The sequence below is a fragment of the Papilio machaon genome, chromosome 15 (assembly GCF_912999745.1).
Source record: "Papilio machaon chromosome 15, ilPapMach1.1, whole genome shotgun sequence".
NCBI classification, from domain to species: Eukaryota; Metazoa; Arthropoda; class Insecta; order Lepidoptera; family Papilionidae; genus Papilio; species Papilio machaon.
In genome coordinates this window covers 111,860-183,948 of record NC_060000.1, presented here as the reverse complement: position 1 = coordinate 183,948, position 72,089 = coordinate 111,860, and the positions used below count along the sequence as shown (strand labels likewise).

The 72,089-nt window shown below is 36.3% G+C and overlaps 3 protein-coding genes across 3 annotated transcripts; 1 reads left to right on the top strand and 2 right to left on the bottom strand.

The window, feature by feature from the left end:
* The first annotated feature begins 12,833 nt into the window (after window positions 1-12,833).
* Window positions 12,834-31,914, top strand: LOC106714361. The gene is made up of 7 exons (XM_045681348.1): window positions 12,834-12,888; window positions 28,482-28,860; window positions 28,934-29,103; window positions 29,192-29,799; window positions 29,919-31,440; window positions 31,529-31,640; window positions 31,781-31,914. Exons 1-7 carry the CDS (start codon window positions 12,834-12,836, stop codon window positions 31,905-31,907), a joined length of 2,973 nt encoding a protein of 990 aa, XP_045537304.1. The 3' UTR covers window positions 31,908-31,914.
* A 14,041-nt stretch (window positions 31,915-45,955) lies between these two features.
* On the bottom strand, window positions 45,956-57,892 carry LOC106713495. Its single transcript, XM_045681347.1, has 4 exons — window positions 57,832-57,892; window positions 55,783-57,656; window positions 46,411-46,487; window positions 45,956-46,049 (listed from the first exon to the last, which is right to left on the bottom strand). The coding sequence occupies exons 1-4, from the start codon at window positions 57,890-57,892 to the stop codon at window positions 45,956-45,958; spliced, it is 2,106 nt and encodes a 701-aa protein (XP_045537303.1).
* A 986-nt stretch (window positions 57,893-58,878) lies between these two features.
* On the bottom strand, window positions 58,879-62,902 carry LOC123721728. The gene is made up of 4 exons (XM_045681346.1): window positions 62,723-62,902; window positions 62,200-62,365; window positions 60,238-61,137; window positions 58,879-58,949 (listed from the first exon to the last, which is right to left on the bottom strand). Exons 1-4 carry the CDS (start codon window positions 62,888-62,890, stop codon window positions 58,879-58,881), a joined length of 1,305 nt encoding a protein of 434 aa, XP_045537302.1. The 5' UTR covers window positions 62,891-62,902.
* Between the last annotated feature and the right edge of the window lie 9,187 nt (window positions 62,903-72,089).

The following is a 72,089-nucleotide window of genomic DNA, read 5'->3' as shown; positions in this document are numbered from 1 at the left end:
CTGGCTGCGTCCCTCGCGCACTCTGCGACCTCTGCGCCCTCTCGCTTATTGTTGTGATATTTCTACAATACAAGCATTTTTATGACAACAGATTTTGCAATGAGTTGTTAAATATAACCAAACCGTATTTTGTTATCCAATGTTAATGTTTAGTTTATTAGGAAAAAATGTAAAACTAAAACTACTGGTAATAATTTCCTTGGAGTCGAGGCCCAATTTTTTATTTGCGATCGTTGACATATGAGGTATTCCTCGATATAATACCACAGATTCAAAATCTAATCTAATCTAATCGTATAAAACGTTATTTTCGATCACATACATGTATAATAAACCACATATACACGAAAGGAATAAGCTCTGGAATACAACATTGAATGGACACTTTTATATCACAAAAGTATGTAAATAGAGGTCAGGCCTTTATAGAAACTTTCATTGACATGGGATATTGAAAGGTGAAGAATATTATATGAGATCAAAATCTATTGTTAAGGCTCACAACTTTTGAATAAAATGTCTGCTTAAAAAAATATAATTAGGCCATTATATTCCTTGATCCTATATGCGGGAGTTGGTTTAGTCTGACAAGTGAGATGAGTGAAGGCACGGTGCCTTTAGTATTTCCTAAGTCATTGTAGTCGGGTCTGTTTTTAGTGTTACATAAGTATCCTAATGGAATATATTACATAGAATCACAATTTAAAGTGATGGCATTTTTCAATGCCACTGCGGCAACAAACTCTAAATTTTATAAAGTTTTTTTGATCCAAACCATATGCGTACTGGACAATTCCTGATGTCCATGAGCAGAGGTAGCTTTCAGGTGGTCGCTTTCTCGTTTGTCACCTGATAATATATAAAAAAATAAAAAAGTTGAATTCAAAACTCTTTATCGTACATTCAACCGAACGTCAGAAGCATGCGACCATATGGATAACAAATACTTTAATAAATCACAAATGACTTCAATTGTGGGAATCGTTCGCATAACTCGTCCACATTATTCAGGAATGGAATTAAGCGAGCCAATATAAAACCGTCCGACAATGTCCGACAATGCATGAATTATATTAAAATTAAAATATTACATTTGCGGCGACCACGGCAGCGGGCACTACGGCCGGGGAAACGAATAGCTCCAGAGCTTGGAATATAATTTACAGCGCGACGGGACGACTACGTAACGAATTCTACGTGTAGCTGGAATTATGACATTTGTTATTAATATATTGCACTCTATTTATCCTTAGAATCGAAATCAATTACTTTATATTAAACCAAATCCTAAACCTAAATAATTTTTTTAATAATATATGGTTGTGTAAAGTTTTGGTCGTGTCGTTACGTTGAAACAATTTAATTACATTACAGCAGAGTTATGCAGGTCTTTGCGAAAGTGCAATCACGTTAGGTAACATTTTAGCAGCGAGTTAGAACAGATCGTGGCGAGCTTGGCAGATTAACACAATTGGCTTTTGGTCCGGACAGGTGTTTTGTTTTATCGCATTCCTACAAGAGCTCTTTGTAATGCTCCTTTATAAATTAAATACTTTGTTACATTTTAGACATAGAGGAGTTTTTAGAGATGAGAGATTACTTTATTGTGAGAAGATGGTTAAAGTTACTCTTCAAATGGCTATTATGTTTTCAATATAAATAACTAAAAGACCAAGCTGTTAAATAGTTATTTCTAAAGTGTATCCAGTTTAGTTTCATGTACCACTTGTCATAAAATTAATTTATATACCATTTAATGTGTTTGTTATGTTAACATTCGACATTGTGTATTTGTCGTGTGCTCCGCCGTCGCGTAGTTTCCCGTCGCGGCGGCTCAGACGATTTATGCTCAGCATCGCTTCCACTCCGCTGTTTACACTTCATTTTTATATTTCGCACGCTCTTCATAAACTATCTTATTTGCTAGCGTAAAAATTTAAGCATAAAACTACGCTTGTACAAGGAAATATGGCAATATCGTGCTCGGATGAAACCTTTACGACAAACAAAATGTTTTGGCCCATTTGCGTTACTAGTGTGTTTTACGAGTGCAATTGTGCGAGGAAAACAAAGGCTAAAAAATACAGTGTATCAAAGTAACAGAAATAAAGACACAATTTAACAAAAAATGTTTGCAAGATATAATTTATTGTTGAAGTCGTCTGTGTTTCGTAATGAATATGTGGGCAATAATAAATTCATAACGTCACGGACAGGACCATTGTCCGCAAGACGGAGGTCCGACAGAGAAATTACAAAAACGAAAGTCCGCCGCCGGAGCGCGTGGACACGGCCCGTACAGGCAGTGACGTCATGAGTCATGTTTTTGTTGCGACTAGGTCACACATGTATTCACCGTCTAGTATTAAGCTATTGTTCACAAACAGAATTGTATTTTATATGAAAAATATTAATTTTGAGTTTTTTTAAGCAAGTTACTTGAATTGTTACTTAATGAAATGTATTTGCTATGTGAATCTTTATTTAGAAAAGACTACAATTACCCTCAGACATAACTCTAAATGTTGCAAAGTATTGTAGCGAAAATTAATTAAGAAAAAGGAAAAATTAAACTTAATGAAAACAATTGTACCATTATAACTCTGGCAGTTAATTCAATTCTCAATTAAAGCGATATATGTTTATAGCTTGTTATAACAATGCTCTTATTTCATTGTACACTCACCGTCAGTTAAATGAGATTGCTTAAAACAAAAATTAAAAAAAAAAATATAACACTCGCAATCGTCCAATGTCGAGTGTTAATTAACTCAGAGGTGAGTGGCACTTATCTTGCGTGGACATTCAACAACCATTGTGTATGTTTCGAAACGGAGGAAAAGATTTATTTCCTCATACCTTTGGGTTGTGAACAATTTAATAATTCAAAGCTTAAAGTTGTCCGATAATTCTGAATACTTTAAAAAGGTTAAATACTACTTTTTATTAAGCTAACCTATTATTAGATCTTTCATGAAAAGGTAAGTACTTAGTAAGAAAAACATAGGTTCAACTAAACCCAACTATCACGATGGACATTTCTATTGTTGTATACTAATTGAATATTTATACTAGTGCATTAAGCGTTTCCCGCTAACCAGCCAACCAGCCATTAGATGATTGAATTGGTTCTCATTTAAAATAGTACACCGGAGAAGGGGGCGGTCCATGGCGGGGAATTAACTATATCACATAGCATGTCGTTTTATAAAGTAGAACTATCCACATTCAGAAATCACTTTATAAATTTTCATATAATTAAAAAACTAGAAAGAATATTGCCAAATAATTGATATTAAAACGGAGCAATCGACGTCTACGATCTCTTTCCAATGTGAAAAGACTGATGTTTCCACGCCTTTATTTCTGTTCGTTGTCTACCTGTTAAGACATGCTCTAAAGTATTTAATTAATGAGAGTAGAAACCCCAATATTTTACCCCTGAAATATCCCAAAAGTTAGAGTAGACTTTAAAATCTCGTGACTACTTACTATTTAATGTAAGTTGGCGGCAGTAATGGCTTCCTTCAAGTACAATTACTGCCGGCAGGAATGTCGTCAGAATTCACAGAAGTCGACACCTGCTTTTGTCCCTCCTTATAATCGCTTCCCATCTTGTTTGTACTGATTGTTTTAGTTATTAATGAAATATTTTAAGAATTCGTTCTAGAAAACTCTATTACAAACTCACATTGTACTGTAATGTACATTTGTTACATAATAACGTACAAAAATAAGTAATATGACATTAAACTGGTGAATTTTAGTAGTGTTGTTATCACTCTGGAATTTGTAAGTGAATTAGAAAATGTTATTAAAGTCGAGCTGCTATATACTACTGTTATTATTTTGTATTAAGGTTAACATCATCGTATTTTGAATAAAGTAGGTTTTCCTAAACGTTAGAGTTGTGAGAAAGGCAAAGGAGCGCGTCTTTGTGTCGCTGTCAGCATCCGTTCCACGACCAAATGTTATTATAAAGCATTATCTAACATTCCAAAATGAGCAAACAATTTAAGTTTAAAGTCATTTCATGTTAAAATACCTATACATCAAAGCAAATTTAATTGTTTCCTGACCGTTTTGTGGTAGTAAGTCAACTAGTAAGTGACACAAAATCCATGTTTACTAATTAGAACTTTATTGTATGTACTGTCCAAAGGAAAATAACTCAATCAAGTCGATATATTAGCAAAATACAATAAGATTACTTGATCGTAAACTGTCGAAAGAGCGATGACGAGCTTTTAAACAATTCCCTGATGTTAAATAGCGATTAATTGGAGTCGTGAACACACGTGCTGACGTCACGGATGGAGCAGTGCGGCGCCCTCTGCCGGACGCGTCAGTCATTGTTCTTACGTGACAAATTAAACAGCAGAAATGTATACACTGAAGAAACAACAAGGCAACTATTTCTGCATGGAATTAAAATTACTTTGCTGAATTATTCAGATGGTAATCTGGAGAAATGTGGTTATCTTCGAAATATCCATACAAATTTTAACATTTAATATAAAGTTAAACTTCATAGCTAAAAAATACCCATGCAACATAAACAACAAACTCTAGCAGAAGTAAAATCAATGTCATGATGCTAGTTTTATTGTATTTGTATGGTATTGAATACGTTTAAGGTGAATTTACAGTTCCAAAGCATTAAGCGATTGGAGCGCAGTCGATTGTGTATGCAGGGACGCTGCGGTGAGAGGTAGAGCGAGTGGCAGCGCTGCTTCCGGCCCAGACGGACCACTGAGCTTTTGTTTATTGCACCTATCACATTGTTAGATCCTTAACAAAACTAGATTCACTTACAGTTCTATGTTTTTGCTAACTGCATAATAAATTCAAAATTTCGCTAATCATTAAATAATACTGTGTACAAAGATAAAAAGTAGACGTACTATGTGTATTATTGGGGATTATTGAAACCCTAAAACTTGATATGTACATAATGTCACAGTGTAAAACACAAATTGCTCCTATTTAATGAGATTCTAACCATTTGGTATTGGAAAATTGGAATTTACATTTATTATTTAAATAACCTTAAGCCAAGAGTATCAAAATGTTGTAAAATTTAATGCTTCGAACTAAGTAAAATCAGTCTGACTCTAGTGTGTCTCGTATGTAGTTCTTAGGGATGACTCGAGGCAGCTAATTTTAAATCTCCGGCAGTTGTGCGGCACTTTAATGTACTATCTAAATCACACACGCGGAAGCAGTAAAAAGTTTATGTCCTTACATTTCAGGACTCATCTCATATTGCTTTTTGGTCGTATGTATTTTCGAAGGATAAAGTCGTATCTTTTATTGTTTACTTTATAAGTTACTTCTGTAACTGCAACCTAGTTTTTTTTTGTTTTTTTTTGTACAGATCATATGACTTGATTTCGATCCAATATTGGCAAATGTTGCAATCGAAGCAATTTTATTGTGCCGCGTTATTTGTGGCCCGCTTTGACCACACTTGCCAAACTTTTATCAGTTATCAACAATTCTAAAATATTATTCTATTGTTTTTTTTTCATGTTACATGTCTTTTTTATTTATTTATTTAATGATATGTTGCGTTACTCACCATCATCAATCTTTGCTTTGCTACTATTCTTGTAGGAAAGATAAAAGGAAAAATTTAAAAGGAAAAGAAGTTGCCGAAAAGATAAACACAAAATATTATACATAATCTAACTGTTAAACTTAAGATCTCAATTGATACTTGAGGAAAACACAACAAACAAACATGCTACATTACGAGGGTGATCTACCTCCTAAAATGTTGTATGAAGGCAACATAGTGTAGTAAAATTGAGCCGAATATAGGCAGTATAGCAAGTTTATAGGGAGTATTATCGTTCTGTACAGTTTACGGGCGAATTGCAGCGGCCGGCGAACGGTCGAGGCCTAGCGGTCGCACTGGGACCACTCGCGTACTGTTCTACACATAACTAACAAATGATCACAGTTCAACATTACTAATCTGTTTGTTTAACAACATAAAGTTTTAACATTTGAATTAGGTATTTAATAATTTTCTCAATTTCCCTTAACTTATTGCTCATGATTTCGTATGTAAAAGGAGTCATTTCGGCCTGACTTATGTTAGTTTTAAAAGTTATTAATCATGTCGGAGTACTCATTATTGCTATATATTCTTATTTTCTTCTTAAGAAATAATATAGTAAATACTTGTTAAGTTAATAAAACTACGACAGCGATAGATTAAAAAATTCCAGCGCTCAACTTCATCTCAACTTCTACGAAATTTTCATCAGTTAAATGAGATTTTATCTTTAGATCGTGAGCGTCTTACAACATGTCCTGGTACAGTTTGCGAAGTTATTGATTTAATTTAGCAAAGTGAAGTACATAGATTAAATCAATACCTAAGTTTTCTAGACAGGTACATTACATAACTTTTAATAAAATTTCGTATGAATAAGTAAACGTACATTAAAACGGTTTCTTACAGTGTATAGATACATCAAATATAATGATTACAATAAAAAAATTAAATGAAAAACATTACACTATAAAACGCTTTGCTTTCTTTTTGATTTTATGTCCTACTGTAGAACATAAACATAAATATTTCGTCAACGATAAGTCGAATAATTGAGTGCCTTTTGTAAAATAATAGCTATACTATCGATCCCACTCTATGTTTTTTGCCGGTCACAATACGCCTGCTCAGATGCGAGCAGTTTAAAAAGAATATAAGGGGGCATATTCACTGCACCGCTATTATACTGCTGCCTGACTTTTGGGTATGATTGTTGCATTTCAAGTTTGTCCCCTTTTACAATATTTTAACAATGAACAAATTTTAACTGTTTTATGTCTAGGCAGGAATATTTCTTTATTACCTTAATCTAGGTATCGATATTTTCTTCTATTAATACTGTTGAATCTGAATAATAAATATTTAGAGATAACTAATTTGTCGTATGTATGAATCATATTCGTATGATTTTTATACGAATTTTAGGGGAATTTTTAAAATTTTAGGTATATCCCCGGGTCGACGACGTATTTTTTGCTTTTTGTAATGTTTATTTTTTTTTTATAAGAAAAATAAACGTTAATATTTCTCGCTTCGTTTCAACAAGCACAATATATGGGGGGTAATATGCCAGCAGTGACGGCACGTCCCCGGACGATGCAAAACACCATTAATTTCATTAGGCCCGTAGGTTGTTGGGAACTAGTTTAAATGCCACCGCACCCTCTCTGCGTCTGCTCGCCATCATTTATGCCAACTTTAAATTTATTACAAGCTTCTGCATATTTAACTCCTTCCAATAGCATGTCATTGATGAAAATAATGATCTTGATAAATTAAATTTATTTAGTTTTAATTTTTTTCATTTTGTTATTTCATTGGTTTGCTATTTTGGTAATAGTACTAGTATTTAATAAGAAAAACATTAATCTATTATCTAAAACACTGCGGAAAATCTACGTAGTAATATGACGACGTTAAATGTCTTATATTTGTAGTTATCTCGACTCCTATTGAGTACAATACAGGCCTTTATGATGTGACGTCTTGGTGCACTTGATTTTGTAATTTCCATAAAATTTGCAACATATTGAGAAAGCTCACCACCCCACTATAGCCTTGTATGTAGTCTTATGATGGTGACACAACATTTTGCTGTATTGTGTCACTTGTATATATAATTACATGTTATTAAGAGATCAACAGAATACAAAACAAAAAAACTGTAATAACTGCAATTTCTTGGCTTGAATGAGCTTGAATGAAACACAGTTTAAATTTATTTACACTTTTTTATTCAAAATAATTATAGTAAAAATAAAAACTTTTAACTTCAATCTAGTATTTGTCCACATTTCGACAAATAAAAACATCCTCTGATGATTGGACATTCAGTTGAGTAATTGAAAAAACAGTCGAACGGCGCGAGTGAGTCGAATGTTGAGCTCGGAGCGTGTGCGGGCTCCGTTATCACAAAGCGCGTGTTCACTATTCCCCGGCACTTCGCACTCTACATAATCTATAACAAATTCATTTTTCAATGCCATAATAAGTGTTGTTCGGAACATAGTCTGGAAGAACACATAGACAATTAATTTAATTTTTTTAATTCCGCGATGACGGAACCGCAGGCGACACATAGGTACATAAAAAGATTTACTTATACGAGTATATGTTTGCGATATCTTAACATATTTATACAACCTATTTGAAAATCGTCTTTAGCTATCAATATTTATAGGCCGCTGTTTTACCCTCTTCATTTTACAAGCTTAAATATTCATTGATTTTCGTAGCTGCTTTTAGAATACGTATGAGATAAAGTACTGAACGATTGCGTATCTGCGAATATTACAATTTTATATTACTATAATAAAAAAAATACTTTTTGATACTACATTTTACAATTATACATTATTATACATTTTACATTTATTGTTATATTTTATTATTAAACACGTACACTATATTTAAAGTAGAAGTATTGGTAAAGGTTAATAAATTTAGACCAGCAGTCCTGACTGCGTCAAAAGTTCGATGTCCCAATCCGTCAGGTCGGTCGCCGATGCGGCGCTCGTTAATTTATTGTGAGTGCAGTTCGAGTTGCGAGTGCATAGCTAGTGTGATGTCAGTGCGGGCGCACTCAATGCACGTCCACTTATGTCTAGGGCTGACAAGATTCAAAAAACTTTGACCAGAATACTGGCAACGACTACTGGAAAATACTACTACCAGTGACTTGTCAACCCTTGAGTCCCTTCATCATCATCAGCACACTATACGTCTCTACTGAGGAGCTCGAAGCCTATCCTAAGTAAAGGGTGATTAGGCCATAGTCAACCACGCTGGCCCATTGCGAATCGCTCGAATTCTCATGTATCTTAGAATTTTTTCTTAGATATGTGCATCACGATGTTTTCCTTCACTGTGAGAACATTGCTGGCAATAAAAACAAAAAAAAACTCAGTGAATTGTCATACTATCCAGTCGGTCTCTTAGACATGGATGTTAAACAGGAAAATTCGGGTGAAACACAAAGAGGTAACAGCCCTACTTATATTCCCATACCGACGAGATCGTGATCTACATTTGCATAATATATTGCAGGTAACTCTCTCACCATTGTGCGTATGTCATTGTTTATATTATTAACTACATCGGATGTTTAAAATAAAAAAACAAGGTTGATATTTGATTTTAATGTTACTCGAAGTTTAGTCGACCTTACAACAATTTAAGTTATTTAATACTCGTACCTTCATAGAATGGAACAAGTTTAACTTGTAAATTGCAAAGTATGCTAACACCGCCGTAATAAATATCAAGTGTACATGTGATAGACGTGTGGAGGTGAGGGTGGGGTGGGGGGTGCGGGGTGCGTTATATATAATTTCAAACTATGTAAGAACACACGTGGGAAGAAGTTAATGAGGATTACTGTCCCTGTCTTTATAGTACCTAGTGTTTTTACTTATAGCATTTTTTTTGTTCAATAGACATGTGTTAGATAAAAAATCTTTTCTGTATCTTGTATTATAATTGTAATTGAAGTAAAGTTGTATAGATATAGATATAATCTGCAAATCTCTTTGAAAGCTTTTTTAAAGAACCTTCGTTAATCTTAATGAAAACATATTTTACGTTACGGTAATTCAGGTATAAGCCCGGCTGAGCCGTTCACTTTGCCAAATTAAATCGTTCATCCTTCGTTTCGGCGCGGTGCTGACGCGGCACGAGACTTTGGCGTCGGTGCGGCGTCGGCGACTTGCGGGGTCGCGATCTGCTCACTCTTTCATACAAACTCACCCTTTTATTCAACGGATTAAGGTTTCCTTGAAAGAAAATTAATAAATAATATGGTTTTAAGTAATTTGTTTCTATGGGGTATTTTAAAAACACTCCACCATCTCTAGATAAATTAACTCAAGAAGTCAACAGATATCAATAATGCAGTAGTCATTCAATCGTGACGCAACATTGTGGCGTCCTCTGTCGTTACTTTTATGGAATCTTTATTATTAACTTATTTATAATAGTTAGAGAATATTGGTTTCCGAGACATGCTTCATACTTGACTTATTTAGTCTAGACTCAACAGCAGACAATTCGGCGACGGAATAAGAAAGTAAAAGATAAAAGGATATTGAAAACATGACCTTAACTTTGGCTTCATTCCCGAATGTGATTCATCTTTCTTGTTTCGCCGGCGAATAGAAGACACTTTTATCTGTATTTTTATAAAAATACTAGCTTTTACCCGCGACTCCGTCCGCGCGAAATGAAAAATAGAAAACGGGGTAAAAATTATCCTATGTCCTTTTCCTGGTTCTAAGCTACCCGCCCACCAATTTTCAGTCAAATCGATTCAGCCATTCTTGAGTTATAAATAGTGTAACTAACACGACTTTCTTTTATATATATAGATGTTGTCAAACCTCCAAAGAATAATTTTGAATTTAGCATTAAATAGTATCGTATTTTTTTGCAATTTATTAATAATCAAAGTGTTGAAAATAACAGTGTTATATTAATCAAAGCTAAGCTAGAGCAAATACATTTAAAACAAGTACGACCAAAGCAATAAATATCCGCAAACAGAGGTGCGAAGTCAATATTTCTCACCCGTACTTTTGTTCCCAAATATTCTGCTCATCACGGTAAGCTGCCGCTATGAAACTTTTTATTTTATTTGGTAACAGAATGAAATTTTAAAATTAGAATCGATTTAATTTATAACTCACTTATATTAAAAAAAGAAGAAAACCATAAACGAATACTTGTTAGGGATATGATTTTGTGGGTAAATAAAATCGAAACGAACAAATGCATAAACTCCTAAAGCTATAATCAATTCAGAATATGTTCTCCCTATAAAGTTATCAATGTGCAGCAAAATTACACTACAATTAAAGGATATTTATAATAAAGGGAACTCAAGAAAAAATAATAAACAACATTTTTATACAGAAGGCTCTGTTTAGCTATAAGACATGATATATATTTACGAGGCAGTTTGCAATAAGACTAGGATCATGTACACAACAGTTAGGAGTTAGTGCAAGACAACTGCGCTCGTAAATACATTGCCGTCTCTGCGTATACTGGGCACGTACTAAGCATAGTACATCTGCGAGTGCGAGGCGATCCGATTGCCCCGTCACAGGAATTTACCCAGTAGATAGTTCATAGTTTAGTGAACAATAGATAAAAATAACTCAATAAATGTAACGTTTCATATGCTTCTATAGCTGTTTTCCGTGCTTATTTTATATTATAAGGTGACAACGAAGCGTGCGGCCACTTTAATTTGCCGAAATAGAGAAGCGACCGCTGCCCATGGACAACAAGCTTTAATCAATGGAGGAGGAGACGCACAAAAATATGATATTTACACAATGTGTCAATATCCTATTTCTAAAGCTTGTAACATGCTTTTAATAATCTTTAACCTATAATAATTATTGATCTATAATATAGTAAAGTAATTTTTCAAATTCTATAGTTTGTGAGATTAGTGTATTCAAATAAATAAGCGCTTTGTTATTTATGTTGTTTCAATGGCTATCGTATGTTTTTTATTTAACTTTCGTTGATCATTTTTCAATCGTTACTGGTAGCTAAACTATGGTACACTTCGGTAGACTTCATATACGTCAGCGCCGGTCTCCAAATTAATGTAGTTCAGAACAACGAGCGCCTCTGTTACCGCGAGTAACAACAGGTGCACTTACACATACGAATTGTACTTACCTGGCGGATCTTGAGCGACGTCACGGCGACGTCACGACCCCACCCCGGTGCCGGACCCGTGCCAGCAGACTGCATCTTACAGCCGCGACGGCAATACATGTTAACAATCAAAGTTATACTTACCTGTACCAAACATTTTGTTATAAATAAAAAGTTATACTTACCTGTACCAAACATTTTGTTATAAATAAAAAGTTATACTTACCTGTACCTAACAGCCTCAATAAAATTAATGAACTCTACCAAGTTCATTCGTCATCTTATTGGCTTACAACGACAGCGTGTCGTGGAGCAACTTGGTTACGGATACATGGTCGGAAAATAATTTATCATCTAGAATGAAATATCAGCTTAATATTATCAACTAGGTTGAACGTCATCAACACCTCAGATTAGATAGGATCGTGGTCATGGACTAGTTTATTCATAGTAAAATAAAGATAATTAGTAACATTGATTAGTTTGGAGTCTTGATTGTCTTATAAATAGAATAAGAACGAACTTTAGTTCGGTATTTTTCCACCCTAGTATATATTATTGTATGCAGCGGAGCCCGTAAAAGTTTCTACAGATCTCTACATCACACAAATTATTTAATCACTTTATATAGAGTATACAATTTTTATCTAAGTTTATTCTCTGTGTGTTTTCTCGTCCGAGGTCAAAGATTCTTCAAAAATTCATTACCTTTATGTCGGTAGGTATCTGCTGTTTACCTAATTTACAAATTCCGAGTTGGCCGCTCACTTAGCAAAATTAAACCGTTCATCCTTTGCCACTCGCCGATGAAAGCGAAGTTGGATGTTATAGAAAGTTTTGAGATGGGGTCCAGTACCCTTAGTACGGCAGATTGTTCATAACAAAATATTTGGTAAAGATTATTTTATATACACTTTTGTTACAAAAATAAAACACAACTGCATCATTGCGTTGCTTAGAAATTCTATCGCATCATATTAAAGTATTTAACTCTTTCTTATTGTATCCAGTAAATGCGATTTATAGTCATAATAAAACCGACTAAAAATAGCTATTCCAAAAACATAGTTGTAATTTATTTCATATCTTTTAAATATCAGCGATGGCGGACGAGAGTAAAGACGACGTGGAAAAATCAATGGTACAAAACCAGACTCGTTAGCGTCGATCTATTCGCATTCGCTTTCAATACATTTGCGTAGCTCCTCCCGCCGCGACCCGATGCGAACCGGTGTGATCCAGTGCGATCCAATACGATCCAGTGCGAAGTGGCTTGATCAGTTCCCACGGACAGCGGGGCCCTAACGAGACCGCAGTCTCCGCTCGAATTCGGATGAACATAGCTGAATCGACGAATTGAATTTCGATTCCATTTCTCTCAATTTCAAGTTTTATTGTAAATGATCTCAATTAGTGAGAATGCAAAGCTTACTTACTGGAACGCACGTTATAGAATTAAGTTTACGGAAACGATATGTATTGTGTAATTTATTCAAATGTTTCACTATAAAAAGTGTACACATACTTCATTTGTTTTTCACTTTCTTTTGAATCTTCATGAAATTTGAATAGTATCTAATTGCATATTTCTTACGACTATTTCAACTGCCGCTATGTTACTTTGGTACACCTTTACATATAGCAATCGAAAAGAAATAAATTCAGGCAAAACTGCAAAAAAGTATGTGCTAACGATTTCCGAGTTTCATTCAAACTCGGAACTAGTTCAAAAGTCGTACCTTGAGTTATAAATCTGTTTGTGCGTAGGTGCGAGAGCGGGCGGCTCCCGACAGAGTTTTATTCTAAACTTATTCCCTTCGTCAAAGTCACTTGCGGGTGACAAATAAAAAAAGTTTTCCGTTCGGAAACTGGGTGAAGTGAGGAAATCCGAATTGATTTCGTTTGCGTCGCGCTCGTTGTCGCCATGCCCTGATGGATCTATAATAGTTATTTGTGCGACGTGGCGAGGTATCGCATTTTATTTCACATATTGTATAAAGAACACAGAAAAGTCAATCTCTATATTTATGTATGTAATTGTAGTAAACAACAATAAAAGGTGACAACGCGGCGGGCAGAAAATATAGGACGAGCGTTTTTGTGATAGTGATTTTTTTGAGTGATTGTTTCGATAATTTTCCGCTTGTCCGAACGCCGCTCGAAAATGATTTATGGACGAACAATTTCCTTAATGCGATTGCGGCCATTGAGTTATGTCTTTGTGTTTACCGCTTTTTAGCGCAGAAATCTCGCTTATAAACACGTACACTGAGAATGATACCGCGTACTTAGCGTAAAATATCGTCCTTCTCGCGGCTTGCAATTTATATAATGAACGCGTGACGTCACACATGACAAATTACCTTTGTAAATACTGAACAGCTAAAAATAGTTCCGGCTGAATTACACAGCAATTGAAAATTAACTCCCAGATTAAAAATTGTTTTCAAATCTTCACAATAGAATGAATCTCTCTGAGTGTTCCCCGCGCGATCACGCTACGTTTACTTCTGCGATAAACATTTATGATAAAAGTTGCAAATTAATTTTACGCGACTTAATACCCCGTCGGGTTAACCCTTTGACGAAAACTCCCCCCGCCGCCTCCTCCTGCCCCTACGCGCCATGAAGCCTCTCGATCGGAAATACGAGGGATCTTATCTTGCGGCTCAGAATTTTTAATTTTATTATCAAGATACAAGCTCCCGCCATTTATTGCATAACTTGTAGAAAGTTTTGCTAAGTTTAATTTTATCGTGAAATTAACGGGAATCTAAGTCCAGTATTTATTCATTTTATTACTTTTTCATAATCTTTAACAGATAAATTCTTGACATCAATCAATATACATAGTATAAAACAAAGTCGCTTTCGCTGTATGTCCGTATGTATGCTTAGATCTTTAAAACTACGCAACGGATTTTGACGCGGTTTTTTTTAATAGATAGAGTGATTCTTAAGGAAGGTTTGTATGTATAATAAATGCATAATATAGTAGAGAAACACTGATAAATTTAAAGGTTTCTAATGTGATGTCGTAAATAAGCACGTTTTTTTGCGCTTATATTGCAAACGCTGGCTGAACCCTACGAGATAGATCAAAATAATGTACTACAGTATTGTTCACCTTAAAAAGTTCAACAAAAAAGTCCCCGATGGTATATGTCTATCTCTTAGGGATAACCCAGCATAACCATTTTTATTCTTTTACGAAGTGATTTTAAACAATACAGCATTAATCCTTATCCATTTAAGTACCTTAAATAAATTGTGCATTTATTCTGTAGTAGGTATATTTTGCATTGCACCCGTGCGAAGCCGGGGCGGGTCGCTAGTTGTAAATAAAAAGATCTAGTTACGCAATACAATTAACAAAAAATAACCTCTAAAGGTATCTGACAAAGAGGATTAAAACATTTTACTGGGTTATTTTATTGTTCAAATAAACAAGGCGATAATCCGTTTCCATGTATCGCAAATTTAAATCTTAAACCGAGATAGTAATTTATTTCACAATATGCTTGATTATTTCTATAGGTTTTTCCTCGTTAAGAGTTTGAACGATATTGTAAGAAGCTAAGAGTTGGAAAATATCTCCTTTGAATCCCCGCGTCCTAACGATACAGAACAAATTGTTTTAAAGTATTTACATTCTTGTATACATTATTGCGAAAAACAATACGGACACTGAACAATGTTAAAACTAATCTAAATGAACAAGCGCACATTAAACACTGACGGCACAGTGATGAGATGTTTAGCTCACTGTACGTAAATTGCGGGATCTTATCCCAGTCGTCCTATATGGGACAAATTAAACGACACACTTACACTTACAGTGTAGTGTATAAGTAATTAAATTTTTTCCGGTATTAAATTACAATTATTTTAATAAAATTTTTCGCTTATGTATGAAGACGTTACTACTAATATCGATGTTTCCTTTTCATCAAACTTGTAATTGGAAATAAGATAATTTGTTGGCAACACAAATAAAACTCATCGCCGCAGATATCAGGCGGTTTACATTTCGGCAAGACAAACAGAGTCGAGAGAAGTAGGCAGTAAGACACACAGACAGACAGGAAAGTTTCCGCCGGGAGCCGCGCCGAACGCTAGGGCGGCCATGATGTATCTAAACCATGGTACAAAATGCTATTAAAATTAAGTTTTTCATAGCAGTAGACGTTACTAAAAATATTTTAATTAATTAATACGAACCATAGGGAGATCAAGTTATCATATTAACTACTATTTTAATTCTTAATTCAAATCTCCTTAACCAAATATCCAATAATAGACCTTGTAAAGCGAGATAGTACGGAAGGCCGCGCCGTAAAACGCCGTAGGACGCCGCTCCTCCGCTCACAACGTCAATCTATAACGGATAAGGAGACGTCAAAGGTAATTTTATTTAGTTCCTTAATTAGTAGATGACTTTTTAAAAATCTTTTAGTTAATGTTCTAAGGTTGTTCACAATTAAAAGATTTTTATCGGTAATTCTAACTCCTTATTTCGGTAATACAGGAATAAGGTGGATTACCGGTAACTTAACGGTAACGTATCAGTTCATTAATTTATAATAACGTAACAAAGATTACATTATTACTTTACTTCACAAAAATACAAATGCCAGAAACTGATTTCGGTTCCGTTTTTCCGCCAAATTCTATTTCCACCAAATTTATACAATAACAGATAAACTTTTCATCTTTAGACAATACGACCGAACAATGGATCCTTAATGAAACCGTCTGGTGAATAAAAAGAGGAGGCGGAGTGCGAAAAAGGAATCAATCGAAGGGCATTCCCAATTTGCAGCGCGTCGCGGCACTCGCCCGCCGCCCTGTGGGTCATAAATAAAACTTCTGCCGAAGCAATCCCAACGCCAGAGTCACTCTCGAGCCAATCCATAGTTTAAACGGATTTTCTGGTACTGCAATGTTTGATAGAAAAAAAGGAATTTCATTGTCTTCGATTCAGGTGCTTTCATATTTGTTCCTTATTAGAAATTCCACACTGTAATCAAAATATACAAAATAAATAATTAAAAGAATAGCTGACCAAAAAGTAAGAAAAACTAACAAACAAAGTTTTGCACTAAAATTACAATAAAAAATGAATACCTTAATAGCACTAGTCAAAAATTTTATAATTTAACAACAGCGCCATCTACAAAACATTTTGATAAACATATTTCACATTTTGGTTGTTCGTGATTTTTCACAGCAGTTGCACACATCTCTCGGTAGAGGGCAGGAATTTTATTCAATGAGCAAAATGTAATACCGGGCTGGTTTTATTTATGTAGTTACATATTATCTTTTTGCAACTAATGTATATAAAGCAATGTTATTAACTTTTAATATCAGCTTAAATTATGTATATGCATAGTTTATTCTCATATAAATAACGAGATTCAAATATAACTCATATAAATGTAACAGTGCAAAAATATCACTTTTACATTAAGTTAATTAAATGGAAACAGTTTTAACTTGAAGAACAGAAAACGCCAGAGAAAAGTCAATTATATCTCAAGTAACGGATGAACTTTGAAACGTATTTAATTAAAATGATCGCAGCACATCGGGCGAGAGTTGTTGGAAGTTATTTTTGTGCGCCAGTTGTTTAAAAACTTCGTCTTGGATTCGGCACCGATGCGGCCAACTCAGAAATCAGAATTCCTAGAAGCGAAAGCAGTTAATTTATGAAGAAAAAAAAACTCTTTTTTATCGCTAAAACAATGCACAAAATCGGTTGAAATCTAAAGTTTTGGTCAATTATTATACAAATCAACATTTATTTACGTTGAAATTTACATTAAAAAAGACTGAACCCACCATTTTAATGTTTGACTAAACCAAATTTACACAAATTAAAAAATTGTCAAGCTAAACAAATCGACACGACACCTATTTTTTATCAACCTTATTTAATGACATAAAATAACAAGTTACCTCGGTGATATAAACATTTTTAGCGCCATCTGGCATCAAATGGTAGGACTATTTCAGGATTCTCAGTTTCACAAACTGCCAGAAGACAGCGCTTCTAAAACATCAGCGCCATCTATGGATACAAGCATATACTAAAACAAAACAAAATCCATTCACGCCCGTGCCGGTAGATGTCTATTATGTTTCTTATATACAATAGATGGCAGCACAAAGAACACTTTTTTAAAGACGTGCTTCCAATCGTATTGTTCGCTTCCAGTCTGTTCGTTTTTTTATACAGACACAGCATAGGAGCTGTAAAATTAAAATTAAATAAAAAGTGTCTAAAAAGACACCTTAATAATTGTGGAATGTTGATACAATATTATTGATGTACAAGGTCTATATTCATGCTCGAGTAATTGATGTAAAACTACAACAGATTAAGCCCTGCAGCTAAACATGCAAACTTCATTGCAGTTCAGTTCTCCCCCGCGCCTTGTCTGTGAGCCGTTGTATGCATCGTGCATGCATAATGTCTTGTTACGTAGCAACTTTACATAAACGATAAACTTATGAAATGAAGTAAACATTTTCGATAATTTTCTACATAATTTTTTACTAATATTATCCTCATTTTAAATTATCCTTTCGAATCAATTTCAAATCAAATTCTTTTTGTACTACTTTTTCATACCTACTTTTAGTTATTTCACCTTTTACTAAATTTTGTGAAAGGTTTTCCTCGGTTATAAATAAATGTCGAGGGTGAAATGGCTTGGGGTTTAAAACGTTGCCAGTTCGACATTTCACCCCTTGCATTCGTCGGATAACGAATGTACCCTCTCAATACAATCCAATATATAGTGTAAAGGAAGAAATCCTTACAAAAATTTATACGTGATGTGATAGAAAGATTTTATAGACATATTTCGTAGGTATAAAAACGTCGAACAAATTAATGTTTTCTTTCAATTGATTATACGGTAATTTTGACGTTTTGAATGCGAACCAATTAAAATTGTGTCGATGTCAGTTTCTCTTTCATCAAAAGAATTGCTTTCGCTTCTTCGCTTTGGTGGGCAGGTGTTCAAAGCGGCCACCCCGAGCCCCGAGCGCTGGCGTCGCCTTTGACGCGAGTTATGGAAGCGTGGGTTAATCCAACAACAAACGATTGTCTTACGAAACAAAACCTTTTATTAAATATCATAATTGAAGGGAGACTTCAATCACTTTCACGGAGATGTGACTGTGACTGGCTCTGGGTAGACTATTATTAGGCTTGTGCATATCGATGCCAATAATTGAGATAAAAAATAAATGGATTGATTATTATTATTTATCTTTCTTAGTAAAAATATTTATGTAAGATTTCAAAATTCTCTACGATGTCGAATAATTCTCTATTTTTTCACCTTTTAACCTGTTACCTATAATGGATAGGTCAAATTATATGAAAATGATATTTATTATAAAAGTATTCCCATACCTATTGATTGAAGAATACGGAGAGCTTCAGCTCTCCGTATTCTTACAAATATAGAGATTATAAAAAAAAACGACAAAAATACGTTATATTTCTAACACAAAGGATTTGTCTAACGATTCCCTCGTTACATGAAATCAGTATCCGTTGCGGCGCGTCTGTTATTATATTCGTATACTTGAAAAATATACAAAGACAAAGCGAGACCTTTTTCCTGTCACAAACACAAAGGAATAAAATATAAAATGGGGAGAAGGGTAAATTTTATAAGCACATTAAGATTGGTGACGGAGTGCTTAGCCTTTGAAGGAGATAACGTGGCCGCGGCACAGACTAAGATCCTACAGGCCACAGACATAGATTTAACATGATGCATTATCCTTATGTCTAGATTTATCACATTTAACTTTTGTCACAATTTTTTTCATCTATATTTTTCTTCGAATGTAAGAAAAGTTTTCCGTTATTTCCATTTCTTAACATTCTTGTTGAAGTTTTAATATTAATTCTAATAGAAAGTCAATTGAAATAAATAAATAATAATTTTTGACAAAAAAATGCATTACTTATGGAATTAAGAGTTTTTGATTACCAACATTTTAACTTTGACTTTGAAACTAAAAATAAATTTTAAACAAAAAACTACCACATCCATTATGTGTATCAAAATGGAACGTCTATGACAAATGGAATGATCGTCGCAATCCCCCTTCATCTCCATAATCGGTCTGAGATAATGTGCGCGATATTATTTGGTTATGACAAACTGAACGTTTGCTCTAATCCTATTACACTCCGCTCCGAAGCCATTAGCCGCAGAGATTCGCCGACATGACCTATTAACTTAATCTCCAAACATTAATCGCTTGATTTACGAGGCTTCGTGGGATATATCATAGGAGATCTCTACCCGACGACAACACAAACAAGGCGGCTTACATTAATATCACTGCAAATTGAACATTATGTGATAATAGAAATAATCAATATACGTGAAAGTCAAGGAATTATGGACCCTCCATGTTACTAATATTATAAATTTGAATGTTAAGATGGGTTTGTTACAAGGTAATTCCAGAACGACTGCAGAGATCTCGATGAAATTTGGTATAGATGTAGAACACAGTCAGGAAGAACACAAAGGATGCTAATAAGTTTAGTTAAGTTTTTTTTTTTATCCCGCACGGACGGAGTTGCAGGCCACAGCTAGTTAGTATGTTAGTTATTTAAAAAAAGGATACCGATTAAGACTAAAATTGCAAATCTGATAAGTGAAAATTTTTATGAAGAACATTGAAGCGTCTTCAGTACAACAAAGCTGACTGATGACTGAATTATCAATCAACAAGTTTGCTCTACACTGTAGTACTGTAGTAGAACGTATATTACATTAGTACTTCATTATTACGGGACTGAGCAATGAGTGTGGCAATGATTTGTTGTTAATCATGCAGTGTATTAGTGTAGAGACAACTCTACCCTAATACACTGCATCATTGACTTCGGTGACTAAGTAGAGATTATGTTTAACTCGTGGATAAAGCGTTATATTGATGTACACGTAATTGTTCTGGCGTTTATGTAATCAGCTTTTAACTCTCGTGTAACTTTCCACAATAAAAATAAATTTGTTTTCAAAAGTATATGTCTCACAGAAAAAACAACTATAAATATTTTGACCACCTATTAGCATGATGTGGTTTCACACATATTAATTGTATGAAGGCTCAAACAATAAATATGGAATAAAACAATATGGCGTCTCAATCGTGTAACGAAGTACCACGTATAAAGCAAACAAGCGACAATTGCAAGCGGGCGTCATCTGTTGTCCCATTTACATTTACGTCCCGGTTTCGGCCGGGCGGGCTAACACTGACGTGATGGCTGACGCGGCATCGGCGGTGGCGGCGGCAAGTAAATACACAGGTATCGCTTGAGTAAGCACTTAACGTTTACTTCGTGGCTCTGTTGAAGTAAAAGAGAACGAGAACTGGAGTTGTACTTTAGCATTTTTGTTAGATGTTTCAATAATTTTAGTTTCGATATCTCATACAGGTTTACTGATAGAAAATGAAAAAAAATTATGCCATGACTAATACGTAATACAATAGTATTCAAACCCAACTATAAATTCGAGGTCATCCCGCAGGCCCGAGTTTAGTTAACTTGAAAGCTGAAACATTGTTGAAGAACATTTTAATTAAAAAGTGATGTTGATGAAATTCCTTCTCAAATCCATTACTTACAGTGATACCTCGCCGGAACATCGTGCGCATATTCATTTAAGCAAATGACTCACGTAGCGCTACGCTACTTCGCTACGCCGCTACGACTCTACGCGGATCCTCATTTCGCTTACATTAATTAAATGACAACTAAATATGTCATGTAATTTTAAATGAAGTTATATTAGGTCCTTACATATGAAATTGGCGTTTTGTATGGGAGGAACAAAAAGTCGATTATTTTTTAATATAATATATTTAATTAATCAAAGTATGCACCATTATTTTCTATGCACTTTTGCCATCTCATAGGTAGTTCATTGATCCCTTTACTAAAAAAATCAGTCGGACGGGAATCAATAAAATCTTTGAAGGCGATTTGGACTGCCCCATCGGAGTTGAATTTTTTCCCTTGCAAGAAGTTCTCCAAATTTCGAAAAAAATGGTAATCTGTTGGAGCAAGGTCCGGGGAGTACGGAGGATGTCTTAGACTTTCCAATTGAAGCTCTTCTAATTTAGTAGCCCTCTGTTGCGCAGTGTGTGGTCTAGCGTTGTCGTGAAGCAGCAGTGGCGTGGAGCGATTGACCAGCCTAGGTTGTTTAGCCGCTAGCTTTTCCATCATGGTTTGCAATTGCTGACAATAGACATCAGCCGTAATAGTCTGGCCAGATTTGAGAAAACTGTAATGAACAATACCGGCACTAGTCCACCAAACGCTTACAAGTAACTTTTTTGGGGTTAATTTTCGCTTGGGGCAGGATTTGGCTGGCTGGCCAGGATACAACCATTGCGCTGAGCGCTTCCGATTATCGTAAAGAACCCATTTTTCATCACAGGTAATGATTCGGTTTAAAATACCTTCATTATTGTGCCGGTTTAGTAATGTAACGCAACAGTCGACGCGCGTTTGCCGGTTTGCTTCAGTCAATTCGTGAGGTACCCACCTTTCAAGCTTTTTAATCTTCCCAATTTGCTTCATGTGAATTAAAACAGTTTTATCACTAACATCGCAGCCTGCAGCTAACTCGGACGTGGTTTGCGATGGATCCGCTTCCACAATGGCCTTCAACTCTTCATTATCAACTTGAGTCTCAGGCCGTCCACGGGGCTTGTTCTGCAGATCGAAATTTCCAGAACGAAAACGTTGGAACCAAAAACGAACTGTGTTTTCTTTTGCAACACGACCGCCATACACATCATTCACCCTTCGAGTCGTTTCCGCAGCACTAGTGGGCGGCACCACGGCGGAACTCGTACTCGTAAATAATGCGATATTTTAAGTTTTCCATTTTGTAAAATGAGTGACGCAAACAGAAAAAAACAGAAGAAAAAAAACATAGAATGACGGTCATCGAACCACAAATACATGAGTCTATAGCTGTACAAATTTGAATTTGGAATTCCTTACCAAAGAGGAGAAATTCGTGATTAAAGTGGCCAGTACGAAAAACGCCAATTTCATATGTAAGGACCTAATATTTTAAAATAATATTTTTTACTTCTGAAAAGTGACTTTCAAAATAATTACCTTGTTCAGTTAAGAGCAGACTGTTTCACTACAAAAACATACATTATGAAAATAATTGAACTTGTTGCATAAAACAATGAACACAACAAAGTTTTGTGACGTCATTGTCATCGGCTGGTCTACGTGTGCATTAACTCACTGATTGTATCGTTTTTTATAAAAAAATCAACATTATGTTATAAGTATAATATTAGGTTACATATTTGTTTGAATACAACAAAGTCTATCGCGACATCAAACCAATATCATTAATAAAGTGAACGGCTCAGCTCCAAACAAACCCTTCGACGACGAAGTATCGAATTATTCGCATCTATTTCGCGCCTGTCAAAAGAATGAATAACGAAAAAGATATCAGAAGATCTCTGGGGAGGAGCATTAATATCCCTCAAAAGCATTGTTTGTAAAGGACGGCGCAGATTTATCTTGTGCGGTCTACGCCCGCGGCGCCGAAAAAACCTCAGCATCGAAGCTTCTTTATCCTAAGCAAATAACGACCAAATTATTTTTGCAGTTTATTCTTGCGTATGATCGTTCGCGACTCGATGAATTATACTATGTTTCTAGACTCTGAATTACGTTTATGTTTACTTTGCAATGTTTTGATATTCATCGAAGTTTAAGAAAGAAATACTTGTGCTAAAATGTCGCTTTACGAGCAAGTAACAAGTTTAAAAGAAGCAAAATGAAGGTAAAACATTTTAGAACCATTCATTCAAACTTTGTTCTGTTCTTTGCTCTCTTTTGTCGACGTCGAGTAAATTAGAGAAGAAAGAATTCCGATAGCTCTCGTGGGTGTACTGATTATTCTAATGTAATTGTATTTAAATACATTGGCATCGACTAGACGGTGGAAAAAGACTAAAAAATATATCTTCCTCGCAATTTGTCGCTCGCCACACTCATTATGTGACCTTAGGGATTAATGTTAATCCTGAATCAGTCGCAGTATTACGAATAAAAGACAAAATCGGTTTTATTGCATTCGAAAAAATAAGCTAAGTTCTAATGAACCTGTAAAGATCCATACAACTAAAACGGCATTGGGCCTTATGACTCGAAAACCATTCTCTAAAAACTGATTTTCTTTTACACCAAAATGATTTCTAGATATTTTCCCACAATTTAATGGAAAATAGAAAAGAATTTATGGTTGGAAAATCATTGCAAATTATACTTCGATAAAAAACTGACCTTCGGATAAAAAAAAATTAAGAGGAAATCCGTAAAGGGCGAGAGAAGGCGCGTAATGAACGTATTCGTTCCTGCCCATATTATTTTATCTACATTCACCCTTATCTTTTTTTGCTAAGGCTTTACTAAGTATGACCCAGATATATGAAGAGTAGCGAATTTTTTTATATTCCATTGTATTTTCCTTCACTATTCTCATTATTTTCTTAAAAACGTTTTAGAAATACTTTACAAACCTAAGCTACATTGGTACTCCCTTTATTTACACAAGTAACAAACAAGTAGTACATAAGAACGTTTGAATGATGAATGAAACATTTACAACATTATAGTTCTAATTACATAAAGAATTCTGAAATCTACTGTACAATAAAACCTTCACCGCGAAAATGTAGGTTCGATATCGATATGTGATTAAGTTGAATTACAGAGAAATTAATTAGATTACTGGTATATCGGAAATTATATGTAAAGTAAATTGAAAACATTTCGATGAAAATAAATTGAAATTATTTTATTGCGCATTTGCAAAACAATGCAGGAACGTAATCAAATTTCAGTTACAGAGTAATTACATTGAGATTGAAGGACCCAGTTTACAAGCATGCGTTGTATGTATAATTATAATATATATTACATACACTTAATTATTGATTTAATGTTCTCAGTATTCATAATTTCTATTCTATTCGATCAATAACAAAATCAAAGATATTAAGTTAAAATGTTTTTTTTTATTCGCTTAATGTGCAAAAATATGTACTTAATACAGCTAGTCACTTATAACTTGTACCATTTTAAGTGGGGCTTCGGTCCGGTCTCGGTACGATATTACCGTGCGCGTAGATTACGCTGTAGAATCCGGCTCTGGCGCACTTTCTGGACCTCATTATATATAATAGATGGGCTTCTAATCTGATTCACGTGATAGGTTATGGATAATAATAATTTGTAGAATATATTTCATCAAAGTTATTAAGCTACGTCCAGGATTTGCTTCGTAAGAAATTATTATTAACTTTATTACATGTCAGTGATCATTTCTGGCCGCTAAGCTGTATTCTATTGTTATCTTTGTTATATTAAAATAGATTACATTCGTTTGTTACGTTTGACAAAGATTAGAAGCCAAATTTTTGCACAATTATTTCATGACTCGAAACCTCCTTGTTGTCTTTTCTGATACACATAAATGAAAAATTTAATGTAGTAATAGTAAAATAATATAAAAATAAATGAAATCATATGCAATGCAACTGTCATTTTGCAAAGTTACTGTTTACTTAAATACACAATATCATCGCGGGTTCTCTAGTTTCTGATTTATTACATTTGACACCCTTAGGTTTGCTTTACTGATTTTTATTGTTTCATTCTCTCAACTTGTTGCCATTGTAAACATAATATGTTGTTTTCTAAATACATCACGTTAATATGTATCTTCCGTTGGTTTTTTAAAAATGAAAAGCAGTAATTTTATACACCCTACTTTGAATCGCGCAGTTCGCGCCGAGCACACTAGAGAGCGACAGAATCGTGTGGGTCAAGTGTGCAGCAAAATGACATCCATTTTACATTAAGTTGTGCAAATCAAAAAGTTTCATCAACTTGCAGCCGAATTACAGCAAAATAGGGCGTAGCGCAACTGATAGTATCTTTAAACCCAACATTTCACTACATTCTTTGAAGTTTGACGGAGTACGATGTTTTATAATAGCTGAGACTTTTAGAAAAACATTTTAAAAAAATCTTGATTTTTCCGAAATTACGTTACATTTGTACCAATATTAATAAATTCCATCATAATACCAAAACGCGATAAATGACGGAGTGTGACAAATCATGTTCTTTAGAAGTCACAAAACATCTCTCTTTACAAAAGGCTTACATTTGTGAATTAATGTACAAAGCAAATAAGCAAATATTCTCAGCTCAGGCGCGCCGCCGCCGCAAGCTTTGCAAATTGCTTATTATTATTTTATTAAATACGTAATAAGTCGTTAATCTGTATTGCAGTAAGATATTGCTTCCGCTAAAGAGAACCGCAAATTAGTGCGCATGGGGTAGGACTATGGAACGAATATTAATTAATTTCGCAGCTGAGGACGAGAAGGCCCGTAATTACTACACTCTTATTAAACTTCCGCTCCCCGGGGACATGAGTGGATTATCCTAATTGCATACATAATTTACAAGTATCTATTTATGGTTTGCTTTTCATATTTTAAAAAGTATCACTCGGGACAGTGACAAATTAACGAACATTTTCAGTGAAAAGTTGGAAGAGATAATCAACTATTTCGGACTGGTATCGTTGCAGTCAAGCCATCAAACTTTTTCTTTTCACTGGCAAGTTTAAAAACTTTAGTTATAATGGATCGTTGCTGTTTAAAATGCGTTTTAAAAGAAAATAAAAGAAACAATTTGTGCTTCTATTTCACAAATGGATAGTAAAAACACTTAAGCTTTGAAATTCCGGAACACTTTATACTGAAATAAGGCGGATGTAAAAACTAAAGGCGAGCTTACGAGGGCCGGCGAGCTTTAAGCACCGAGTTTATTGAACCGTTGCTAGATATTAAGCTTTCTTTGAGGAAATTTCCTTTGGTAGCGTTCATGAGAGCGATCGCAGCTCTCTTTGCTTTAACTTTCCGTTTAAGAGAAACTTTATAGATATTAATTACTGGATGAATTGAAGCCTCTCTTTAAAATTTATCAGGGTTGCTTCAATTTTTTTATCTTTAGTTTTGTAGGGAATAGACTAGAAAAAGATAATTAGTATTATGGTTACGATCGTGATCCCCGATAGCTGAGTACTGAGTAATATCATTTCGATAATAACGCCTCTGACTTTAGTACAAGGCGAATGTTAATGTAAATCACAAGTTAGTGTAAAGCCTTCGGGGCATAAATACAATCAATATAAACTACACTAAAACGGTTTTCGAAACGAATCAAAATGAAAAATGTGCAACATTAGTACGCGTATTCGTTCCCTGTCGGGCTGCAGTTGGATCTCGCGTGATTTACGACCAGCACGAAAAGTCGAGCGTCACGAGTGACGGGGCACGAGCACTGGGAGCGCCGGGACGTGACTCCGGGCGGAGTCAAGCGGAGCTGCAGAGCTGCAGAGTTGCAGTAAGCGGTATCTCGGATGACGTCGCATTGGCGTTGAGTCGAGCGCTCGGGAACGGCTGTGCACGCTACGCTGCGATACTGATTGATCTTCAACATTCGCTAGGCATTTGGTATGCGGCGAGCATTGTGAGATCGCTTTTCCAATATAACGCTGCTCTCTAACCTTTTTAACTTTAAGTAAATTATTTAAATATTTACTCATCTCATAACACATTAAATTTTAAGTAGAAGATGTATAAATATAAATTCTTTTAGTATAACAACTTTACTTAAAGCAGATAAATTGCTAACGTAAATTAAATGGTAAATCTTCAAAGCTAAGCTCTACACATACGTAGGAAATCTTTACGTACACACTAATCTCATTTGGGAGCATTTAAACTTACTCAAATATCCATTAACCATTGAACAGCCGATCGTGTGGAGTGGCGGCGCGAGATTTTCACAAGAGCGGGCTGCACACTAAGGCTTAACTCGCTCCGAACCGCCACAGCTAAAAAGTCCGACCTCGTTCGACCACAGAATACTGCAGAGAACAGAATTCTAATGAAAATTTGCTAACTTATATCTATTGAAAATTGCATTGAAGTGTTTGCATATTGTTCTACTAGGAGAATGATGGCTTCATATTTTTTGTTAACAGTTTACATGTAATTATTTATTGTTCCGTAAATAAGGAATGATACATGATGCATAGTTGTAAATGGCGTAAAAATATTTTAGAAGATTCTGTTCACTAAAAAAATTGGTGTGGAGCTTTTTATGCAATATTGTTTCTACTCTGTGGCATCAGTCTAATTGAACTAGTCCTAGTCGGTAATTGGGACCGCGCAGGGCGTGGGCGGGGGCAGCTATCGGCGGGGGGAGGAGTAGGTCCTTGGCTCCTTCGCCATCCGAACGATCTTAATTATCGGAATGTGCTATTTCCTCGAGCTACAGTATTGAGGAGTTAACGAGGCCGGCGACTTGCGGTAACAAAGGTCGCCCGATTTCTTTCTCACGAAAAAGAAAAGTCAGTTCTTTTATTGCGTCCCTTTGCAGTTTCACGGCGCGCCGATGAAACGGCCTTAATTAGAAAATTTATTTACAAAGAGTCAATGTTAAATTGACAGACGTAATAAGCTTTTATTTACGCGAACATCAAATATAGAAAACAAGCGATTGGAAATATTAAATCGTATTAATATTATTTAATAAATAAAATCAATATTACATAAAACATATTTTCATTTTCAGATTGTCTTCACCTGCAACTATACAGAGATCCCAAAGACCGCTACAAGAAGGGCCAGACCAAGGCGTCTCTCTCGCTGCAGCACTTTCTCGGCTTCGAGTCCGGCTTTACGCTGGACAAGGAGTCCAACACCATCGCTATCATTTGCCAGGACGTCATAGTGGTACTCGCGTTCGAGACCCGCGAAAGGCTCATATCGTGGCAAGTTAAGGTGGGCGGCCAGCTCGGCTCCTCCAGGGAATACCTGGTGATGGTGGGCGGCGGAGCGACACGCAAACTGCCCGCGGGGCCCGCCAGGCTACACCTTCAAGGCAGAAGGTTCGCGCTCACCAGCGGGGTACCGCCGCGCCTGCTGGGCCTCTGGGAAATTGGACAGTTAAGGTAAGATTAAAAACATAAGTAGTTATTGCATCTTATCAATAGTATTATCTACCCTCGGCATATATTTTGGCAGACGATATGGAGTGGCAGAGGGCCGATTTTGCTTTGAAGGCGGCTCCCACTGCGGCAAGGGAGAGGGACTGCATCTCCTCATCACAGACCAAGCGCAGGACATAACAGACGCATTCGACCAGGCTGCGCAAGGCAACCTGTCACTACAACGCCCTGCTGCGTCCAGAACCGGTTTAGTATATTTGATCTGTTAAAAATTAATTAACGTTTTCATCAAATCAATACACAAAGCATCTCTTTTCATTTTCTCTACTTTTAGGTGCTGAACGTAGCTGTAAATCTCGATCGAACACTTGTCTATCTGATCATAATGCTGGCGACCAGTCCATGCCGGATTCGGCCAGTGGTATTTACGAGGAAAATTTTTTTGGTGAAGATTGCGGAGACCCACCTCAGTCCTGGCCGTCCGATGAGAGACGCGGTTTGACCGAGCAGGAATTAAAAACCGAAATACAAATAAGTGCCGAGCCACCGTGGACGGGCGCAGATCACGTTACCTTAGAACGCTGCAACACTTGTATATCAAAGCTCGGCGTGATGACGCGATCGTCGACGGTAGCGCTCACACCAAATACAAACTTCAATCCCGCTTGGACGATGGAGTCTGTCCCCGAGAGCAATTCCGACAACTCTTCGCACAGCACCGAATATTTGACACCGAAAACTATAAGAAAAAATATAGAAACATGTCATTGCCTGGACCAACCACCAAAGCGACCACCGAAACCAGCACAATTCGATCAAAAGAGACCGCCGGCGCCTTTACCGATACAGAGCTGTGGCTGTAACGCCAATGATAGTGTCTCCACAAATAATAAAGTGGGCCCCTATGAAAACTATGATGTTCCTAAAACTACTCATGCCGAGGTAAGTCATCTAAATATCACTTAGCATGTTTTTTTCTATATTTAGGTATAGATCCGGACTTAAATTAATTGTTATTATTACTTTGCAAGTATGAACTCAAAGATGTAAATCGTTTTCAGATCGACAATTCTGAATATTACGATACGCCTAAACGATTAAAACAAGCCTTAGCAGAAGATTTATTCCAAGTCACAAATAAGTCTTCACCTGGTAACCTTGTTTTAAAGAAAAGGTGCGGTTGTATTTTAAAATTTGGTTCAAAGAAGAAACCACTTATCGTTGAATGCGAAGAAAACTTACAACCTGTAGAATGTCCCTGTCAGAAAGTCACTAGCTGGGCGAATAATTTAATTAGTCTTCCATATTGTAACAAAAGTTCTAATACTGAAAGGGTGAGCACAGACGTTGCAGAAAACAATAGGATGGAAGACACTGCTATATACGCAACTGTAGATGTATCGCGTAAAACTAACCGACAAAGTTCGGCAACTGATAAAGAATGTTCACATGACTGTTGCAATGAACTAGGATCAGTGAATTATCAAAATATAGAACCTAAAGACGACAAACAGTTTGAGGGTCCGTACGCAAATTACGAGAACCTCGAATTTGCTCTTTCTTTAGAATTTTATGAGAACGCGAAAGATTTATTGAAAAAAGCAGGAGTTACACAGAGCGAACTAGATGCATTAAGTGCTAACATTGATCTCGCGGTGACAACACAGCCAAAGAAATCTCGTGTGTGTAATAAATGTGTGCATAATCCACAAGTTTTATCCAATGAACAAATGAAAAGAAATAAAAGTGATGAATATTTATTAATGGAACCGCCAAGAGAAGTAAAATGTGAGATAGTCAGGGGGACCAATTCTGGATACACTCCAATGTCTCCTAATCCCAATTGGTCACAGAGCTTGAAACATCCTATACAAAGATTACATAGAGCAGAGATAGAGAAATCTATAAGTATCCCTACTCTGAGCGGTGCCACTGGACATAATACACGAGGGCAGATTACTAACAACAACAAAGAAGCCATGCAAAAACGATCTAGTTCTGTGGATTCAGCTAGATTACTAGAAGATTTAAAAGAATTTGACAGCAGTATCGGAAGCCACGCGACTTCTTCCTCGTTGGAAACATTAAGAAACATGGCTATCGATAATCGAATATCTTCGCCCTGCGACAATGAAAGGGAATGTTACGACTGTTGTAAATCCTCTAGCTCGGAAAACAAAACGTCGGAGGAAAACTCCTCAAAAGAAATCCCGCATCTACGTAACAAGCACATGGACAACGCTCAAATCAAAAGGTCTTCAAGTGTGCCATGCAAGGGTGGTAACAGGGACTCGTCTAGTTCGAACGACTCCGGCGTGTCCAGTTGTTCACTGAAACACGGTGGAGGAGAATTCCAAGAGTTTGAAATGCCCATGACGTCTGTTCACTCGCGGTATCATTACATGGTTCATAAGAAAATGAGAGGCAACCTGACCGGATGTTTGCATTCGTCATTGCCGCGTAAATCAAAGTCGTCAGACCCTCTCAGGGATCTCTCGATACAAGTGCACAAAGCCTCTGTTCCTGCTAAATCTTCTTCTGCCGAGGCCGAAGTACCTGTTTTACCACCAAAGCAGTTCAAAGGTAGCAAAATCTAAATTTCAATTAAATCCAGGAATAGAGTCAATTATTTTACAGTATGATTTAACTTTTTAATTGGGTATTATTTTAGGTGTAATGGACACGCACAGCACGTCAAGTGGCACGTCCGACATGTCGGACTATATCGAAACGCTCTCGCTGACGTCATCCCATTCATCTTCCGATACCCCGAGCGCTCTGAGGTATGTGTCTTTATTTTTTCTATTATCTTTTTGGCACTATTCATTGTTATATGCTTTCATATCATTGCCTTAACATCTTCAATTTTTTTTTTGGAATATCTCGCTTATCAAATATTTGATTGTAAATATAATTTTTTTAGATTAAGCCGTCAGCCGACGAGTACGCTGCGGCCACGCTCCGGCAAGGAGTATCACAACCGCGACCCCTTCCTCTCCTCCATGTACAGGACTGGCAAGGACCTCACCAACTACACAAACCTTCAGTGAACGAGCTAATGAGACATGTGCTTGAATAGAAACAAATTCAAACATAATATGATAAAAAAAAATGTGTTGTATTTATAACCCATTGTACATAAACAACTCATACAATTGTAAGATTTCGAAAATAATATTTTTAAAATAGAGTTTTATTCCCTCCTTATTCATGTTTAACGAAGTTTTGTTTATGGTTTATTTGAGTACATCATCCTAACATAAATAACATCAAGGACACGTTCATTGTGAAGAACACGAAATAGAATTTAAGTTAATTTTGAATGTAGAACATTTTTAAGTCGTGATTTTTTTTTATTTATACTTATTTAATACCGACATAAAGTAATTTGCCTTTTATTTCCGAGTGGCTTTTAAAAGTTATCTTTCTATAATCTTAATAGTTTAGACGCCAGCAATATTTGTTACACGAATGGGCCGGCACGCCTGATGCAAACTACGACATGAAGGCGTTTGTTACAAAAATTTATTCTATGACCACAAATTAATGTTTCATATTAGATTTTCAAAGTTTTGTGTATTAAATTTTATTTTTCATCGCCTTTTAAATCATTTTATTAGTTTTTAAATATTAAAGGAAATAGTAAAATTCACAAAATCACATTTCATGTTGTCTCATAAAATTATACAGTGTACTTAATTGTAGAGAAGTTTTTTATTCAATTAAAAATGTTTTCCATATTATTTGAGTGATGTAAGCTCATTAAATTGATTTACTTTATGTTAATGAATTGCAAATAAGACTGAATTTAATAATAATTTTCATCTTAATAAAATTATGTTTTGTGACATTTGCTTGAACACATTTCTAGTCACGAGTATTCATTGTATTATAGTACATTTATAATTAAATTAATATAGAGTTATATCAAAAAACATTATGTAAAATTGTATAAAAGTTTTGGTATTTACTGTAAGTATACAACGATTGTGGATTTTGTTGCGTGTAGTTTGTAAAAAGCATTTTGTACGATCTTTTATTGGACAATGATAACCATTTTTATTAAAAATCATTATCTTATGCGTCTGATGAAATGTAAAAAGATATACTTTACTTTAAATCAAACTGTTTTTACGTTAACTGGTTTTAATTTTTTCGTTTTTAGTTTTTTTCCATACTTTTAACGAGTAATTTCTTGACTATTTTAATTGAAAAAAAATTCTTGAATTAATAACTGAGAATCTTTTTATTTTACGAAATATACAGTTGATGGTGCGTTGTGGCGGGTAAAATGAAAGTGCAATATTATTTATTCCACAATTGGTTCACTATGTGTGTATTTATTTCAATGTAATATTGTTTTATTAGAATAAGAAACAGTTAGATATTAAAAGCATTTCCTAAAGAGTACATGTAAGGCAAATTATTCAATCACATATATTCTCTTTTTCCATGTAAGTCATACAACTTGTCAACATAGCACACACCAAAGGTTAAAGAACTATCCAAAGCATGATATTGAAAAGAACAATGGCAGCCGCCTATACATCAAAATAGTTGAGGCTAAATGATAGCGTCTAAGCATGAAAAATATCTTAAAATGATAAGAATTAGTTGCAGAGCAAATATCTGAAAGAATTTCGGCCCGAGGAAGCCGCAAAAAATAGATTTTTTTAATTTAATTTTTCGTTTTTTAAGGTTACGTCATAATGACAGCTTGAGAAAATTCGCAATGAAGGTTGTTTTTTAAGTAAATATCTAGTACATGATTTTATTTTGTATATTAAATCAGAACTGTATCGTTATAAATCAGGCAGATGGTGGTTACGAATAGTTATGTGGCTGATTTCGAAAAATATAAGAGTACCACTAGCTGTCACGCGGCATGTTGATACTCTTTGCTACGAGCGCCACACGAACTCAACCGACACAAGGCGGAGTATTTGTGACGTGCGTGACATTTTAAATGTTGCCATAACTATAAAAGCGAATAGTTACAACATAGTGCGGTTTGCATTCATTTAAAAATGCCTGAAGCCCAAAGAACTATCTTTTTTCACTAATTATACACCTAATATAAATAATAAGTATCTATTTGAAAGTAAGTATTGGAATATCATACGTAATAATAATTTCTAATTCGTACACTTTGCTAAATATAATTCCGAAAATACGGCATCCTTTAAATGGTGGGAACACTTTAATGGGTGATAATCCGATTAGTCAATTTACATTCTTTAAATTATTGTAATGTTTCTGTGGCTTCAACAAAAATAGAATTATTTACGTAAATTATTAAAAAAATATGTAAATTAATTGTATCTATATGACATTTCTAGACGCTAATTTTTTTTTCAACTATTTTTCTGCCATTGTTCTTTGTATGACTTACATTTTATATGTACGTATATATATGAGTAGTTACTTTGCTAGTTTATATATGTACCTATCCGATACCAGGTATTTAATAGTCGAGTTAACAATGTATGTAACCTTGCAAATAATATTGAATTAATATAGTTATTTGTAAAGATTATCCATCTTTTCATTTCCCTCTTTTTTCTCTTCTTAACACAAGTAGGAAATAAGTGAAAATCAAACCAAAACTCAAGTTATCTAATTGCGGCCGAGTCCCAGCTCTAAAGTTAACGGTACATTAATTATTCATAGCTTTGCAAAAAAACTTGGTGGCCTTTTTTCAAAGGCTGACCCTTTTCCTCGTTAATCCCCGGCCAATACGAATACGTCCCCGAGGTCCGTCATAATTTATTTCTTGCCAATCAGCATTTCAATTTTCGACTGGGCATTTCCGTTTTCTTGTATTTTTTTTCCAAAAATGATATAAAATATAAAATATAGTGTCTGATTAAATATTTAATGGCATAAATGTAGTTTAAGAGCTACCAAACAATATTTTCTATCGTTTTGTTTAAAAATAGAAAACTCAATTTTCTTAGACAATTCCAAACTATATCATGTAGACGTGAGCAGCACACGGTTCGTTAGGACATGTCAGGTTGCCGCCGATATCCGCTATCAAGCTTTCTTGTTACCTTATTAGATTGTAATGAAGGAAAATGTATCAAGAGCTATTGTTTCTAATGTAAAAGATAGTTGATCTGATTCATGTTAGAGCTGGATGTTTGAAACTTGTCAGTTATTCTGGTAATAACTAGTACAAGTGATGTAAAATTAACTCTGTGACATGACAAATTTTCGAAACTTATAGACAAATAATATATCTTTGTAAGATCGACTACAAAAAATCAAGATCTACAAATAAACTTTTTATTTGTATTAATCTAATGAACACGTAAAATAAGTCTAACTGTGTGCTTTAAACATAAATAAACATTTAAAGAATTCTCCAGTGAAAATCACGTGTTAGAGCATTTGTCGAATCTTTTAGAAACAATTTTCATTAACCCCTTTGAATGCTGCATGCACTCTTACTTGGTAACATGATTTTAGCTTAAGTGAGAACGAAGACATAAAATGTAACACGAGTATGAACTTAAGTTTATTAAAATTCTCGCTAACAGGTCGCTGCAGCTCGGTGCTTACAGTCGCAACGCAAGTACACTCCGGCGCTACTGTGTGTGCATAGCCCTCGACTGGTTGTCTCTATGCGGAGAGGGCCATTAGTGCCTTGAATGCTTAAATAGTGCTAAATACATCCTCCACCCTTTGTTACGTCACGAATAATAACAATTGTGTGCACACACTTACATCATATCTTGACTCTACTCGATTTTTTTACATCATTACGAGTATAAAACAACAACGACATTATTACAGATAGCCAAAAACATGAAAACAAAAGACTGGAGTATTCTTTAATTCAACCATTGACTACATTCATAATTGCTTGATTTTTTTTTTTTAGAATTCCCTTACTCTTGATTCTAATAATTAAAGTTCGAGTTTTTAGAGCTTGATGAGTGATGATCTGTTAAGTATAATCTATCCACATACCTCTCGTAAAGGTCATCTAATTAGAGTCAGAGTTTGAGTGCTGATAGTAGTTAGCTCGAACCTCGGCGAGTGAGACTGATACTCGTTAGTATGCAATTGCAACTGTATACGGGGCAACGAACTTGTTTTAGGTAAAGCTAAGCTTCGAATTGATTTTGTAGAAGTCAATAGTTAATATTATAATAAAACTGATTATGTAATGTAACTCTTAAAAGATACATTGATAAACGAATACAACGAGATTAATAGATATTTTGTTTTTCTTCCCTCAACCTTTATTTTGCAAGTAAAAATATAACGAACTAACTGTCGCCCGCAACTCCGTCCGCGCTGATTTAAAAAAAAAACGTAATAAGTATCCTATGTATTCTTCCAGACTATGTTCTACATCTGTACTAAATTTCATCAAGATTCATTGATCCGTTCCGGAGATATCTTAAAACAAACATCCATCCATCCATCCATCTAAACATTCGCATTTATAATATTAGTAAGATGGTAATAAATCAGCGGAAAAGTTTGACATTTTAATTGTGACACTTCAGTGTCGTTAGTTGAGTTTTGTATTCGCTCAGTTATTTCATATAACTATAATACGAGTATATTACAAGATATAATACATTTCTGTAAACGTTCAATACATTCCAAGTTTGGCAACCGGCCGTCGTATGTTTGAGTTAGTAAAGCTTAATTGATTCATTCAGGGAATTTACTCAACAAAGCCGAGCTGAGATATCTAACGTGGGATATATGTACAAGTCCAAGTAAATCATCTGAGCAATGTGACCTGTATAAAGGTTTATTTAAATAAAGCTATATCTTATACTTGTCATAAAATTGATTTCCAAAATATATTTGCTTTATTATTATGCATTATGTTCTCTCATTTTTAAGTAGATTAAGGGGATAATGGAAACTGGGTTGCCGGTTAATATCCCTGGGGTCGGAGGGATGGAAGGACGGGAAGACGAGTGTCATTTGCAAATTGATTTTATGTAGAATGTTCGCCAACTCGGCGGCCACTTACAAGATATGGAATAACATTTGTGACGTGTATGAGAAGCGAGAACCAAAACATATTATCAACGTTACACTCCTTGCTTTGCATTATTAAGTTATTGTCTACACTAAGAGCAGCGAGTGTGAACAATCGTGACTCATGTACATAATTTACTTTCAAGTTATACAAGTTAGAATATTAATTTCATTTAAATTTTATTCAGCAACATTTTAAAAAGAATTTGATGGAAAAGATATTTTACTAAACAATTTTATTCAAATGTTGAAACTGTTATGAATTTACTACATCGCCGAGGTGTTTTCATAAAATTTCGAACTAAAAATCACTGGTTGTCTCAATGCATTCGAGTTAAATCAAGAAATTGATATACTCGTAGTATGTCAATACTATATAAACTATTCGTAGTTTGCAATCAATAGTGGTGTCTCTATCGAGCTCGTGTATGAATTGTAACTGTAATTGCATGTACAAGCAGCGCTCAGCTCCGCTGCCTCAGAACAAAGGCCTGTCGATGAAGACAGCTCGGGGGTGTGGGCGGGGCATGCCTACCTCGCCTTACTCGTGTTACAATTACTGCTAATGTAAGTAACTTATGATCAAAAAGTCAATGCAGTTATCTATTTTAATTATCAGAAGTTATGACATAAATACCTACAATTTTAATTAAATTATAATGATTATTTACATAAACGTATTAATAAGATAATTTCCTAGAAACAGTAACGCGGTAAACGCTTTCTCCACTTTAATTAACCGTAATCATAATTAAGTACTATCATCTTCACAACTGCGATGAGAGCAGATTAATTATAAGTTGAGCAGTCAGTAGTCACAGTGAGCCTGAGCAATGGGTGAGCGGTGAGTGAACAGTTGTGGACTTGTGGAGTAGTAGCGGAGCAGTGAAACTTCAATTAAGTAATTTCCCGAGGCAGTCGCGCAGATACTGACTCTGATTTAATTAACTTTGCGGTCCATTAGTCACGCTCATTAATAGTTTGCTCTCACAATCATATCGATTTCCTGCAGACTTTGCCTAAAGAGGACGACAGAAACTGTTCGGGACATTAGTTAGAATTCTACTTATCTATAATTTATAATTTAGTAAGAAATTCCTTAGAGAGAAATATTATACGCAAATTTTATTACTCAATTTATTGAGAAAAATTGTTTCACCAAAACAGCCGCGTCATCAATGGCTTCCCTTTCTGACACGGGGAAGAAAACAATCTTTGTACAATACAATAGACTAATGTGTTGTGTTAAAAAAGGTTTTCGATCAGTTATGTTACTTATCAATGGTATTTCTAATTATTCATGGTTCTGATAAAGTTTTTTATACACATCTATATAGTACAGGTAGTTTGTTGTATTAGCAAGGTATTTCAAAAATATATTCAATGTTGGTTTTGAACTTCCTCGAGCTAAGATAGAATGCATAGATTACTTTTTCATTACACAGCAATTCTTTTCCATATAAAACATACTACGGAAAATCGGCAAACTGTTTCTATTTTTCGTAAAATAGTAAGGTTTAACAGTTCGCGAGTGTTCACGTATTGCGGTCGGCGCGTATTTTTTGGTAAAGGTCTGCAGCAGCTGGTCTCCGCGCACGCCGGTGCCACGACATAAAAACTCCTATTTTTCACTATGAATTTAACAAACGCAAAACATTTTTTTTTATTTCATGTACTTTTTTATTTAATTGGAAAGTTGGTATGGTCAGAATCTGAGGGCTTAGCACGAAAGTTTGCGATAAAGTATTCGTTACGTCATTGACAAAACTTTGTTAAATTTCCACAGCGTCCCTATCGCGCCTAAAGTACAATGATAAATCTCATACAAATTTTGACGATGACATTACGAAAACACTTATCGCATATATTGGTGATAGACCCTCTCATCAGTTCGAAGTTTATCGTGAGCACAAATTGAATTGTGAACTGCCAAGTAATTACGGAATAAGTTATTGTTGCATAAATAAATGTAATAGTTGTAGCAAGCTGCAGAATCGTTCTAGGAGAGGAGACAAAGATTTCATAAATTCCGCGCTGGCCGTGTAATAAATTCGGCCGAGATTTATGACTATTTTCGTCGGAGCATCGCTTGTCGTGCGCCCGCCGCCCGCTTACAAATATATATATGTATTCCTTTGCGATTTATTGCACCCTCCTTGCGCACATTATTACGCAACTTATCTCCCTAAACATTACGATTTACAAGTCTCCTTGACAATCTCCGAGGTCGAATGGGTTGGTTTTGAACCCCTTGACATTCTATTTCTCGACTTTCCAAGTATAAGCCGCCGTAACAGTTCTCACACCTCTAGTGCCTCTAAGATATAATTAAATTTATATGTTCGACAAGGATTAATTAAACAATTTCCTAGGCTCTCCCCTACATCCTTCTCATTTCAAGCGCTGTCTTATGTTTAATCAAGTGTACGGGTTACCGGCCGCACCGATTATCGGTTTGTTTCGGAATTCAACTGAACTTGCCTTAAAGGAAACATCTCGGCGTTGACGGTACTATTTATATATCTAGAAGAAGTATCACCAATAACGGAAAGGGGAAAGAAAATTGGAAAAGTTCTTTGTGCGAATTAAAGGCGAGCTTTCTTGTCCACTTTGATGTTTGTTTCGTGTGGCATTTAAGAATATGAGCGTTGATTTTTTGTTGAAATAATGAAGGATATGTTCTGTCTCAATTTGTAGTAAAGTGGACACTGTTCGCCTTTGGAGGATGTTTACATTGAGTTTAAAACGATCTAACTTGGAATCCTTTACTGAACTTAACTACTTAATCATGCATTCCAAAACACTCTAAAGACTGCAACACGAACTCTAAGGTATTATGTAAATTGGATATGTTTAGAAGGGAATACTTAATGCAACGTGTTACACGTGGCTCCAGTGAAATCGTTATTTAAGTTGACTGCTGGGCCCGCACCGCGGGACTTTGGTTACTCACCGTGTTTTGCAGCGTTTACGGTGCGGTGTGAGACACGGGCGTGGGCAGGGCGGGGCGAGAAGTAGGGGACGGGGGAGGGAAGCGCGGTTTGTGGACTCGTTTCATGTTAATAAAGGCATTAGCTGTTTGTCTTTATCAAACACAAATAAACAAAACGCACACGTAACGCGTCGGTCTCTGATTATTTTCATGTTCTGTTCCAAAATATACTGAGTGCGCAAATTAACATGAAGTCATTGTTACATACTATTTTACAAAAAATTTAAAATTGTTTTATAAAATTGTTAAAATACAGAAAGGAAATTTGTATCTACTATGTAAATGTAATTCGTGCAAGAAACAGGAATTATGTAACTTTAAGGAAGATATAAGTGGCTTGAAAAACGTAAGATACATTTGCAAAGACTCGGCTCTCAGCTTTCAAATCTTAAGCAAAGTACATGGTGTCGGCATCACGCCGCCTGTCTGTCTGTCTGTGAGTCCGCGGCCGCCGCGTGTGCCATTAGTGCTGAATGCTTAAACACCATTAAAATTCATCCGCCTCTCCTTAACTATTGAGAATTATACAGTTTAGTTCCGAGCGCGACGGAAAAAAGATTTTTAAAAATTGAAACTTCAAACAAATCACGGTTACTCAGAAATGTTTTGTGTCTGTTGCGAACCTTATCGAAGAGTCGCTTATAACTTTCCGGACTTTCGAACATCTACATTGATTATATAAAATTAGAACTTCGTCCATTTATCAGATTGATAATATTAGTTACTTATATTTTTCTATTTACAAATTTTGGATTTAAAATACAAATGCATTTTCAAGTACATTAAAAAAGTAAGTATATTTTTCCAGACGTCTTTCGCATTTTCCAGAGCACTCGACTCTCGAGACAAGCGTCATGTCCGTCGGAAGAGCCATTAACGTACTCAATGTTTAAACTGCATTTAAATTCATATCCTTGTTTTTAAATGAGGAAAAAAGTATCATGTACGAATATCATTCAAGAAATAAAGCTGTTTTCGCGAAAACAGGGAAGCGACCGCCGCCCATAGACATTCGCCTTTACAGATGCGTTACCAACATTTAACGGCTTAAAAGAGAGGACGCACAGAAAGAGGATATTTCCCCTGCCTATCCGTCCCCAAATCCGCGTCCCTTTCCATCCTTTCCATATAGTAAAAATGTAGTAAGGTGTAGAGGACTAAAATTTGGCCTTGGGCAAGCAGTCTCAATTTTGTTAACTTTATACTTTTGTTACAATGCCATCTATCGGTATAGTGAAGAACTACTACAAAGTATGAATATTGACAAAACTTTGGAAGGACAACAAAATTAATAAAAAGATTGGGACTTTGCTGATTTAATAGTAGACGGAAAAAATATTTTTTATTCTGGCAATCGCAGCAACGCAGAGAAATAAAATTAACTTCTGCGCAATCAAGTTCATTTGTTGAAAAAGTTCATCAGTTATTACACGAACACACAAGTTTCAACTACGCGTTTTCATTTTGCTCATGTCCGCGTAATCTTACTAATATTATAAATGCGAATCTTTGGATGTATGTACGGATGGATGTGTGTTTGGTTAGAAGATATCTCCAGAAAAGCTGCATTGCTCTCGCTGAAATTTGGCTCAGATTTATTCTGGAAGAAGACATAGGCTACTAATTAAGTTTTTTTTTATTCCGCGAAGACGAAGTCGCGGGCGGCAGGTTTTCACTATAAATTATAGCGGTAGCAAAAACAAGATTAATTATAAATGTTGAAATATATGATTACTTCAATACCACGTTCATCTTTACTTGCGCTAAGAGCTTTAAACCAATTTACTAATATTAAATTGAAGGCGAATAATTCACAAAAACACATGATGAATTTGTTCAATTCCTAAATGGTCAAATTAAATGTACAAAGATATTCAAAATTCCTCTTTTCAACAATATCCTTTTAAGTTACGTTGAAATTCTATTGTGTTTAAAATAAAAGCTTGACCAAGGGTTAATCCTCGTGGAAAAAGCCATTAAAGAGCAAATTAATGCCGAATTCTTAATGGAAAGCGTCCATTTTGTTGACTTTCTAATGAATAATGTTTTGTTAAATGAACTTTGATCGATCTTACTTTGTTTTATCATTTTTCTTATTTACTACTGGTGTTAGATACGTACACAGAAAATACATTTAATTTTCAAATCAAATAATTTCAATCAAATAATCAATTAAGACTTATTAAATTACAGTCCAACATTTTCTTTAATAATCATAACTTCTCCTTTGTTTTGCGACTATAATTGTGATTGCAAATTGTCTTTAAAAAAAGAATATTTTTAATCTGTATTTGGAATACTAATAGCTAGTAATTTATGTACTAATTTCCTACAGAAATGTATAAATTATTGTCAAAAGGAGAGACATGATTTCCTAATGGATGTATCAATTATAAATCAGACAAAACGGTTCGCAATCAATTTCTGTCTCAAACGGACCAGTAGCTTTTAAATATTCAAATATTAAATTGAAGAACCGTGTTGTGGCTTGGTAACGCGGGTTTATAGCAAGCAAATAAAAAAAAAACTAGACAGAAAAAGAATTATTAATTTATGAACCCACTACGTTACTAGTTATGAACGACTGACTTACTATTGACTTAATCATTGAAATAATGTAGTAAGTACCTAAAAATACTATCAAACGGTATGTTTAAATGTTGGTTTCGGTATAGTGCGGTGCGGTGCGGGAAGAGGGGCATACTAACAAGATTAGGCTGCTTCGTTAGCGGTGCGGAGACGCCAGCATTTCTCTGCGGCAGTCGTGGCGGCGAGCGGCAACAAGGAATGCACAATAACTACTGTTTACATTTAGATACACGTCCAATTCTCGTTTGAGTTTCAAAACATGTATATCTATCGCTTTTCAGAAAAATATGTTCGCGTCTAAAAAACGCATCTAAAAAATTCCGTATGAACATAAGATTACGCAGAGGAAGTTACGTGAAACGCACAATTTTAATAAAGCGACGTTGTTTCCAGTCATAAAATAAAACAAAAGCTCTCGAATTAGAAAGCGACCTCGCGAGCTAATGTTACGTATCCATTATTCATTGGGCAGCAAATGAATTAACTTTTCCAATGAGCCGTGGACCTCGTGCTCGAGTACGCTCAAAGGCTTTCCCCGCGGTGTTGACTTTGGCCCGACCTTTGAATTCAACGCGATTATAAAGTCAGAAAAAACGTTTCATTTATGTTTAATCGTATTCCCTAAAAACTTTGTCTTAGCTTTTGTGTATGTCATGAAGGTAATTTTTATTTGCATGTAATGTGTAGTCTAACCTGCTGCCCTTATTTTCTGCAATTGAGTTAGGTTTTTACAAGATGCAGATGGAGAGCATCGTATGCGCGCTCGGACACCTTCCTTAATTTACAAACTAGTGAGACTTGTCAGAGTAACAAGCCATCGACGTGAAATACCATAATGTTATTATTTTTTACAAACAGAGAGATGTAATAACGCATTAAGTTGTGCCGCGAACTCATAGCCACATTTTGTATATCACGTACATATTTTATTTTCTTTACTGCGAGAGTTGTACTGAGATGTATCGTTGGCAAGGATTCAATGAGTAATGCCAACGGAAATAAGTGAGTTAACTCACAGTCAGAACCGGAGCCAGCCGACAGCCGACAGCCGGCAGCTGACACCGCAATTGAAATAAAAAAGCGACTTGCGGCTGCCAAACTGATCAACGTTAAGTTTACACGTAGAGAATGTTGATGTGCTCCAAAATACGACACACAACACAACTTAAGACCAATAAAAATGATTACATTTTACATTATCCAGTGTCTTAATGAGTGTTTTGCAAAGTTACTTGCCGTTGCTTTTAAGACCGAAATCTCTGATAAAACATATCGTTATCCCTGTCATTGCCTTTGACAAAATAGAGGTAACAATATGTTTTAAACGGATATATTGATCTCAGAAACCCACAGTTAACCGTATATAGTAGTAACAGTCTAATAGCAGTAATGCTGCATTAAGTGATATTGATCGATTAAGTTGGTGAGTTTCGATAAAAGATTTAAACGCCTAATTGAAAAGGCGTGTCGCGGTCTGCGGCGGTGTAGGAGCGCGGCTGAAGTGAACACCGACATGAAAACTTCTCTGAGCTTCAAAACTTCCAAGAAATATTTGAATCATGAAGATATTATGATATTTAAACGAAACGAAAAATAATATATTAACAACACGCATTGATTTAAAGATAAATGTCATTTTAGTCCATTTTATAATGTTATATCAAAGTAAGACAAAGACTATTTTGAAGTAAGTACCTTTTTTTTTTTTATAAGAAAAGGGGGCAAACGAGCAGCGGGAACACCAAAGTGTTCATCGACGCCCATGGATATCTGCAATACCAGAGGAATCGCAAATGCGTTGCCGGCCTTTGAGATGGTGATACGCTCGCTTCTTGAAGGACCCTAAGTCATACTGATTATTTTTAATTAAACCTAATACGATTTAAATTTAAAATATTTAGAGATTGATTCTTATCACAGATACTCATATATAACTAAATGTTTGTTGTATATTTTGTTTGGTGTTATCACTACTGTACTTCAACAACAAGGCTTAGGGCTTCAAGTATGAATTATACATAAAAAATTAGATAAATTGAACATTGCTTCGCCACTTCCTGTCACTATTGCTACTGTACTATATATAAAACTTTAAACGGAACAACATGTTATTGTGTCGTTTGCCAAGAACTGGTCAGACAAAGCGCTGGTAAATATGGTTATGTCTTGGCGTGAAGACAACTTTTGCATCCAAAGGAAGTGTGGGAACATTAACTCGCGACGGCGCCGGCGGGGCCGCGGGGTGCCGGGGGAGGGGTGCACTCGTTAATGGTTATTACAACTTGGAAACTGTTTGATCGTTTGCAAATGTTCCTTCATGTTGCTGCTTCAATTCTCTGGAGTGGAAAATTTATTATATATACATATTCGTTCATATGGACACATGTTGTTGATAACTTAGCCAAGGCATATTTAAATTATATCCCGAAATGTTGCATGGGTTTCTAAGTTCACTATTGTATGATAAATGTTTGTAAAACTTCAAAGAAATCAGTGCAGACGCAAAAAGTCGTAGAACTTCGCCACAAAGGTAGGTTTTGAATGTTATTGTGTGGGCGCGGCGCGGCGTGAGCGCATTGGAGCGGAACAGACAGCGACTGCCTGCGTCTCCGCCCGCCCCACCCCGCCCCACCCAATGCCGGTGCGGTTGAATACCAATTGATGTCGAAAAACTGTTGTTTTCTATCAAATCTATTGCTACTAAAAAGTTTATAATTGAAAAAGCATGATTTAGTAAGACATTAAGTTATATATTTTGATTTCATCTTAAGTGCAAACAAATAAAATAGCAAGTCAATATATATTTACAATTAACACATCGATTAACGAAAATAAACCATTTTATAAGCTATCGGCCGGCCGAGATAAACGCGCGATGCCGGCTAACGTTGTCGAGGTGTCCATATGACGACGGTCACTTCACTGATCAATTCTCAGGTCAATCTATCAAATCACTTTTTATTATTACGACCTTTTTGACAGATCACCACTCCTCTGTACATTATCCTTATTGCATTATGATTATATATCAACACCGTTCATATTTCCATGATAGTTTTTTTCCGTGAGATAATTTTAATCACATCTTTAAAAGATATTTATTGGATATGATTTCTTTCTTTTCTTATTTATGTTGTTGTAAAGTGAAGATTTATAACAACTTTATCGCTTCGTGAATTGTCTGTAAGCCGACAATTCAGCGGCTTTTAAAAATGGATGTTTTAAAACAAAATACAAGTAAATAATTTATATTTAGTGAAAGGTATACAAAGAGAAAAGGTGCGTGTAATATTCACAAAGGCGATGGCGCGGCGAAGGCAGCGGCCGGAAATGCATTTCACAGCAATATCCGGCCGCGCAAAGGGCACCGGCAAGTCGGCATTGCTTTTAACTAGAGTCTCCATACGAGGACTGTTTCAGACAATTTTTAGAATTCAAACGGTCGGAGTACGACCGGGTGTATTGTTTACGCCGGCAATATTAAGCGGTCGGTACCTTCTGCAGATATCAGTCCGTGTATGGCGGCTCGTAGCACTCACCGCTGTACATCGGTAATTCGCAAATATCACAACGATTCTGCTTGAACGAGGAGCTCTCTCGTCTAACAATGTATTATTGGAAATCATTACTTACTTTTTACTCGGCAATTATAAAATTGAACTGTTATGTATCTATATGCCTGTGAATGTAACAATAAAAACCCTATTCGCCAGCGAGAGTACATTAAATGTGATATAATATTTGGGAATTTTCTTACAAAGTAGTCACGTCACGTTGACATCGCAACCTTTTCACCCAAAGCTCACCTGCTGTTTGTTTGCTGCCGTTGTTATTCACAGTATTTAAATTACAAATAATACTATTTTTTTCATTACAAATAGTAATAATTGAAAGTGCTTTAGAGAATCAAATGACCGAAATAATGAAACAAACTCCGAGTACATTTTATAAAAGAATAGTACTTGTACACGGCGGGGCGAGGCGGGGCGAGGCGGGGCACCGGGGGAGGGGCGCAGCGGAGAAGGCTTTGTTGCTCCCTCTGACATTATAATTGCCTCTTTACATTTTATAACGAACGAAAAATTCAAAGAGCTTTCATTTGTTATATTTCAATTATCTATAATCTATAATTAAGGTAAGAAAATCGATTTAAATTAAACACTGTTATTTATTGTTTGAACTAATTTTCCTAAAAATAAAATAGAAATAACTTAAAAAATAGTGCTACTAACATCAATGGCAATAATTTATTTCTGTTTAAATAATAAAATTAAATAAATAAAAACTTCAAACATGTTTGGTTTAATATTTAAATTGAAATATTTTATTTGACACAAGCTGTAAAAATTCGGAGCGTTATTGAAGGCGAGGGATCTCAAAGAATAATTTCCTTTTCTGATGTTGAATGAAAAGGCAAAAAGATGTAAAAGTTTGTTTAAATTTTCATAGCACATTTTATTAAATGATAAACGACTCTATAGATTTCTTTGTCCATCAATATGTTGATTCTAAATCCACCAATACGTTTGTGATTGTTCAGTTTAATAACATTCTATTTGTTAATTCGATTGCAGGTCCACAATACGCGTCGCCGAAATATTGCCCTGTAATTATCGACCTCGGAACAAACAGGTATTTGTGGCGATTTGGCGCTGCACTTAACACTCCGTCTAAATTAATGTACAATTACTTTTTTTATTAGAGTATTTTTTATGAATAAAGTTGAAATTAAATTAACATTAGAACACAGTTATTTGGTGTTGCAGATGAACATGGGCGTAGGCGACCGCTTTTCATTAAGGTTTTTGCTGCTCGTTTTTCCCCTGTTTTAAAATCATTTCAACTCGTATCAACTTTTCTTAAAAGTGATATTTACTTTATTTTATTATCATAGCGCTGTTTTCCATTATTTACGATGCAATGATAAATGTTATCCATCACAATAGTAACAAAACAATCCTTTCTATACAGGCTTACTTTCCGCACAACAAATCGAATTTCCTTTGGAAAGGATAAAAAGAAAAATATCTAACCGGCGTCCTTTGTGTTTGTGTAACAAAACAATTGCTGTTATTCAATTATTATAACATTTTTATTTTCAGCGCGAACAATTTATTCGTGAATAAAATAAATGGGAGGGGTTTTGAATAACTCAATTATTATAGGCTACTAAAATAAATAACCTAACAAAACTGACAAGGCTGAAGAAAACAAATCAAAAGACAACACTCGTTTTAATCTCTTCAGTAGTTCATCGCTAGAGCCTGGTATTTTTACGTATGTAAATATTTTTTTTAGAAAATAATAAAATTATATTTTTATTGGAACATTATAAATATGTTTAGTAGGATTACAAAATTTTGCATATAAGAGTGTTAGCTAGCGGGCTAGTGCACGAGATTGTCGACACGAGTGGGGGGAGATTCTAATTTTCTTGTGTTTAGGCACCGAGCGGGGAGCAAGCAATATGCAGCATGCACAGAGAGCCCACTTGCGGCAAGGATTTTAATATCACGTTTTAGTTGATATTTATTGCTTGCTGGAAACATTTAAGCATATTATATTGTTATTTTTAAGATGATATTACAATAATTCATTTCTAAGTAACATAAAGCTTGATTTACGTAGTATATGTTTTAATTAAAAGCTAGTTTATAATAATGTGAAGATTTTGAAAAACTTTAACATAATATTAAAACACTGCCTTATAAAAACTTCGTAAAATTACTAATTAACGACGGGAAAAATTAAACTTGAACGCTACTTGAAAAAGCTGTATTTAAAATGATGGGTAAATAAAAAAGGCAATGATGCGACACGAGAGGGGAACAGCGAAGGTTTCACGGGAGAGGTTCAAGTGTACCCCGCGCCCCGCGCCCTCCCTCCGCTTCCTACGCCTTTACGTAAAATTTTAATTACCGATTGCCACACAACTCAGACAACATACAAGTTTCACATTTATAGGTCTTTGGTACATGTCATCTTGGAGTAATAGTTGATAAAAACAATCTACATTTGTTGATACTTTGTTGTTATGTAATGTGATGTGTATGATAGATAGATTCTCAGTTGTTTGTGAACGGAATGAAGTATCTACATTGCTTGATGTCTCACAGAACGAGCAAATTCTATTATAAAAATATACAGAATTCCATTTAGTTTTTATTCCTTAGAATATCAAAAATCATCGATGAAACAACTGGTGTATAAAGTAAACAGTTGTCAATTTTGTATAACAGATGTCGCCTGGTGTTGTAGCGAGAGCGGCATCAGTTTGCGGGTATTTTTGCGACACTAAAATGTACATACGAAAGCAGAACTTTGTAATGCAAATTGTTGTATGTCTGTATCCGCGGCGGCGAGCAAATGTTTGTACAGTAGCACTATCTGTATTTTTTATTGCTTTTCAAATGCACCATGTTGTGTCATGTTATTTTGACGTGTATGTTATCGCAGCACACATTTATTTCGGTGAAGCTTTCATTCATCATATCCAGTCAAATAATGCATCCAAGAGACGTAAGTATTTAAATAAATAGTGCGAAATTACTTTCTCCCTCTCATTATTTCTTGTTTTTTTTTATGCCATTTCTATGTTAATGTAGTGACAATCTGATTGTTCAAATTGGTATTTTTTGTGTTGCTTTTGTGTTACAATACTTCTTCCGTGATATTTTTTTCCATCATCTCGCCGCCAGTAAAAAGAAAAGAAAATACTGTTTCGTTTTCCGCGCGGAAATAAAAAAGGAAATTATTTTGCCGATAGTTTCGTTTCCTCGCAAGGATTTTGTTTCCCGGTGAACAAATCAAATTATCTCAATCGCCTATTGATTTAATGCAATGAAAAGCTAAAAATGTCTTATTTCATTGTGAAATAACTTATGGTGGAAATGAAAGAATCTTTTTGAACATTAATAATTTTGTTATGAAATAAATCATTATCATATTTAAGATTACGATTTGTAAATGGGAATGTTAAATTATACAATAGAATTTAGTTTTTACTAGTTATCATTTGCGGATACAATTAAATATATATTAAAATTTTACCTTTTATAAAATAGGCGCGCGATCGCACTAACGTGTCGATAAAACAAACAGATTAAAATTAAACCAAGTAGTCCAATGGCACGTAACCACACTCGCAATAACTCCTAACACAAATTTAACGAGAAATAACTCGGCCAAGTAACCCGGGTCGGGCCTCTTGACTAATCTGATAGTTGTATAATTAGACAGTAGAGAGGCACAACAGGCCGCACGGCATCGCGTCAAACTTGCCCGAGTTTGACATAGTTTGCTCGCCTTTGTTATGTAATTTGCAATCGCACAAAGGGATTTCATGTTTAGCACACAATTGACCTGCTTAAACCATTTCACAGTCACAGGGATTTGTTACAACTTCAGACGATATATATTGTGTACTTTATTTGTTACGTAATTATATTTGTGGTCGCGATTACTACGGCTTATAAAATGTATGTACTATTTTTGACTCATTATTTGAAGTGTAAAAACTTGCCTTTCTTATAGATCTAAAAGATTCAAGCACAAAATTTTCTTATAAAACAACTTTTGTGGGAATAAAGTACAAGGAAACACGAATAAATTATTCTACCGAATATCTTAGCTAAAACTGATGTTACATTCATAAGTAGGAATACCTATTCGTTATCTTTGTTAGCGCTGGCCCCTCGCCCGCCGGTGTTGGTACTACACAGCCTGCACATGCAGGTTGTAACTGAGACAAATGAACATTAGAAGATTACACCATCAGAGTTAAATAGATACGTATTTCATATAATTATAAATATTAATATGTGCATTGTAAGGACCAAATCCTTGTGATTTTTCATTTTTTAAATTCCTATAATATAAGGTGACGTTTTTGTAATGCAATGTAAATTTTGTTCGTGTCCGAGTGTCAATGCATTATTCATGGCGGCGCATTAAGAACTCTCTTCACATCCTTTGCCAAATTTACTCCTTCGCTAGAACTGGAGACTGTCGCTTGCCGCTTGTCGCTTGTCACTTGCCGCCATATGTATTTTAAGTATAAGTCTGAAAAGTTAGATTAAAAATGTAATTTGGATATGACACAAAGTCCATCTTTCAAGTAACAATTTAATAAACTTAATTAAATGTTTCTGTCATCATTTTATTCTGCAATAATTATCAAATAAAAAATATAGGTACTCCGTAATTTCAGAAAATAAAATTCAATTTAAGAAAAGAAAAAAAAAACAGTTTTCATGTTGTAACATTGAATAGTATTCGTATGGTTACGTGGTGGGTTCGGGCCGGCGGCGTGCTCGGCGGGCGCAGGGGGCGAAGCGGGAGCGGCAGGCGCGAGCGGCGCGGCGGCAGCGAGCGGCGCGGCGGCAGCGAGCGGGCGGTTGCTAACAAGCCCATTAAAACTTTAACAAGTCTTCTGAGACAAGTGAAAAGCTCTACATTACTTCTACTCAAGCGTAGCTTTGCTTGTCAAAGAGACGCTTTTACTCATATGAAGTTTAATTCAACATAATAAAGCTTAAAGTGCTTGCTCATATTATTAAAATAATAACAAGATAGCAACAAGAATACCTTAGAGTTGAATGTTAAAAGTTACATTAGTACTTTATTTCTAAAGAATCATCTCGATAATATTTTGTGATATAACTGCTCCGGCTGTTATGAAATTGAGGTGTATTTTTTCATCAAATAATAACATAATGACATCTTAATGAGTACCTTTAAAATAAAAACTTAACTCTCAGGGTGACCGTGATTAACTGATGATAAAATATCATTAGGCCTTAATTCTTAACTAACTTTGCTTTGCGTAAAACTAAGTTCTCACAACTTCATAACCGTTTTTCTACCACTGCTCGTAATAGATTTCAAGTGTTTCTAATTCCACAGTTAACGTTCGCAAATTAAGTTTGCAAAATTAATTCCTGTAGGAAATACATTAAATAAACTGAAAAGAGAATTCACGGAATTATGAATAAATATTTTAAAAAAATCTAATGAATTCGGGCGGCAACGCTTCTGGCTAAGGCAATTCACTTGTAGTGTACCGGCAAAGGCCGGCAGCCCAGTTCCGTGACCTAAACACGTTTGCCCCACGCTCAACACGGGCACAAAGCGGCGGCCGCAGATTTTAAAGCAAGGATTTTATTACGTTTGTTCGTAATGGTGTCGAGAGTTCACGCTAAATAAGTTAAATTAAAACAGTGCACCGAGTAAACTTTACTCGGATTTTTAAAATGGGGTTAAATTTTATGGCAAACACGACGTGCATACTCGCTTGGTGCACTTTGTGAAACAAGTGCAAAATATTAATGAACTACTGCTAGAAAAAACTATTTTATATTCGTTTTGTAAATATGAACATGTAGTTTAAACACAGAAATGTACAAATGAACAGTCGTCGGCTTGCACAGAATGAAACACTGTCTCTCCTATGTTCTAGATATTTCTGTGATGTACGAAACATCGTTACTTGTCTGACTCTAATCCAGCAGCTAAGCTCGTCAGGACTATATAAATTAACAGAGAAAGCCCACATTCGCACGGGCACTTTATTAACGCCGTGTTAAAAATTGCGTTGGAGGCTCTCGAGCCATTGACGTTTTAACACGTTAGCTGCGAGGCCATTTTGGCGGAACTTTCAGCCAGTGCGTTTGAGGTCTGTTCGTGGCAAAGTTGAACTTTTTTCCAGTGCTATTGAGGCCTCTCCTGCCTCACAAAATTATGTTTTCGAAAAACATTTTTAAAAAATCCAAATTAGACGATATTTGCTTGAAACTTCACTCTTATGAACTTAAATATGTGCATAATATGAATCTAGCTTCGCCTGGAGTTAGGACGTTTCGTTAATGAATAAAGTAAAATTAAAAATTTGTCATCGGTTCTGCCTCAAATCGCACTGAAAGGAAGGTCAATTAATGCCTCGACTAGTGATGGGATTAAAAGAGAGTTGTAGTTACGATAAATGTTTATTGAGTATTAATCACTGAAAATGTTTTTCATTAAAACATGGTAAACAAAAAGATTTGTCACACTGGACACAAAAAGTCACAATTTTTTTAGTTTTCTTAGCAGCTTGCGTGCCATTCAATGTCAATCTTAATTTTTCGTAGCAACCTACGCAGCGCTTTCTTTGACCACCTCTTTGGAACAAATTATCAGCACATCTGCCGATAGGAAATCTTGAAATAAAATATATATTTTAGATCTCTTGTGTGTGTGTGTGTGTGCGTGCGTGTGCGAGTGTGTGTGTGTGTGTTTGTGCGTGCGCGTGTGTCTGCGTGTGTGTTTGTGTGTGTGTGTGCGTGGCTTTGTCTGTGCGTGTACTTATCCGTTCATCGATTTTAGGCATATATGGTACAAATTATGCCCTAGCGCGTAGTTATTTTACTATACCTGAAAGGAAAGGAAATTTCCTTTTTTTTTTTTAATTTGAGTTTTGTTGTTTATTTTGGATTTCGTAAGTGTTTTTGCGTTTACTTCTTTTTTTTTTTACTCACAAGTGTGTTGAAAAACATCGTATGAGGGAGCATGATGATTGTTGGTCGCTCGGTTTTCTTGTAGAGGTCGCCTTTGAACAATGCCACCTCGCACGCAATAATCAACTTTGCTACCTAGTAGCATAACATACTAATATATGTCTTGTTTGCGTTTACGTTACCGCGTAGTACATATGTGAGAGTGTGGGTCTGTGTGTATGTATGTATGTACCTAGTCTTACTAATTTCAGTATAGCAGCCGTGGCCACCGAAGAAACAACTCGAACTTTCCAAAAGAAGATAAGACTTCCTACTATTAAGGAATCTGGAATTGTAAACCAGAAATATAAATATAACATTAAAATATATGAGTAATAGGTACATCAAGTTCCATGCTGCAGCATTAGCAAAACAATCCACACTTAAAAAAGGGCAAAATTGCAAAGGGGATTTTTGTTATTGAAATATTGGATTTTAGTCATGGTGTGACGAGAGCAAGCTTTTGCTCTCGTCTCAGCGAATAATCAGCAAAAACATTCAACGTTCTCTGTACAAAAACGATGATCAGCACACAATGGTAAAAATTGCCACTATGGACTAAACTTCGAATGGAACTGTGACTTGCTTAAAATAACAGTGAAGAATAATCCACAACTGAGCACACATTTTAAGGCAACACCCATGTGCAAAACAAAATAATGATGATAATTGAGTATTGTTAGTGGTGAATGTGCGTGCGTGCGTGCGTGCGAATATTATATTAAGTATAAGACGTATTAATCGTGCTATTTAAGTAGAATTAGTTAATAGTAGCTTGGCTATTAGTGTTGTGTTTCTGGCTCGTAAATACATTCTGTGTCCGATTTATGCACTTTTGGTTCATCATAGACACAGGCCACTCCCTTAAAATTCAAAGTTGCAGTAATTTAGGTTTTGTATGGTATAAGTAAAATTTTTACCGAGGTCAACATAGTTTCTCATAACTCCAATAAACGTTTTCAAATAAGTCAGATGAGTACTTCATCTGACTTATTTGGTATTATTGGTTTAAAACGTTAAGGATTTTAAAATAAAGTTCTACGCTCAATCTTTAATAAATCCTGCCAAAACGTCCTCGAAACTCGAAACGTTATCGAAACTTTCCACAACACTAAGCTAGGATGCGCGGCGCCCGCGCCGCCCGCGCTTCGTGCAGTGCGGCCATGAGGCCTACAAATTTTGAGATAGATTTGACCTCAATCCGCACTAGGCGTAATTAATTTCTTTTCAGTGCGTTTGGGGCCTGTAGGACCTCATTTTTATCTAATTACGCCATTGGGCTAGATATCGCAAGAGAAACATTTCTATATATTTGACTCTGTCGTACTCATAGAAATACTGATCTAGTAGCCTCCCGCACAGAGCGAAACAACCCGATTTTGACTGCCGCACCAGCGAGAAGTCACGCTTTGGGCCTGTTCTGCCTCAATCCGCAGTTAACGTGTTAAAAGTAAAATCAATCTTGTGCCGTTCGCTCAGCGCCAAAAAAGAGCCCTAGCGAATGAGGGAACAATATTGGATGTAAATTACATACAAACTGTGAAATGTTCGTTAGCAATTGACTTACGTTACGCAGCAAATTTCTTCCTACTGCAATGATAGGGCCATATCGTTATACAAAGTAATCAATGCAAATTTATATAGACGACTCTTACTTACTCTTACTTACGACAGTATCAAGCCGAATATATTTTTGCGATGTTATTGCGTTCAAAACTAGAATGTAGATGAAGGCAGAGCTTTGAAATGCAAATTCTGTGCGAGGCGCTCGGCGCGCGGACCTAATGTTTACCGGCGCAGCGCGGCGCCATAGCTTTTTATTGCTTTCCGAATGTGATGCCCGAATTTCATTTTTATTGCTTTTCTTGCAATTATCTTTTTTGAACTTGAACTTCTACTTACTACTTTACTACCGACGTGATGCTTCTACAACTTCGCAGTGAATGTACGGTTTTGAATTGTGAAATATCCGAGGTAGTCAGTCTATTGGCAATTGGATGTCAAAAAGATATTTTCCTCGTTGAATATGTAATAAGGCGCTCTATAATACCGTAGCTAACGTGCGAACTGCGACGGCGGCGTCGGACGACAGAGATCACGGCCATCGCCATACGTAATCGGCTTTAGCATTCTGCCTAAACTAAATGAGTACTGTTATTAGGTATAGAATTTCTTTCTTTAAACATTCTCATAACATAAATGTAAGTTTATAACAATGTACTCGCAGAACATAATTGTATAAAATAAAACTTAAGTAAGTATATTAATTACTTCTTATATTTTAAATTTAGAAAAATAATCCCGGTTCTTATTAAACTAATTACGACATTTTGCAATTTATTTGTGTCCAAAACTAGACCTTTTTCATGTAAAAGTCCCCGCAGCGTATCTATAAGATAACGGTCCATTCGGCGCTCTTCTTTGAGCGGCGGCGGATCAAAGGGACCAACAATTATATTAATTAGAACCTCCTGACGTTCTTAAATTGTTTAAACTTTCGTGAGACATCATAATTAATTAATTAAGAACGGCTTAACTCACGTTTTGATCGTCCGGTGGCGGCACCGACTAGTTTCGGACCCATCGGGGGTCCATCTTCAGGGCGAGTGTTCAATTCGAGGACTTCGCGGTCGCGTCGCGTCTCGCACTGCGGGCCATAGCGCGTAGCGCGCGGCTCGAGGGGGCGGCGGGCGCGGGGGGCGCGGTGGCCGTTGCGTGCGTCGGCGACGGCGATGTCGACGAGTTCAAAATTGACGAGTCACTGTTGTTGTTAACATTAAACGGGGCGCAAAACGTACTGACGATGTCCGACACGTATTCAACACCATCTTCGTTGTTCTTCTGCTTCGGTCTCAGCAACACGGGTTCCCACGCCGGAGACAGAGACCAACCCTTATCTCTATTAAAATTAGGTCGACGTCGGATTTCAATGGCTTCGAGTAACTTACGTGACACGAAGTTTTTGTCATGAGCCAAGACTTTCACTCGGTCAAACCTAATGTAATGAGAGTTGGAGGTAAGGGCGTGTTCCGCAACCGCTGACGTGTTGCTGTCCAGTTTGCGCATGCAACGAATGTGCTCTGTGAGCCTGGTATTAATGTTGCGCCCCGTTTGCCCAATGTAACTTTTGCCGCAATCGCATGGAATTTCGTAGACGCCTGGGCCATCTAAGGGGGTACGATCTTTCGGCGAACGTAAAACTCTCCTTATCTGCGTAAGGGGCCGGAAAATTGTCTTGATACTATACTTGCGGCGTAACAAGTGTCCAATCTTATCCGTCACCCCCCGCATATAAGGTAGATATGCCGGGACTCGCTCCACAACCTGAGGCCGTGTCTTACCGGTCGTGTTTGCTAGCCTAAGGCTTTGTCTCCATTTGTAGCCATTGTCCTCAAGAACTCGTCTCACGTGCGTCAGTTCCGACTCTACGAACTGAGGATCGCATAAGCGAAGTGCACGATTGATGAGAGTGCGTGGCACGGACGATAGGTGAGACGGATGATGATGGGAATCCGCCTTTAGGTACCGATCGGTGTGCGTCGGTTTCCTGTACACCGTGTGCACTAGACACCCACTCGATTCACGCTTCACTAATACATCCAGGAAAGGGAGGGTTCCATCTTTTTCCTCCTCCGTCGTAAAGCGTATCCTAGGATGTATTTCGTTCAAGTGATCCAGTAGCTGCCCTATGTGTCGTCTGGAAACTATAGCAAACACATCGTCTACGTATCTCAGCCAGTATCTAGGTTTGACTGGCGCACTGTTCAACGCTTCCTTCTCGAAATTTTCCATAAATATGTTGGCCACCACCGGGGCTATTGGCGAGCCCATCGCCACTCCATCCACTTGCAAATAAAAATCCCCTCGCCAGAGGAAATAGCCACTCTTGAGGCAAAATTCCATCAGACTTATGTACTCAGTAGGTAAGTTGTTAACAATAAGGTGTTGCTTTATTATATCAATAGTTTCCGCTACCGGTACGTTAGTGAATAAAGATGCCACGTCAAAACTGACCATTGCCTCGTCATCTTGAATTCTTATATCTCGCAATAAGCGAATGAAGTGTGTGGAATCCCTTATGAAGCTCGTCGTTTTCCCAGTCAAAGTTTGCAAAAAATCCGCCATGTGACGTGAGCTCTTGTACGTTGGCGAGTCGATTTGACTAACAATGGGACGTAGCGGCCAATTTGGTTTGTGGATTTTGGGTAAACCGTATATTTTTGGAGGTGTCGGGTTCAAGGGACGTAGTCGTTTTCTCTCTCCATCTGACAGCGAGGACAAGATCTTGTTCAGTTTGGACGTAACTCGAGCTGTCGGATTGTAGTTTACCTTTTTATATGTACTGGTATCACTAACTAGTTCATCGACTTTTTGTTCATATTCAGCTGTATCTATTATGACAGTCGCGTTGCCCTTGTCCGCCGGTAAAACGAGAATATTCGGATTATTGCGAAGAGACATAAGCGCCTGGAACTCTTGCCTAGTGATGTTCTGTTTCGGACTCTTGTGTCTGCGTATTAAAGCAGATATATCTTGTCTAAGGCATTCAGCGTCCGGTCCAGGCACCTTATTGCGCATGAGACAGCTTTCGACACTAGATACTATAGACTCCACCGGAACTCTGCTAGGTGTTATTGCAAAGTTTAAGCCTCGTGATAGCACTTTCTGCGCCTCAGCTGATAAGGCGTGTGAAGATAGATTTACTACACTCCCATCCGATCTGCCAAAACTATGTTGGTTTTGTGTACAAACTGAACTTCGTGTCACGTAAGTTACTCGAAGCCATTGAAATCCGACGTCGACCTAATTTTAATAGAGATAAGGGTTGGTCTCTGTCTCCGGCGTGGGAACCCGTGTTGCTGAGACCGAAGCAGAAGAACAACGAAGATGGTGTTGAATACGTGTCGGACATCGTCAGTACGTTTTGCGCCCCGTTTAATGTTAACAACAACAGTGACTCGTCAATTTTGAACTCGTCGACATCGCCGTCGCCGACGCACGCAACGGCCACCGCGCCCCCCGCGCCCGCCGCCCTCTCGAGCCGCGCGCTACGCGCTATGGCCCGCAGTGCGAGACGCGACGCGACCGCGAAGTCCTCGAATTGAACACTCGCCCTGAAGATGGACCCCCGATGGGTCCGAAACTAGTCGGTGCCGCCACCGGACGATCAAAACGTGAGTTAAGCCGTTCTTAATTAATTAACTCCTGACGTTCTGCTTTGTTTAGCCGCCTTCCTATCTAATTATATATTTTCCAGGGATTTTAGTTAGAAAAATATATTTAACATTGCATTTGAATAGACGTGTGAATGTATTTATTCACGTGAAATAAAATATTACATAAGCTTTTAATTTATATATGTATAAACAAAAATTATTATCTATTCATATTTGTACGTTAGTCAAACATCGGACAAAAATTTAAAATGTGTGGTCATTTTCAATCTCCGAGCGCTCCATCGATCGAAAATTCCGTTTATTTGTTCGTGTATTGATAGCAAGTGTATTCGAATTACATAATATTATTTTATAATACGGAGTACGTTTTCTTTTCTGAATTTATTTGATAGATATTTGATAGTTGGAGGAATTTTTAATTCACCTATCATATTTCAAGGAAATTCTATTCGTTATCGAATTTAATATACTGCATCATCTGCACATACCAAGTTTGCCACGCTTATTAATGTTTCTTTCATTAGAACCAATAAAAGTTTCTGTAAAGTCCGTGCAGGTTGTAATAAGTGCGGACAGAAGCCGTAATCAAATAAAAAGTACAGGCCGACTGCACTGTACTGCACAGTTTTTGTATTTGTTTTTGTATATAACAAAGAAAATATGCATAGAGTCGTCATTACGTTGATTTCCACAGGAAATTATGCGTGTTACAATTCGTATGCTATAATCCTATCCTATCCGCATAATGTTCACGTAAACAGCTGCTGATCTCCCAATCCCAGGCTCTGTTCTCTGACAACACGCACATTGCATGTGTCATACGATTAACAAGTCATTTATTATTACACAGGAATATTATATACAAATATTTCGTTTCGTTTATTGTAAATAAATCAAAGAGTTGTGGTGACCCCACTTGCTACGCACCAGCTACCCACCGGCTACGCACCGGCTACGCACCGACTACGAGCCGTCTACGCACTAGCTTGCAATCCGTTAATGCTCGTATTGCTGCATATCAATTATATTGGTAACGCTTATTTACCAGTAGCTATGAATTCATGAGAAGAAATCAAAATAAATTTATTGTACATAATATACCTACTATACATAATGTACTTAGAAATATGTTCAATCTTCTTAACTCGCGTTCACCTGTATGTATATAGTCATATTTAGCTACGACTTTTGAACGAAAGAAATGGAATTTTTTGTTTTTATTATATTCCTGTTTATGTAATAGTAGAACAACCTTTATTTTCTACCCTCCATACACATTCACACACACACACACACACACACACACATGTAAAATTTACGAATACATTTTGGTCTGTAACATCGGATTGCGACTGCGACGAGGGTCGCCTATTCGCCTCAATAAAAATTTACATACTTGATTCTGGTGCGCACCGGATTGATAATATTTTAATATTTATTTCACAGAAAAGCGCCGACGCTGAGACTCTATAATATGTTTATATCGCCATTTATTGATACGTGTTAATAATTGCTTCGTTATATACTCGTGCATCTGCTGGTTACATAATATAAGTAATGCATTTATTATACGATTATCAACAAATGGAATCAATCAATCATTTTAAGTATAAAATTTATTACTTTTTAGCTTCCTAATATTATAAATGCAAATGTTTAGATGGATGGACTTTTTGTTTGAAGGTATCTCCAGAACGGCTCAATGTATCTCGATTAAATTTGACATAATAATGTTTGCGCCCGAGATGCGGGCAACACTATAAGCGGGCGGAGCGGCGTGCGGGTGAAGAAACGTCACTCAAAATCTCAACCGGCTGCCGATGCATACGCGCACCGTATAATTTGTCTTTTTGCAACTTTGTTAATTCCAAAATAAACCATTAAAACCAACCATCTGTGTTTGGCCTAAACAAATGGTCCTTCGAGCCGGATATGACATACTTATGTTGCCGAAAACGCAACAAAATCGAAAGAAGATCGTCTTGTATAGTGGGTCCTACCATTTGGATGTCGTTGAATGATAGCCCGGACGAGGTTGGAGCAGATGCATCAAAAACTACACGAAATTTTGTTGTTGTACTAGCATTATTAATGACTCCATGGTGCGGCAAAAAGTATTCGATATTAGACTCTGCTTCAGAAGTATTACGCGTATTGTTTTCAGTCATATGACCCAAACGTTCGTATTCCTGCATAAATGCTATATATCGTTCTTTGAAGACAGGATTACGTTGAAATCGACGTTCCAATGATAAAAAACGGCGTTGCGCCATTTCATATGACTCACCTAAGACATTAGTATTATTTTTTAATGGTATCGTTACAATAAATCGACCGTCTTCGTCACGGATAGTATTCAAGTTAAAGCTTTCCTCACAAGCTCGTTCTTCACTAGACAGGGCGTGGCTCGAAGCGACGGAATCGAGTTCCCAAAACCTTTTCAAATTGTTGTCAAGATCTCTAATCGACAAATTACAAGAATGCGTAAAATTTGATGTTGTCTGTATTGGTAGTTGGCCTGTAACAATCCAACCTAATTTTGATTCAACTAACTTAGGTTTGTTTTTGCCTAGGTTAATTGATTTAGTACATATAACATCCCAGAAAACTTCAGCCCCGACGAGAATGTCGATTACTGACGGTATGTTGAACGAAGGGTCAGCTAGATGTAGATCTGAGGGCAACGAAAGTTGACTGATGTCTATAATAGTAGAAGGGAGTATTTTAGTTATCTCCGGTAAAATATAACATTCTATATTCGCTTTATACCTACAACATTGGGACTGGATTGTTAAGTTGCAAGCTTGTGTACTAGTTAACGATTGATTATTAATGCCATTAATTTCAGAACTTACGGAACGTGTAGATAATTTTAGTTTACTGCAAAGCGACTGCGTTATAAAATTTGCCGTACTGCCGTTATCGAGTAGAAGCCGTGCGTCCATGCTGTTGCCGTTGTCGTCAATCACTTTCACCATAGCTGTGGACAGTAAAACATGCGTAGAAGTAGTAAGTTGTATAGGAGCATTACTCGACAAAACGATATTATTTTCTTTGGCGAAAGCAATGGATGATGATGAATGATTAATAGGCAACGCTACACTAGAACTACTAGGCATTGGGTCTTGAAATGAAGTAGGCTTTGACTCTTCGGTGTGCAAAAGCGTATTATGTTTACTATTGCAATATTTACAATGCGTTAATCTACATCGCTTAGTACCATGTCCGGGACGCAAACAGTTAAAACATATTTTTAACTCTTTCGCCTTATTTAATCTTTCTTCAACCGTTAAACTACGAAAATGTTCACATGTAAACAAAAGATGATTTTTTGAACATAAAGGACATGACAATTTATAAGATTTAATGTTGTTATGTTTTGATTTTTCTAAGGAACGATTATTATTATTTATGTTAGATGCTATTATATAACTGTTATTTTTCGAAATTGTTTTATTTACATTTGTATTCTGTTTATTTTCAATTGTTTCCAATAAATCAGCTTTGTTACTAATAAAATCGCAAAATTGTTGTAAAGAAGGCGGTTTCGATAATCCATTACGATATTCTTCCCAATGTCTACCGGTTACTACGTCTAATTTGTTTGACATGATGTAAACTACAAGCGTATCCCAATATTGCGTCGGCTCGTTCAATGTTTTTAACGCTCGAATATTTTTATTAATTGTATCAAGCAAACGACGTAAACAAAGACTCGATTCTTTGACAACCTGTTCAACATTGAACAATGCCTGCACGTGATTATGCACTAATAGACGACTATTGTCATATCGATCACATAGCAATTGCCACGCCATTACATAGTTGTCGCCTTTAAAATCTATGTTCGTAATAATGTCGAGCGCCGCACCCGAGAGCGAGGCGCGTAAATAGTGGAATTTGCTTATGTTATCGATAGAAGCACTACTATGAATTAATGATAAAAATGTATCCCTATACTCAAGCCAGCACTGATAACTACCATGAAAGCGAGGTAAATCAATTTTAGGTAAGCGAATAAAATTGTGTTGGAATGATTCACCTGTTTGTTTGCATATCGAACCTGCAACAGAGCGACCGTCATCTGCTGCACCATCTCTGCACAGCAGATTGCGCGCTTGCGCCATCAGCGCGTAATAACGCTCTTCGAATTTTGAACGTTCCTCGTATTCGTCCTCTGGCTTGTCGGAACACACCTCAATCTCCACCTGTAATTCATCGAATTGATCGTATAATGCCTCGTATTTATTTAATCGACATTGTAACTCATGTTGAAGTTCGGAGATTATGCCGGAAGCGCCAATTGAGCTAATATAATTGGAGAAATTTGTAAGCTTGGCTTTCATGCCACTACGTTTGCGAATTAAAACATCTAGTTGGGCCATTGTTGAATTAAAAGGAAAAAATTATCGATAAGAATTACGAAAAAAAAAAAGAAAAAAAAGTGGGTACTTCACTATATGGTAATTAGGCGCTCGTAAATGCATAAGCGTAAAATTGAACAATTAACACAATAGGAAGCCAATTATAGAGGATTTAGAAGGGAAAATATGGAACGAACTCACTTTATCTTCCCCTGTCCACACGGTACTTCCTTTGTCTTGATGTCTGAAGTTTGACTCCGGCGGCCGTTGAGCCGATGTCGCGATAATTTGCTGCACTTCGTTCGCTCCAAACGTATTAAATGAGTGGACTGTATTTTCGTTATTGATTGTTGAGGCTCGATGGACCATTTGTTTAGGCCAAACACAGATGGTTGGTTTTAATGGTTTATTTTGGAATTAACAAAGTTGCAAAAAGACCGATCCGCTGACATTGAAAAAATGTATAGAGCTATTAATGTTACACCTAACCAACGCAGTTTACAACAAATAATTTTTAGGGAGAACAATAAGTTACCGCTCAAAACATACAAACTTAATACGGTAACTTATGGCACCGCGTCAGCTCCTTATTTGGCCACAAAGTGTCTAAGCAGCCTAGCGTCAAGCGCGTCGAATGAACAAATTAAACGGTCAATTTTACAAGACTTCTATGTGGACGACTACCTTAGTGGCGGCGACACCATACCACAGGTAGTGCAATTAAGTATGGAAGTACGTTCTATTTTATCTTCGGCGAAATTTCATCTTCGTAAATGGAAATCCAATAGCCCGGAGGTATTAGCCCAGGTTTTAGGTGTTTCAAGCTGTGAGGATAGTTTAAACTTCGCAGAAAATAAAGATACGCCGCATAAAACCTTAGGTTTATTTTGGTTATGCAATTCAGATTATCTTTCTTTCTCTGTTAATATAGACTTGAACAAGCAGGTAACGAAACGTATTATGTTGTCAGTAATTAGTCAAATTTTCGACCCTTTAGGTCTTGTAGGTCCGTGTGTTGTTGAAGGCAAAATTTTATTACAAGGTCTTTGGTTGATAAAGTCTGATTGGGATGAACAAGTACCAGAAAAAATAAAAACACTTTGGACATCCTTCTCAAGCTCTCTATTACATCTTAATAATTTACAGATTCCCCGTTGGGTGTTGTCTGATAAAGCGTGTTTATATGAGCTTCATATTTTTACAGATGCCTCGGAAAAGGCGTACGGGTCTTGTGTTTACGTGCGTTCGATAGATGAGCAAAATCAAATAATGGTTAGATTATTAATCTCTAAAAATCGCGTAGCACCGATCAAGCCTACAACTATTCCACGGTTAGAGCTTTGTGGGGCATTACTAGGAACTAGACTATACATAAAGGTCATAAATGCTCTAAATTTACCAATTACAAGGTGTCATTTTTGGTGCGATTCAACTATTGTTTTACGCTGGTTATCTATGCCATCGCATTCATTAGATCCGTTTGTGCGCAACCGCGTTCATGAAATACAAGAGAGTACTGCTGACCATTCGTGGAGATACGTTTCGTCTGGAGACAATCCTGCCGATTTAGTATCACGAGGCGTGAAGGCTAATAACATTGGGGAATGTACGTTGTGGTGGTCAGGACCTGAGTTTTTGGTAAAGTCCGAAAATGATTGGCCAAAAATGCCATCTTCGGAATCTACTTACCATTACAACGAATCACAACTATTAACTACGGCAAATTTAAATCACGAGTCGGTGTTTCGATCGTTAATTAATAAATTTTCTAACTTCAATCGTCTTGTAAGAGTAATGTCATATGTTCAACGTTTTGTGTATAACCTTAAAAACAAAAATAACAAAAGAATCGGTTTACCTACGAAGGACGAATTAGATCAGGCCTTTAAGGTCGTAATGCAGAATGCCCAAATTGATATGTTTCCCGATGAATATGTCTTGCTACAAAAGGGTAAATCGTTACCTCGTAAGAATAGACTTGCGTCGTTGAGTCCGTTCATGGACAATGACGGTATCATACGTGTAGGCGGAAGGCTTGAAAACTCACCTTACGAATATAATATAAAACATCCTATTTTGCTGTGTAGTAAACATCACGTCACTAAAATATTATTTCAAAAATACCATCTAGATTTATTGCACGCAGGGCCTCAACTGCTTTTAGCAAATATTCGTCAATTATATTGGCCCTTAGGGGGCAGAAAGCTTTCTAGAGTAATCGTAAAAAAATGTTTAAGATGTTTCAGATATAAAAATACAACTATACAACCTGTCATGGGACAATTACCAATTTCTCGTACTAACTTAGAATTTCCATTTTTACATTGCAGTGTCGACTATGCCGGACCAATACTGATAGCTGACCGGAAAGGGCGAGGTTGTAAGCTTATAAAATCATACGTGTGTATTTTTGTTTGCCTTGCAGTCAAGGCTGTGCATATCGAGCTTGTTACAGATCTGACCAAGGAAGGCTACATGTCCGCTTTGAACCGTTTTGTGGCTCGTCGGGGCAAACCTCAGTCCATTCTGTCAGACAACGCTACGAACTTTGTTGGTGTTTCCAAGGAGTTGGAACAATTTTTACAGACTTCAAACCTGCCTTCGGAGGTTGCTCAGCAGGGCATTCAATTTTCCTTTGCCCCTCCATATTCTCCCCATTTTAACGGAATTGCTGAAGCAGCGGTTCGTTCTACCAAATACCATTTAAGGCGCTTGATTCAAATGACTAACTTTACATATGAGGAACTTACAACTTGTCTAACTCAAATTGAAGCCGTTTTGAATTCCCGTCCGCTTACCCCTCTCTCATCTGATCCCGCTGACCTCTCTGCTCTTACTCCTTCTCATTTCTTAATCGGACGAACTCTCTTATCTGTACCTTATCCACAGGTTACAAACATGAAGGTGGAGCATTTGCAGCGTTATCAAAGAATCAATTATATAAAGCAGCATTTTTGGAAGCGGTTTTCTAAAGAATACGTCTCTTTACTTCAAACAAAAACTAAATGGTTCCATTCAACAGGACAACTATCTGTCGGAACTCTTGTATTATTGAAGGAAGCAGGTCAACCTCCTCTACTGTGGCCATTGGGACGAGTCACCAAAATTTATCCTGGCGTCGATGGAGGCTCAAGAGTGGCAGAACTAAAGATGAAAGGAAAAACTGTTCTACGGAGCTACAAAAACATCTGTCCTCTTCCCTTGGACTAGAACCTTCTCGTCACTCTGCTACCACAACTCTTCCATTACAACCACTTACATCTGTTTCTTCACAGCCGTGGGCCCATCACACTGCTTCTTTGAACAAAGGTGTTCAACCCGGGGAGGATGTTTGCGCCCGAGATGCGGGCAACACTATAAGCGGGCGGAGCGGCGTGCGGGTGAAGAAACGTCACTCAAAATCTCAACCGGCTGCCGATGCATACGCGCACCGTATAATTTGTCTTTTTGCAACTTTGTTAATTCCAAAATAAACCATTAAAACCAACCATCTGTGTTTGGCCTAAACAATAATGTTAGATGTAGATCATAGTCTGGAAGAACACATAGGCTACTTTTTATCTTTTTTCTTTAAAATCGCGTGGACGGACATCTAGTAATTATATAATTTAACAGTATTTGAAATTCGCAATCACAGTCAAAATGCAAGTATTCAGGTCAGTGAGTGTAAATGCAATAAAAAATAAACAATTACATAATGTTACGAATTATTTAATTACATGTAAATATATACGTTACACAACACATTTCAAATTAAACGTACTCCGAAAGAAATTTCACTACCAACGAGAACACGAACAAAAAAAAAACACTGAAGCAAACTGGACAAAACATTCAATTTCGAGAAAGTTTTTTTTTTTTGTGCATTGTTTTAACTAAAACTTAAAACTTAATTCGACTTTCATAGTTCTTTTTATTTATTGTAATTTTTTTTAAAAGAGAAATCAATGTGGTCCCTCCATAGCAATTTTTTTCGGATAATTTAAAACCTATATTTATAGATGTTCAAGTGTTCAATGAGCATTATCTAAATCCGTACAATATTAATCTCAGTGGGGGAGCGGCGTTTTATTAAAACTCTATAAGAGGGTTGAGAAGAGGCAGAGTTTAGTGGGGCACGATAAGCCGCTACAGGCCGACTTCGGACTCACGTGAAACTTATAGCACAATATCGGCTAAAACTATTTTTAATATTTAACTTCTGGAGTATAGGAAATAAGATCATTTTAACTTTAATATGTACCACTTATTGCGGTAGTACCATTCTCATATTATCATGAGAATTAATTATGTGCATTCACCATATTTAGTTAAAGAAAAATATTACAAACGTATATGTAAGAAGATCATGCAGGCTGATAGTTGTTTCAGATATTTGGCTCCCTTCAGTTAACGAAATAAACTGTGTTCTAAGTGTATTTAACTAATATCTTCTACTCTTCACGTTATAATTGAGACAATACGGATATGCGGAAGTAATGTTATATTCATATTTTCGTACTGAATTAGTACCAATCGGATGTGAGGCACACGAGCGTGCTCCGCGCGTTCGTCACGCTCGTCACGCTTGTCACACCGGTCACGTCAGCACGCGTCACCTCCGGCGCGGCGGCGGCGGCGGCAGCGCTCCGGGCTGTTCACTCGCCAGTTATTATATTTTGTCCCCTAATGTTACTTCAGTACGTGACGTGCATTCACGGTTTTTGTGGATATTCATTTTCAGGCGGCACAACGCCTACAGCTAAACTGTAACTCGCTGAATATAAAAAAAAAACTTGATGTGTCTAAAACAAACAAACAATGTATGTCGTAACAATAGTCACATGACGTCAATACAAGGTATGGCTTACAATAAGAGTCAAGTATACATAGATAGAGGTGACTCTAATAAATCGAAAACTGAAATAAACTCGCCAACTTCTCTGGTTAAGGTTACATTTATTTAATTCTTAACTTAATCACTATACAAGATGGATAGAAAATATATTTGTTTCAGAACATTGCGGCAGAGCACCTTATTTTGTAGCTTCATTATAATTTTAACATAAAATAATATCATCTAAAAAATTTAATACAATTTTTTTTATCTTGTTGTCTTTTAATTTATAACAATTTTTTATAAGTATTTTCACAAAGTTAAACACCAATAATCATTATGCTCTATAAAATCGAAAATTATTTTTGCTCTAAGACTCTGTATCTTGGCTTCCTGCGGAAGTCGTGACGCTGAGAGCATTTGTCAGTGCCACTCGTGCAATTAATCACGTTCTTAACTTCTTTACAAACTTCTGACTGCGCTTGAAGCACCACTGTCGAATCCGCCCTAACTCTACTTTGAGTTTTTATACGATTCGCCTTCTCATTATTTGAGTAAATAGAAATAAACGTAATTATTTCACGATAACTTCGTTAAATAAAATCGTGTTTTAAGATAAATATGGAAAAACAAAAAACATTATTTTATTACATAGAAATGAACACGTAGTGAAGAGAGCTCAGCCGACTGGCAGCCGGTGACCGACGGGATGAAACCAGTTCTAACCGGATTCGTCTACGTCACGTGCACACAGCACGCAGCTAAGCCTCACAGATTGAGTCTGCAGTCCGTAAAGCTCCCGTCTGCTTACATCGCGCCCGCTCGGATCTCGTAGTCACTTCTCTGCTTATTGAATATTCCTCACATAGAGTGCTTAGCACATTTATTCACTTCACTACGTACGGAGTCGAGAGCGCCCAAAATTTTGCAATATTTGTCTATTGCAGACACATTCTAAGGATTTGTTACGTTTAAATTTAATTTGTTTAGTTGTCTCTGTTATTTTGCTTTTATAGATGCTATTTGTGCTATACAACAAAAAAATGTTAACAAATATAAAACAAATATGACGCACAGCACTAAACGAAACCGACATCCGTAGCAAAGTGCTCGTAGCGCGCTCGTAACTCGTAGCAGGCGGTAGTGCGGGCGTGATGCTCGTTGGCTGGAAACAAAGCTTCGCTGCCGAAAGCAATTCGTGCCGATAGCCGCAGCGGATATTACTCTCAAATTCATTTTTCACAAATCGTGCTGGCCTTTGTAGCTGAGCGTGCGTTTATGATTTTCTGAATACACGAACGTTTAGCCACCAATATATTTACGGCTATATTGTCTATAATGGTTATCGTGGACTTTATGTTATTTACCATAAACTGGCTTGATTTTTACATTTCCTTGTCTTCAACATTTCTCAAACGACGTGTGACGTGATGTTTCACTCAGCAGAGAGTGTGAGATCGCGCAGCGTGACACGCGCTCCTGCTGATTTACGACACAGCGTGTGACATGTTTCACGTCGTCGATATAATCAGTTGAAAAAAATGAAAGGATAAAATGATGGACACCTTGTTATGTTATTTTCTTACTATGAACCTAAACTATTCTGTATTAAAGTAAAAATTATGGAACACAATTTGAACATGTACTTAATATTCGTCATCAGTTCATGTCATGCACGTTGCCACCATGGCTTTGTACGGTATTGTACGGGTTTGGAAAAAATATAACGGGCACATATGTCACTATAATGAATTAGTATATGATGATTAAAATCGGCAGATACAAAAAATCATTATATTAAATCGGTATGTAAAATTTTAGACATAAATGACAACATAAGCCGCGGCTTAAGTCTATTCATGCGGACGACTGACGACAACATTCCGCGAAATGTGGCCGCGCTGTAAAACTCAAACATTTATAAATGTAGCGACGTTAAAACCGAGCATTGAAACCACATATCGTATTTGTTTATTTCTGGTTATATTTACTGCTATTGAATAAATATTTTGTAAACGAGTTCAGTTATATTAAATACGCAAACTCGATTCTATATGTGAATACAACTATGATAATATTTCTCAAGTTAAATAAAGGTAAGCCGGGACCGCATCGATGATGACAGTACATTTTAAAATTTTATGAATTTAATAACTCTTTTAGGTGATGACGTGTATGTTATTAACATCGAATATCACAAGAATAATATAATCCAAAACTGTGAATTTTAAATGTGAGAGAATTATGATCAGAAGTTAAAAATTTAACAGAAATGGTGCAGCGGGAAATAATCGATGTCGGGACTTGTGACGTGGGTGACATAGGCGAGGCGATGGAGGTTGTCATTCTGCTGCTGATGGATTTTTTGCGTTAAAAGCTTTACCAGTTTTTACTTTCGCTACTAACGAAACGTTTCTAAACGTTATTATTTTATAAAAGTGATATCGTTAGCAATAAAAGTATGTTTTTCTTTTACGAGATCCATTAGAGAAGAAATATGGAAAGTAGTAGTGTCACGGAACAACTGACTCTAGCATAAATCTAGCGTTGTGTTGTATTCAGCTTGTGCCCGCTCTGCTCGCGGCGATGGCTCGCGTCGCATTTGTTCAGGTGCGAAGTACAAACACTTATTAGTGATCACATTAATAACGTAAATATACGGAAACTACGTTCACTAAAAGAGCTCAACATTAATATTTTCTATGTTTGATTTTTCGTCAGATTTGAAAATTCAATATCAAGAATTCTGATATTGTAATTAATTAAATAGTTAAATATATCAACGTAATACTCTCACCAACCACAACCAGATTAGCAAAACTGATTCACTTTTTTTCGCGTATTGTATTTATATGTATGATTAGAACTAACCTATTTATTCTATTTACTTCATAATGACGCAATATTCAATGAGAGATTCATAGAGTTCTCATAATGCCAATGAAGAGAAATCAATCGGTCGCTGCTTGTTCAGAGTACTTCCCCGTATAGTTTGTTGTTGTGAGCGAATGGTGCTCGATACTGACAACAAGGTACTGCACAATTTCATTCTTTTTGTGTTATCTTTTGTATATTGTTTAACTAGAATTAGTTATATTTGGCGAACGGTTCGCAGGTAGTTAATCAATTGAATGTGTTCCCATGTGGGCCCGAGTCGCGCGGCTGACTGGGTATGCGGGTTTAATTGGAACTCTCCGCGCCGCCGCTTTGTTTTATGGACCATTGTAAATTTACTTTGGTATCGGCGCGCTTTGATACTATTTGCTGTGCGATCTTTTCTATCGTTCATACTTTTAATTCCATTTGTATTTTACTTTGTCGCAACTATCACATACCTTTATATGTTAAATGTTGTAGCAATATATTCTGATAATTTACAAAGTTATCTATCTTACAAATAAGTGTAAACTTACTGAGAAACATTTGCCATCATTTCATTTTATATGCAGTTTATTTTAATGAGTAGAAAAATCTTTTTATCATTTCGAAATGTAATAGGATTCTTGAAAGAAGTGATTTCAACGACGGCGAGTCTCTGGAGGCTCTCGCTCAGTGTCTGTGGCTTTTAGCGCGATTGCAGAGTGCTGACAGCACGCGAATGCGGGGTATCCGGGGTGGGGTGGGGACGCATTTAATCACATTACAATAAAGTTTAATGACAGTACATGAAGTCACACTTCGGCTTTCAACTTTATTGTCCATACACCAGCCACACCATACAGAATTCAGTTCAATTAAATAATTACATTTAAATGAAGTTTAACGTAGTCATGTTACAAAACAGTTACGGTAAGAAGTTGTCCAAGTCAGCTCGAAGAACTTAAAATAATTTGAGAGCTTTTGGGCGTAAGATCATAAATCCTTGGAATTGGTTCATTTCCAACTTAATCCAAGTCAGTGTTTCGTGATTTTGAAGTAAAGGCAGAGTACCAGGAGGGGGAATAATGACGCTCGTTGCCATTTTATTTCTTATCATCCCTTTTATTTTTTCACATTTAAGTACCACAATTTAGGGAGAAATAGATTTCATATTTATATTTTTACAATTTTAGTTGGTAGCTTTTATTATGCTCTATCTTGACTAATTGTAATTTAATGACAGTTGCAAGCAACATTAATTCGCGGAACATTCATTGAACTTGTGTCAAACAAGCAGTTGATCAGTCTCGCTTCCACCTGATCCTTTCAACATCGTAACAAAGCTCAGATGTAGGCGCGTGCAATCTGGTGTCAAAGCCAACCACCCTCTTGGCGGGTTGTTTTCATTTCCCAGCGCACGGCCGCGGCGGCGGAAGGACGCAGGTGCACCGCGGTACACTCGTAATAAGGATATTACTTCGCCGTTGTTACAAATTGAGCTCATGATTTTTATTATTTTTCATTTCAACTTGTTTTAGAATTTTTATATAATAAACAACATCTAGAAATGTTATAAAACGAATCTCCTGACGCAGCAATTTAGTAAATAGTAATGTATTATGTATTTAGAAATGAGTTTATATTTATTCCCTAAAGTATTGCCTACTCTTCTCTTACTTAACATTGTAAATCTTAACAATGTCTGCGAGTTGATGTAAATGCGCTACGCAACAATCTCGTAACACGTTTCATTATACGCGCTCTCTCCGTGGTGTTGAGAAAACAACTTTATTATTACAAAATAAAGCCTGCAACAGCAGTTACCTTCGTAACTACTTGTTTCAAGCGTACACGAATGTTTGAGATTATTATTTTATGCTTAGTAAACACTTT

Excerpts from the sequence above, each read along its gene's own strand:
- LOC123721728 (XM_045681346.1), bottom strand. The coding sequence starts at position 62,890 with ATGGTCCATCGAGCCTCAACAATCAATAACGAAAATACAGTCCACTCA. Across the intron at positions 62,366-62,722 it reads TGTGGACAGGGGAAGATAAA|GTGGAGATTGAGGTGTGTTC; the intron begins GTGAGTTCGTTC and ends GATGAATTACAG. Across the intron at positions 61,138-62,199 it reads TTCGATATGCAAACAAACAG|CTATGGTGAAAGTGATTGAC; the intron begins GTGAATCATTCC and ends TACTGTCCACAG.
- LOC106714361 (XM_045681348.1), top strand. The coding sequence starts at position 12,834 with ATGGCGGACGAGAGTAAAGACGACGTGGAAAAATCAATGGTACAAAAC. Across the intron at positions 12,889-28,481 it reads AATGGTACAAAACCAGACTC|ATTGTCTTCACCTGCAACTA; the intron begins GTTAGCGTCGAT and ends TTTCATTTTCAG. Across the intron at positions 31,641-31,780 it reads GATACCCCGAGCGCTCTGAG|ATTAAGCCGTCAGCCGACGA; the intron begins GTATGTGTCTTT and ends TAATTTTTTTAG.
- LOC106713495 (XM_045681347.1), bottom strand. The coding sequence starts at position 57,892 with ATGTCCGACACGTATTCAACACCATCTTCGTTGTTCTTCTGCTTCGGT. Across the intron at positions 46,488-55,782 it reads TTGAATACGTGTCGGACATC|AGGGAGCAACAAAGCCTTCT; the intron begins GTCAGTACGTTT and ends TTATAATGTCAG. Across the intron at positions 46,050-46,410 it reads CCTCGCCCCGCCGTGTACAA|ACGAGAGAGCTCCTCGTTCA; the intron begins GTACTATTCTTT and ends ATACATTGTTAG.